This window comes from Zonotrichia leucophrys, chromosome 3, assembly GCF_028769735.1.
Source record: "Zonotrichia leucophrys gambelii isolate GWCS_2022_RI chromosome 3, RI_Zleu_2.0, whole genome shotgun sequence".
Taxonomy (NCBI): Eukaryota; Metazoa; Chordata; class Aves; order Passeriformes; family Passerellidae; genus Zonotrichia; species Zonotrichia leucophrys.
The window spans coordinates 4,102,897-4,174,985 of NC_088172.1; the positions used below are offsets into that span (position 1 = coordinate 4,102,897).

At 37.2% G+C, this 72,089-nt stretch overlaps 1 protein-coding gene across 1 annotated transcript; it reads right to left on the reverse strand.

Annotated features, from left to right (window-relative positions):
* Positions 1 to 27,866: 27,866 nt before the first annotated feature.
* MANEA (mannosidase endo-alpha) lies at positions 27,867 to 47,454 on the reverse strand. The gene is made up of 5 exons (XM_064707272.1): positions 47,375 to 47,454; positions 40,963 to 41,555; positions 37,531 to 37,640; positions 35,170 to 35,246; positions 27,867 to 33,277 (listed from the first exon to the last, which is right to left on the reverse strand). Exons 2-5 carry the CDS (start codon positions 41,510 to 41,512, stop codon positions 32,641 to 32,643), a joined length of 1,374 nt encoding a protein of 457 aa, XP_064563342.1. The 5' UTR covers positions 41,513 to 41,555; positions 47,375 to 47,454; the 3' UTR covers positions 27,867 to 32,640.
* Positions 47,455 to 72,089: the final 24,635 nt, after the last annotated feature.

Below are 72,089 nucleotides of genomic sequence, written 5' to 3' on the forward strand. Positions count from 1 at the left end.
ATGTATCATAATGGGTCATCAGTTCTACACCAAGAACGGGAAGAAATACAGGGTTTTTTTCCATTTGTTCTCATCTAAAATTACTTTTAATTTTAAAATCCAACAGATAAAATTTTAAAGGTGTATTAGGAACACAGACCAAGATTTTATACAGACAGTTATTTATCTTCATTTCCATTTTATAGTACTCCAGTTCTGATGAATCTTTGTCATTTAGATGACCAAAATTATGTGGAGAAACAAAGTCTGATGACATAGTCAAGTCAAACTTTTAATCAGGAAATAAATATACAGGACCAAATCCTTTGAATCACATGATTCTGATGGCCGAAAAAAGACCTGGCCTTGACCTCTCCACATGGCATTTGGAGTAATTCTTTAGGCAGAATAAGCCCAAATGTAATTCAGTATACAATAATTTGATCAGGTTTCTTTGTCCCCAAGAAATACTGCTCTCCACCAAAAGTTGAGTTTTAAACAACTCCCCAGAATGTGGGAATTTCTCAATAAGGCATTAGTCCTGCCCTCAGGATTTACTTCATTCTGGACCATGTACCAGTATCCAGAATTACCCACAAATTGATGCAAAAATGAATTTATGTGAAAGAATTTTGTGGAGGCCAGAAGTGGTGACAAACCCAAGTTATACAAGTCCGTCTAGTTACAATGCAGCAGTTTCTCCTTTTCTACAGAAAAAATATGTGACTATTTTCCAGTTCTGGACAATTTACTCTTCTGTCATTGAACATGTAATAGAGATTAGATAATTACCAGAAAAGTTCAAAGAAAATTAATTTCAGGCTTTAACTTCCCATTCGTTCTGAGGCTGGTATTTAATGGAAAGAAGTAGGGGAGACTATAACAAATGCAAGGTGGTGGGAAACCTGATCACATTTTAATGGAAGATACAAGTGGAAAAAGTAAGGGATGCAAGAAAAAAGTGGGATGATTCTCTCAGACAAACAACTACTAGAATGTGGCTTCCTTGGCCTCAAAGCAAGTCTGAGAGTAGGACAAATCCATACACGACTTGTTGCTTTGTCTAGACATTTTGTGAGGCTGTCAGGACTGAGGGAGAAATGGTTATGTAAACTAAGGAAATATTGGTACAAGAACAAGGAATATAGAAACCATATACTTAGATTGAAAATGAAAAAAGATATATTCCTAGCCACTAGAGGTGAGAGATTATGGAATTGCCTTCCAGTACAAATAATATGATAAACTTTTGTACATTTATTGTGATGACTAGATGCGTAGATTCTGCTTGATCTCATTTGCAGTATTGGTCAGGCTTCCATCAAACTGCAACAAAATGACACGTGGCAACAGGTTGCCCCCTCAAAAAAACCACTCCATTTTGAATATGTCATGTATTGGATTGTTTTTATTGCAAATCCAGACCAGTCAGAAATAATGAAGGTCTCAGAATTTATTTATGGTTTCTGATAGACATGTGCAAGCAAATGTCAAAGGACTCAATCTAAACTCCTAAAAACATTGGAATAAGAAAAATAATTAATAGTATAAATGTCCTGCTCTTTGTAAATGGAGCGTAAGTTGAAGCTGTGACTCTTAGATTTCCAATCCAGTACAAAAGAGAGCTGCAGAAGGAAGATAGATTGAAATACAGCAAGTATTAGAATTTAGTAGTTCTGTGGCAGTTATTGCATTTATCCACTTACAAGCAAGAAACACTAAGAGTGAACAATTTTCCAAAACACATAATTTTGTCTTTTTTGTGTTGGGGAGAAAGTAGAGTGGAGCTCATTTTTCTAAGGCTGGTTACTAACCTTGATATAAAGCAATCTCAATCACACCTTCTGCAGGAGCTTATGTAACAGCACAATTGCAGTACATTCTCTGTATTATTTTTATGCCTGTGGGGACACAAACTGTGCTGCTGGAACAAAAAACGCCACTAACTGTCCAGAAAGCCCACATTACTACTGGCCTCTTCACTATAAATTTCAGCTACATCCTAATTTGGCTTCACTGCATTGTGAAGCTGAAAATTTCTGCTGAAAATTTCCCCCAACAGAAGCTTCAGGAATAGGCAACAGTTCCATGGACTAACCAGGCAAGGAAAATCTTTCCCTTTTCCAAGCTTTCGCTCTTGCCATTATCCTTTCACTCCATTTACTACTAAATTTTAAGGTGCACTACTTCATCCTGAGCATGGGAAAGAAGTTTCCTCTGCATGGGCAGGGCAGCAGGCCATGCTCTCCTAGCCTGCAACAGAGAGCATTTGCAGAAGTGAATAGCTAGGAAGCAGGTTATTGCAGCTAGTGTAATAAACAGATCTTTTTATTCTCCATCCTGTGTGATGGGAGGATTTTAAGCATTGATATCAGTAGACTCATAAATTCATTTAGGCTAGAAAAGATTATCAAATCCAGCTATTAATCTAGGACTGTCAGGTGTACCACTAGAACATGTCCCTTAGCATTCTTTAAACACTCCCAGAGATCACTTCCCTGGGCAGCTGCAGGCACACAGTTTGTGGTAATTGGGAATGGGGCTGTGTCCATCCTCATCCCCAGTGGGCACAGCTGTGAGCAGCAGGTGGGTGAGCACATTGACAGCAATGAGCCAGGGAGTGCCCAGGGGCACTGACCCATCACCAAAGGGAACAGAGGACACACAGGTGCAGTGCATCAACATGAAGGGTATAAAAGGCTGGGCTAAAGAACAAGAAGTGCAGGTGCTTGCAGACTTCTGAAGTGATGTTTTTCTGTATGGGTTCTGAAATGATGTAATGATACTCTGTATATGGTAGCTGTCTATACTGTGACATATGCCGTGACAGGCAGCCTGGTCCAGTTCTTTACAATCCTTTTGGTGAAGGCATTTTTCCTAACATCCAGTCTAAACCTCTCCTGGTACCACATAAAGCTGTTCTTTTTTATCTTATCTGCTGTGACCTGGGAAAAGAGAACAACCCTGACCTCCCTACCACGGCCTTTCATGGAGATGTAGAGAGAGATGAGGTCCTGCTTGAGCCTCCTCTTCCTCCAAGCCACCCCAGGTCCCTCAGCTGGTCCTCATAACACTTGTTCTCTAGGCCTCTCACCAGCTCTCCTGTTCCTCTATGACATCATACAATACAGGATAGATGGTATGACAAGGAAAGGTGACTTGCATGGGAAATGTCCTGCTGGAACATTCTCGTCTGTGTTTTTTAATAAGGTTGCCTGTAGGTAACCAACCTGTTTAATGTCTTCTGTCCATTGCAATAGCAATTAGGGGCTATGTCCCACCTTGCTTCAATGTTTTGAGCAACCATCTTCTGTGATTTTGAGCTACTAAATTATATCTAAATACAGTTTATTTACAATTCCAGTAAAAACTTTGTTACGTTTTTCTCTTCACTCTGATTCTGCAAAGCTTTTTATTATCCTTCCAATGCTTCTCATTGAATTGAAGCTCAAATGTCTTCTTTATCTTATTTCATTATGAGGCACAATGTGCTCTGCAGCATTCCAGTTAAAATGATTGTAATAAGGAAGGTCAATACTAAAGGAGTTATGTTGTAAGTGTTGTGTGAGATTCAAGGTAAAATGTACACAGTAAAAAATCACTCAAACAGTGGATCAAAAAGATTTCGGATGGCCCAGGACAACTTCTTCCAGTGAGTATTTATGCATTGTAGCATAAAATCCAATTAATCTCATCATATCCTCACTAACCTGCTGAGCCTGTAGCCAGAACTACTGACTCCTGCTCCTATGTTCTTGCATGGGATGCTGTGAACAAGACACTGATATGAAAAGTGTAGAGAACATGAGGATGACACTAGTTTGATAGGGATGCTGACAAAAGTAGGAATTTTGAGAATGATCATATGTATACCAAATAACAGTCAATAAAAATGGGCCTTTGGGGAAAGGGTGAACATGGATGGACTGTTTGGAAGGAGAATGGCAGAGAAAAAGAAGAGAACTTCGAGTCAGGTTCAGTCAGGTGGGACATTTATTATGATGCCTGTGGATATGTGTTGTCAATTTTTTCACTTGTATGATGCATGCTGGTTTATGGAAAACTTGTCTTTGATGAGAAGTTTGATATGCTGTGGAAGAGTAGTTGAAAGCTCAGGAGAGTAGTGAGGGAGACAGAGGCAGCAAATATTCTGGATGAGTTGTCTTCCAGAATAGGCTATATATATTTAATGATTGGAGTACACAGAGTACAGCATAGAAAAAAAATTATTTAAAGCAATTTTAAACCAAATAAACATTGAAATTTGCTTAGTGAAATGTTTGGTCTATGCAGAAGTGCATGGTCAGTGGTGTCTGCTGTATTTTGTTTAGTTTATATTGTAGCAAGTCATGACAATATTCAGGTCTGATTTATTTGCCTAGAAAAGTACCAATTTTTGGTGAGTATCATCTTCAGAATGATGAAGGTGGTTTTATGAGTGCTCTTTGCAGATCAAATGCACTGGAGTATCAGTAAATCATTATTTTTGGGGAGCGAGTTTTCCTGAGGCAAGTGTGCTGATCTTTGGTTGTCCTATTTAATAATGCATAGCAACCCAGATCACAGCGTTTGTGCTCACAGTGCACACCTAAACAAGTACACTCCACACTTTCATGCAGTGCACAAAACAGCATCCTTGAAATTACTTGGATAAAACAACACACCCACTGTGTACTAAACAGAATTCACACATGCAATCAATGCAGGATGTAAAAATACAGCTGCCACTGGGAAAAAAATGTCCACAGGCCAGCTACTTCATCTTTGACAATTCACCCTGATATTCAGAGGAAACCTGTAAAATTCTTTCAAAAGACAAACTTGGGAACTAAGACTCATAATTCGAAGACTCTAATTCTACCATATACCTAAATTCATAGACTCAACACAGACCCAAAGAAATATTGTTTTGTCGGTAAAATAAATTAAATTTCTTCCTTCTCTTCCAATCCTGAAGTAATTTCTCAATGTTTCTTATGATTCTTTTTCTAGACTGGGACCTAATTATCCTATAACCTATTTTCTGGAAAGCTGCATGCTCTGCTCCACTTGTGCTTATCAGACAATGGAAGCTCTTGCTTCCCATCTGGAGGAAAGGCTCAGGTTTTTTACAAAGCTCTGTCAGCTGGTCAAGAAAAGGTATTATTTCTTTTTCTCATCCTCAGAATATTCTAATATTTTCATATTTTTATTCTCTCCTGGCTTGGTCCTTGCTCTGGAAACACCTTTCAGATAATGAAATATCTGTAACAAGAATTCAAGCCCATGAGCCTGATCATGGCAGTATCCTCCAGAAGCTCTGAGCTTTGCTGATACCTGATTTAGTGCTGTGCCTTTTACAGTTGTTTAGAAACCAAATCTTTGAATGGAGTACCAAAAAATACAGTACCAGCATGCCTACCAGCTTATCATTGACATGAACATATCTCAGAGTAGTTAGAGCTCTCTTTTTTCATACTGACATGAAAAAATTTTTTTTTTCCTTCCTTGACTGTGACTATGAATCCCAGATGACTTAATTTATCATTAGTTCCTATTTTCTTGATACCTCTCTATGGGGAGAGGACAAAATAATAAATTCTTCACTGGTTCAGGAATCTTTAGACAGAGAGATCATTACAGAATTAGAGCTTTGGGCCATGAGATTTACAAGGACCTTTTAGTACAAGCACCTCTGCAAAGACCCACAGAGAAGGACAGATTGCCTAGGACAGAACTGCTCAGAGATTTAATGGGTTTTTACAGTGGCTGCCAGCTTAATGAAAACATGCTGGTTGATAAACATCTGCCAAGAAAAGCTTGTAAGATATAAATACAACTCTCTGAACCCCCGAAAACATTAAGGCAGCAAATGCAAAGCATGTCTGCATTTCATAGTGAGAGGGCATTTTTCAAAGGGAATATTGGATGGAATATTAGTGCTTTCCATCACTGGTGCTGCCAGCCAGGATGATTAGCACTTTGATCTGTATGCAATTATGACTACACATTTAATCAAGGGGATTTTTGTGCACTAAGTGTGCTGAAAGTTGATTCTTTCTGTATGCATACAGCATGGAAGGTCCTTCTACTAAATCTCTCATCTATTTGGGCTTTACCAAATGATGGTAACTGTTACATAACTCACTCTGAAGTGTGAAATACAAACAATGTTATGTCGAGACATAGGGTGAGGATATAACACAACCTTCCTTGTTATAACTCAGGAGAGATGCTGGAGCTGGGAAGGCAGCCTGATCTGCTCCCTGTGGAACAATGAGCACAGCAAAGAAAAGGCAACGGGTAATAGCAGGAGGCAACTATTCCCAGAGGTGCACAGGAGCCCATTTACTGACCTGGTGTGCCCCCTAGAGAGGAGTGCTGCTCATCAGGGGCTTGTGTCACTGAGACTGAGGTGTCATACAGTCCACTGATTATTTTTTGGTGCTGTTGTTTCATGTGGGCACCAGGAATACTGCCAGGAGCACCCTGACAAGTGTCGAGGATCACAGGGCCCTGAGGGCAGCAGTAAGGGGCTCTGGAACACAGGCAGGTTTTCCATCAATCCTCCCAATCAAAGGGAAATGGGTTTGAGGGGACCAGTTGAATCTGGCCAACAAATGGTTAGAGGACAGGTGCCACAGCCAGGAGTTCAACTGCTTAGATCATTTTGAGAAACCTGTTCTCTGTGGGGCTGATGGGGTCCATCTGTCAAAGAAGATCAAATGTTATCTTCAGTCATGGGCTTGCCAAGCTGGTCAAGATGGCTTAAAATTAAAGTTACCAAGGAAGCAGAACCTCAGTTCATAGTGGGCATCTGCTACAGGCTGACTGACCAGAAAAGCTGTGTGTGTGAGGCCCTCTATGGGCAGACAGGAGCCCTGTGTTCGTGCTCTCAAGCCCTGATCCTAAGGCAGGACTTCAACCACTCTAAAATGTGTTGGAGGGACCACACAGCAAGGCAAAAGGAGGACTTTTGAGTTTGAGGACTATTGACTGTACCTTTTTGTCCAGAAATAGATTAGTCTTGAGTAGCCTTACTCTCCAAGTTAGAAGCTACTTAAAAATCCTTCTTGCTGCTTGCCAAAGGGTTTGGATTATTTCCTGCCAGAAGAGATTATTGTCTAGTGAGACTGCATTTCATGTCACCACACCCCCAAACAGCCCTTTCACTGGGATGGAAAAAACTCCATTCCTGAGAACTCTGTAACTCCACTTCAGTAAGACTTGATGTCAGTTGTCAGCTCATCCCATGTCAAGGCTGATGGTTGCCCTCCATTTGTGAGCTCACTCAGTGACAATGATTGTTAGGAAAGGAGTAAGTTAATTCTATCTACCAAGATAATTAAAATATATTATTGTCATTATTATTATTAATCATAATAAAGCAATTAAATTTATTTTGTTAAATATTTAACCACAATTAACTAGTCCAATAAATTGCAATGGAAAGATGTTTTATTAAATGCTGTTTCTGTCCCAATATTAGCTCTATTCATTTGTTAGCTCAGTATCTTTCTACAGTGCTATTTTTTAACTTTTAAAAGCAAGGATGGTGAATGCTTTAAAGCCAGATTCCTCTGCTCTCTAAGCACTTTCCCACAGAGAATGCATCTTACAGAAATGGTCAGAGGTTCTCTCAGCTTCTCAGAGTAAGGGAAGTTTTTTCAGCAGATTCTCTCCAATGCTACTCTTTGGATCTGAGCCTTCTGTAAAGAGTAAGTCCTGTTGTAAGCACATAAAAAATTTAGGTGCCTGAAAGGCTCTGGAAACATAACCAGTGCAACACTGGGAGTGGGCTATGAGAAAGCATTCACTGAGAGCAGAATTTTTCTATTATACAAAATGGTTATTGGACATAGTGAAGTTTCAACACCCCAAGATTCTTTTCTCTTCCAAATGCTGAAACTTGAATGAAGCAATATTTTCAGCAATGGCCTTTACTTTCTCTGTCTGGGATGAAGACATAATGTAGAACAAGCAGAGAGTGATGAAATGAAACCTGACACATAACATTCTATAAGAGAACAAGGTGTTTAGGGGTGCAATATCCACCTAATTTGTATGACTCAAGGGATCCATAACAATTACTCTTAGTATTTGTAGGGCTGGTCCTCTTCTGGAGATCTCCAAGGAGAATGAGCCAGAATATTGTTACTTGGTTTTAGCAGGGAGAATAGTTCTTATTGGAAAGGTGGAATGTATCATATCACAGATAATGGAAGAGCCTGGTCTGCTGATTCCCACATGCTTTTATGGAAAGCTGTCAGCAGGAAGCTTGAGAAAAACTTCCATGGCACATATAAGGTCCAAGAAAATTAATAGTAAGCTCAAGAACAAAGTATTAGCACTCTGGTCAAGTGAAGCTGTCCTGCTTTAAGCTCAGATTTATGCTTTCTATAGTCCCCTTCCATGCTAAAACTTTATTCTGAAGTCTGTGCTGGAAATATATTAAGAGACAGTGCTTTCTCTTGTTTGAAATTTATATCCTAACTTAGCCTGTACTAGCTAATCCATGCAGGCATAAAACTAGCAAGGTAAGGCAAGGTACTGGGTTCCTAATTTATTAGCTGATGCTTTTAAGTATTATCTGTTTAAAGAATATTGCAGATATAAAAAACTGCTTGAATGTGAAGTCTGCATCTGTGCCTAAGCCCGAATACTCTTATCAGTGTTTTGGCCATCTTCTGTACTGTTGGAAGGCAAGGATTGTAGCTAGGTAGGGTACACTTACAGCCCTGGTGAGAGTGACTGTGGATGCTCCCAGCTGTGGGGGTGGAAGAAACAATGAAAACCCTGCAACTGGTTTGATTTGCCTTCTCAAATTTATTAAGAATAATACATTTTAGTTTTAGATTCTTTTAGTTTTGTGCTGGAGAGGGACTATTTACAAGGGCACGCTAAGGCTATCACTAGATTTCCTTCAAACTGAACTGGCTTGAAACTGAAAGACAGCAGGTGTGGATTAAATATTAGGAATTCTTTTCTGTAAGAGTGGTGAGGCACTGAAACAGGTTTTCCAGAGAAGTTGTGGATGCCCCATGCCCAAAAGTGTTCAAGGCCAGGTTGGATGGGGCTTTGACTTATCTGGTCCAGTGCAAGGTATCCCTGCCACAGCAGAGGGATTGGAACTAGATGATCTTTAAAGTCTTTTACAACTCATGCCATGCGATGATTCTGTGATTTTCTGATTCCATGATTCTATGACTCCATGATTCTATGAAATGTGGTCTTGGAAGCAATTCTAGACATTCTTAGCTCTACATACAGGTAGAGTTTAATATTGTCATTGGCTTTACAGCCTTATTTAGGAAAAGCTGAGGAGTAGGATACTTCTTTAGCACCCACTCTACTTTCCTATGGAAACACTGCGGGAATTATTGTGAGATGCTACAAAATACAGGACCACTACAGCACTTTATGGGAGCCTCAGCAGTAATTTTTTCTACTCTTTGCTGGGGCCCTGAGAGCATCCACAGACTCTGCCGTGTCTCTGCCCTTCCTGGAGCTCTGGCTGTGGGTGCTCAGACCAGCTCTGAGATGATGTGACTGGGCTGTGTGAGCAAGAGCAGTGGGAAGCCAAGGTTTCTCCTCTTGGGAGCTGTGCTGTGACTCCAGCTGCACTGAGGACAAACCAAGGATTGTGCCCAGCCATGGGCCTTGCTGATGCTCCATTCCTTGGCTTTGCCTTGGCGGTGCCTCAGCACACTGGAGCAGGGCTGTGCAGAGCCAGTTCTCCAGGGCTGGTACAACCCATGGGGCACTCCCAGCATTTGGCCCCTCAGGCAGGAATGATGGTACCACCTCTTTTGTTCAGGAAAAAGCAAATATATTTACATGGTCTTTACCTCCTGGAACATATCTCTTCTATTTAAAATACAGTAAATAAACAAATCTTTCATATGGGACTTGTGGAGATCAAGCTTATAAGGCAAAGCAATTTTCCCATTATACCAGGAGAATGAAAATAAGCAATATGTAAACTCCTCAAGGACAACATTTAATTATATTACATACTAAAGAAGTCACTCAATGCAGCTGCATCATAGATGGCAAAGCTGAATGATCTCATATTAATTCTTATCTCTTAAGCAAATTTGGTGCAATAATAGGCAAAGTCCATTGTGTTGCTGGAAAAGACAGCAGATTAAATAATCTTGGATTTGTAAATTAAGTAGCACAAATTTTCAAAACAATAGCTCAGTGTTACGGTAAATGAAAGGATGTATTTGCTTAATTATGACTTAACCAAACAGTGAACAATAGGTTCTAAAATAAATGCACATATATGGTAACCTGATAAATAGAAAATGGCCAGGGAACAGAAAGTGTAAGAACAATGCTCCATTTATCAGTCTCACGATTTCAATGTTAGATAAGAACACCTGCTTTCAAGTAACCTATTGGGCATTAGGTTATGGCAAGCAAGGAGGCAAGAAAAGAGGGAGAATTCAGTCCAGAAACCATTTGGAGTTTAGCTTTTCCAGCAGCACTCCTGAGCCACACTTAGATATTGCAGGGGATATAGTACAAGCCTCTGTTTACTCAATTACTGAGTTTCATTTGCATCAGCGGTCTTGGAATTGCCTTCTTCTGAACACATTTTTGAAGAGAAAATAAAATCCTTCATGTTCAGATCACTCAAATGTAGAGACAAAAAAAGGGATTGATGCTTGTCTCACTAGACTCAACTGAAAATTCACTTCTGCATATTTTACTTCTTATTTTGAATAGTTGGTATGTACAGTGGAGCTTCAGAGGTATTCAAAGATATGCACTGACTTAAAGGCTCTGTTCTGACAACACATGTTTTCATTAAGATATATTTAATGAACTTTTCATTATATTTGACTGTTCAAACTACTTGATGAAATACATTACTGCAAATAATTTCTGCCAGCTGTTTACAAAATAAGACCCTAACTTCCTTAGAAAATGTTGTAGAATATGAATCCTACTGTTAGTTGGTGCAATTACATTTTCTTTCACAGGTTTTGTAAATTAATACAGAAATCAGACAACAAAGAGATCCACAGAGAGGCTTAAAAGAAGCCCTTCAGCTGTTTGGATGATGGCTGCTGCAGAAGAACGGATAGAGGGTAGAAGAGAGCAGTTGTTGAAAGTGTGTTTTGTTTCCTTCCTTGTTTTTATTATGGAATTATTTTTTTTAGTCTAAAAAAATAAAGTATTAATATTTTTAATGAAGTATCTGTGGAATTTTTTTTCTTCCTGCAAGAAGGGGTATCTTTCCCTTTTGCTAATGAGAAGACAGTAGATTCTGCATTTAATTTTTTTATATAAGAATCTCTGTGAGGTTGTAGCAACTTAGGGGGCTATGACAGAGACACAAAGACCTATTCATTGTATGCCACATGTAAAAAAGTGATTGCATACATATTCATTACTTTGTAATTTTACATAAGAGGAAAAAATTCCATCTGTCCCCCTTGCTGCAGTTTACTTTCCCTGTTTTATATTCTCTATTTTAAGTGAATAGTGAAAGCAACATGCCAACAGTATAACACTGCATAGATTGAAATGAAACTATGCTGCATAAACTAAACAAATGTAAAAGAGAGTGTTTAGAAATAGAAAGCATTGCTGTTCTCTCCTCCCTCAAGCAACTCATGCTGACATAGTAACATCAGCTGAATCCAAGTGCAAGATTTTATGCAGCTCCTTGGAGCACACTGTTTTTCACTTTTTGAAATGTTCAAAGGTCTGACATGGCTGTCCCCTGAGTTTCCTGGTAGCTGTGTTCCTACAGAGACAACGAGGATTTGACACAAAGTTTAGTACAGAGTCCAGAGAACTGCTGCGTGGCTGTGCTATAATTAGAGGAAGGTTTCACTAAAAATTAATACATGCAACAGCAGCCCTGAAGCACCAGACAGTTTGAAAGCCTCCTAAGAATGAATTCTGACTCAGCATAAAGGTAGCACTGGTAATCCCCACAGCACCAAAACAATCACAGATAAAATGCACTTTATGTTATTGACTAAAAAAGCCAGCTGTTCCATGTACCTTCCTTGACTGCCTCAGGACAAGAATCAGGACAAAAAAAAACCAAAACCAACAAACAACACATCAGTCCATTTAATTGTATTTGGGCGAGGATTGGTACCTAAGGCCAAAATTACTCTCTTTAAAACTCTGTTTTGCACCTGGAATAATTTAATAGGCCTCTGAGCTTTTATTAATTTAACTTTAAAGTTCAATTCCCTGATCAAAGGCATCACCCTTCTTTGCTTGATCAGATTGCCAGTAACATTTACCCTCCACGCTGTCTTTGACAAAATAACCAGTTACAGAAGCAAAGACCAGTAAATTGTATGGCTAAGATGCTCCCTTGTTATTCCTCTCCCTCTCTTAAGTCATTGAATCTTGATGCCTTTTTTTCACCATGATATACCATTAAGAGGGAAAGTAGAAAGTGTCCTTCCTTAGTTTAAATAACTTGTAACACAATACTACAAAAGCTTTTCTAGAAGGATGTACATTAAAGAACAACAGATCTGATTCTCCCAATTCCTTGTCAAATGTTTGGTGGGCTCTTTTCTGAAAGGGAGAGCAATTCTCACTCCAGATTTGCCCTCAAAAGAAAGCAGTTGCCATAACCATGTTTTTGAAGCAGGGTAATCCCTTTGCTGTGTCTTAGGAATGCTCTGAGAAGACTGACCTCTCCTTCTGATAGATTCTTGTTGGACACCAAGTCAATCTAGGCACTGAATTACTTAACTAGGCCAAGGTTGTCTTAACCTGGTCACATAAAAAAGAGAAAATTCTGTGCACCAGAGAGACTAGGAGTTAATAAAATGAAATAAAATGTGTTTCTTGACTGAAGACTAAACAGCTGCCCTTTGAGTGGAGGAAGAAGAAAGGAGTTCGAAGTGCAGTTTTGAATCTGGTGCTTACCTTTGATGTAAAAGCATGTGTTCTGTTTCTAGATTTCATTCAAAACTTTCCACATGGCAAATTTCAGGGGTGAAGGCCCAGCAATCACCATGACCTATGAAGAAACCAGACTCCATCTCCAGTTCTGATCCAAATCCAGAAAAAGCTCTTCTGCCTTTTTATGCCTCTGACATAAACTAAGAAAATAAACAAGCAGAAGTTCACAGGAGCTGTGGGAACAGCATGATGTCAGTTTGGTGGGATGAGCTTTTCACACCTTCAGTCAGTACAGCTGTCTGGACCGGCAGCAGCTCTGTGTACAGCCTCCCTTTCTGCTCTCAATAGGCAAGATGATCTGAGCAGTGGCTCAGGACACAAAGCAGCAAGAACTGAATGAGCACAAGAAACAGTAGTGAAGTTTTTATAAAAATATGAAAGAAAAATAAGATGAAGGGAAGAACCAGCCATAATGGGGAGTGCTTCTGGTCATGCTTAAGTGACTACATGCAGCATTGTCCTGAGCACTGCCTCTGAGAGCCAAGTGGAAAAGGAGGAAATCACATTGTCATTCTGCCTCCAGGCAAACAGGATTTAGGAAATCAGTGAAATTCAAATGTAAGAAAAATCCATTTAATGGTGTCCGCTACATGCATCAGAGATTAGGAAGGGCAGAGAGGAAGATAGAAATCAAGACTGACACTTTGAAAATGTATTCAGGCCATACAGGCAGTGTGAGGAGAGCTAAATGTTATCTTCAGCTAGGATGGCTGTGCAAGCTTAGGCTGAGCAGTAATCTCCAAACAGTGATCCATTGGCTGTCCCATCGTAACAGACAGACACCTGCACTCATACATGCCTGACAGTGAGCAGGAAAATAATTCATAACAGGGAGCTGGAAACTGCTGGATCATCCTAAATCCTACAGCTGTTTAAGAAGAGGTGCAAACAGTGAATTTCTATGATTGGAACAATGATCATGGCCAGCAGTCCTGACATCTGCATTCTCTCATGCTGCAGCAGGAAAGGAAGACACTGCATTTGAGCAGTAAGAATGGGACAAATGAGAAGTGACATGCTCTAGAGAATGTATGCATGTATGGACAAGGTCATCAGAGCCCTCCTGCTCATCCTTCCTCAGAGCTTTGCCCCAGCAAAATTGGCTGACCCCATATTCAAAAATGGTGAAAGGAATGTGGTTATATACAGTAACACTAACTTGACTTTGAAGCAGAGCACAATGGTATTTCAAATGCTATTGTAGCACTAAAAAAAGCATAAAATAACTTGGGAGCCAGCTTAAAATGTCTGGTGAATTCAAACCTTTATGCTCCTTTATGCTTTATATATCACTCATTCCTAGGTTTAAAAGATGCTCCCCTAGATATATTTTGCACTATTGTCATATTAGACTATTATACTCTTGTGATTATACATTATATTGTGATTACAAATTATTATATTACAAGGGAGCTATACATGTACCCTTAGCATCTAGGACAGGCTAGATATGATACTCACATGAATTCATTTGCCTTTCCCTGCATTTGTTCTGCATTTGGCTGTCTACAAGACAAAGTAAAAACCAACAGTAGGAAATTAATAAACAAACAAAAAGACTAGCTTCTCAATTTTCGGTGCAAAAATAGACAATTTTCATTGATTGCTGTATAGCAAAATTTTCTCTCTCTTTTCTCCTCCTTTTCCTTCCTTTTTTCCTCTCCCTTCCCTGCCCCTCCCCTCCCCTCCCCTCCCATCCCATCCCCTCTTTCTCAAACATTTGGCAGATACTGGTAAACTTCAAGGGAAAGCCCAAGTGTCATACTGTTATATTTAAATATATTTCAGGATTCAACTCCTATAACACACAAATATTACTTTCATACCATGATATTTGCATTTGCAATACCCTTAAATGCCAAAGCTTCATTAAACATGATTCTGCAAATGTTGCTCAGCTTTTCCAAAGCCAAGAACAAGGCTAGGCATATACTTAAAACTAACAAAACTAATGAGGTTATGCATAGAAGAGTTAACCTTCTTTGATTTAAAAGAGCATAGAAGGATTCAAAATGCTATCTGAATATTAACAAATTTATTAGTAAGCTCTGGATATAACTCAGATTTCTTGCAAATATAAGGGTTACTCTCAGAAACAAAGGTTTAAGTAAAATATTCTGCAACACTGCAGACGTGCTTGGGAAATGCTGAACATGAGGTGTCTGAAATGGTTGTGCCATTTGCTGTCTCCATCTAATCACATTTCAGAAGGTCAGGGTCCCTTGTACAGAACCTTGAACTGAAAGTGTTTGTGGCCACACTTGCCCATAAATTCAGAGGTCAACACACTTTCTAAGGGATTGTGGCTCTCCTTAGTTTGAGTTCAACCTCTTACTTCTCAGTGAAAAGCGATTATCTGGTTTGAGAAATGAAGACTTCCTTGGTTAGAGAAGTTCTTCAGACAATCCAAATGTAACCTCTACAGTCAGGATCTGAACACAGGGCACCACTAGCCACTATCATTGCTTGAATTCACAAGACTTAAGTTAAGCAACAAATAGCTTTGCTCTCAACCCAATCCATGCCAATAATTTGACAATTAGAAGAGCTTCCAAGGAAACACAAGGCTGTGTTTGGAAACCAAATGTTTAGAAGACAGTAGAGGCTAGGGATCTTTCTTCGTGTATGAATGCTGAAATTACAACACATTTAAATAACAGCTGGTATCACTTCTTCCACCTGTGCTTTGTATTAGAATGGAAAGCTCTCTGCACCAGTGAATAAAATCTACTTTCAGTCTTCATCTGTTGCTGCTGCTGGCTGACAGAAAACATCCTGCAGCCACATTGCTGAACACTCTCACCATCGACAGCAGGGACACATCCAAACTTTCATTTGGAAATTATCTATGGATGGTGTTAAAGCTCAAAGTGTACCCAGAAGCTGTTGAAGACATTGGCTAAAACTGAGCCAGGTCCATCCTAAGACATCAATGGCATAGGTTAGCAGCAGCAGCACCACCTAGAAATGCTCCCTAATATAATTTCTTTACTTACACAGCAAAGCCATCAAGGACAGATTGGAAATGAGAGATTTTAGTATTTCTTCATTGTCTGTAGAGAGGGTGCAGGAAAACAAGGCTTAGTGAGGTGCCTATTATAAAGGATTATGGATCCAGACTTGGCTGACTACTTTGGGACAGGGGGCAGCAGAACAGGACATTACAGTGCACATGGGACTTCTTAAGATGAAACACCAAAGAAATTTTGCTGGTCCAGATTGAGGATTTTTTACTTCTGCTTATACTTAGAGTGGCCCAGGTCCCAGCTGGCCCAAGCACACCACACACTTGGATTCAGCTCATGACTGTGCTTTGTCAGATTCAGAAACTACCTTTTACCAGTGATTGGATTTGGCAGATGTTTTCTGAAGCTCTGTCACATGTCCAACATGTCAACCCTGCTGGCAGGTGCTGTTTTCCCTCCAGGACAGGTTTTGCAGCCTTTGCAGAGCTTTGTGCCAAAGCAGCCAGCCTGCAGTCCTGTGACTGCAGCACAGATACACCTCAGGGGAGCCACAGGTAAGACACTTTCCTCCCCAGTCTTATCCATTTATTTTACCAGACAAATGGATTAATTAACTCTGAAGCACTAAAGGTCTCCTGGAGTAGCAAACTGCCCTTAACTTCACTGGTCTCTATGAAAACTGACATTGCTCAGAAACTCCCCAGCTTTGCTCAGCACCTTGCAGTACTATGTCCTAAAGGATTATCATGGATGTGAACTGAGTACAAACAGAGCAAGACCCACGACATTATGGAAATTCTATCGCAGATATATCTTCTAAAGGTGTTATAGAGAAAATGCAATCCATTACAAAATATGAGAGAAAATTAGATGTCTTAGATTGTCTTGACACTCACTTCTGTCAGAAAGATCACACATGGGAAGAATAAATCTGGATCTCATATTGACTAAGTTATGAGCATTTTGGTAATTATAGAGAGATGACCTTCCTCAGAACTACACTGTCTGGTCTTGATGAGAACTCCAAAACTCTTTGGACAAATTATTCCAGTGCCTCACCACCCCCATATTACAGATTTTCTTTCTAATGTCTAATCAAAATCTACCCCCCTTCAGCTTAAGGCCATTCCCCCTTGTCCTACCACTACAAGCATTTTCCAGCTTGTAAAAGGTCCCTCTCCACCCTTCCTGCAAGCTCCCTGCAGGTACAGCAAGGCTGCATTGCAAGATTCTCCCAGAAATTTCCCTCCACCTTTGACTGACAGAGAGCAAGATCTCATACAATTATGCCTTTATTCCCTTCACAAGGTAAAACAGGACAGTTATTAGCGTAATCTGAAGATTTATAAATAATATAATGATAGCTTGAGGAAGTTTCCCATTCATTAGATAAAAATAATAATAATTTTCAGGCTAATTTTGAGGCCAAAAGCCTCATAGTGTATTAGAGAAGGATAGGATTAGTAGTGGCAAATTATCAAGAAGCAACCTCAACCTATTACTAGGATTAAATTTTAATTAAATAATCAATTTCAAAGACATTAAAAAGACTTGCAAAAATGAGCCAACAGATTAGAAAGGAAAAGCTTAACACTTAGTTGAAAATCTAAGCCTATTTTTGGGCTTTTTTTTTCTGTTGTTCTTTTCCTATTTTCTTCATATTTTCTGTGTGTATTTTCCCTTGCCTTCATTCTCCTAATTCCATTCTTATTTCTCTACTCCTCAGCTTCAGCCAGGCCCTTTCTGGCTGAGGAAAATACAATATATCAGGAATGATTTATTCACAGAATGTGCTTTCTTCTAAACCTTCTCCTAAAGCTGTCTGCTTTCACACAAAGCATTAGGGCAACCAGGTTTTCTAGTTTCCTCATAAGTTTCTTCATCCATTTTTAGATATGTCAAATGAAAATGACATGAGTATTCCTTCATGATTTATCAGCTGAGCTGGGACATAAAGGCTAGATTTCCAAATCAGACAAAATATGGCCAACAAAGGATTCACTGTAGATCTCACAGTGCTGTAAAAAGAACAATCAATATTATTAGTCTCAAACACCAGGCCAAAGCTGGAAGAACAAAGTGGGAACATCAAAAGCCATGCTGAAGACGGGTGACAGGGTCAGGAACCGGCTATTTGCCTAAATCATCAGGCTAATTCCTCATGCCCTATATCAAATAGCCTCTCCTGGCTAAAGTGCTACTTGCTTGGTAGAAAGGCCTAATAAAGGCCAATATGAGTTTTAACTTCTCAAAGCATGCAAAAAAAAATTGAAGAATGTGGCAGCAAACATATACACATACAAGTATGTGTTGTGTATTATTTATTATTATGTATTTCTCTCTTTCCCAAACATTTTGGGTATTCAAGATGAAAGGAGATGAAAGATCAGGAAATATCTTACATTAGGAACACAGATTACAGCCAAGTAATGAGAAATTTCAGCATCTCATAGGCATGAGATACTAAGTACTGATTACATGCCTTACACAAAGGTGGCATTACAGTGAAACATCACCCTTTCTCTAATGCTACTTTCTACTGAGTATATGCATTTCACACTGAGACATCACCCTTTCTCTAATCCTCTCTCAGCTCTCCCTCCAAATCCAAACATTGCTTCAGGAAAAGCTGGTGAAGGACTGGAACAGTATTTGTATAACCTTCTTGTTTTGACTGTCCTGGACAATTCAATTAAATATTACTGATGATGCACTTAAACAGAAATAAATGCAGTTTATTTCTGGAATAGTTATACTTGTGTTTTGAATATTTATTTGCCTTTTTGCTGATTTTCAATTTTTAATCATGTGCAATGTCACATTTTGAGAGTTTCTGCTAAACTAAATTCATTCCCTTCTCTGCATTCTATTAAATAAAAAATACTAAGAGAGCTCTTGAAACATTTTGTTAGAAAAAAATCAATATGTTTTGCCTGTGAATTTATGTTAACTAAGTTGCCCAAATATTTCTAATGGTCCAAGTGTTGTCTGAACTTTTATACAGCTCCTGTAATTTATATTATGGGTACTCTTGCTTATTTGGATAAAAAGTAACAAACTAGCTATGCTTTTTAAAATTATTGTTATATAAATTAAAAGGAAAAAGAGAATATAAATAATTTAGCTAAAATATTCTAACTTATGAGGCAAAAATATAATAAATAAATGGAGTTTTAAAGACATTATGTAAAATAATGCTCTAGGTATGGCATAATTTTGTAATTAATACTGCTGGCATGCCACTTAACAAGGGCAATTTAATGCAATATATCTATGTTAAGTCCTAAATAAATTGCTGAGATTTGTACAGACTATAGTTTGAGACATTAATTGAAGAAATGAATTAACAAATTCCAGAAGAAATGAATTAACATATAATTGCCAGAAGGAATGGATTAACAAATAAAATGTTAGGAATGGTGTTGGAGCATTTGTTCCTAATGACAGCTGCCTTTCAGTTTGCACTGGTTTCTAGTCCCATTCTGTACCTTCCTGGCCTAAGTCACCATTGGTGGTGCTGGTCCCATTCTGCCTGAGGGCACCTGCAGGAACTGTTTTGGAAGTGGATGTAAGAGCACCTAGCTGCCTTTTTGAAGGGGTCTCGGGCCTTTCTCCTCTTGCACCCTTGGACCAGCAAAGAACTGGCAAGTCCTGGGAGCTCTGGAGTTGCTGTATTTCCATGGGTTGTTGGTGCTGCTGAAGTCTGGCCGTTCCCCTGCACACCACTCACCCAGGGCACGTGCAACAGCTCAGCCCTGCACACATGCATTGTGTTTGGCACTTCTGGGGTTCACAACTGTTTTCTTGCTCCTCTGCTGAACAGCCTTCAGCCCAATGCTTTCAACAGGTGACTGTCGGGTTTTCTCGGCTGTTTGAGGGGCCTGGAAAGGCCCGAGGTGGCCTTGGGGCAGCCCGCGTATCGAAGGACGAGAAGAGGCTTCAGTTCTTCTTTCGGTTTTTATGTTTATTAATTGTTTATCTAAAAGATGTCCTTTCAGCCGAACAGAGCTCTGCTCAGCAGTCAGCCATGAGCACACTGTGCTGCCCTCCGGGCAGCCACCTATCTTTATACCCATTGTTACGTGTACAATATTTATCATTTTTCCCCAATACCATTTATTCTTATTACCCAGTGCACTTTCAGTAATGACCAATCCCAAAGTGCCACCATGGCCAAAGAAGATGGAGGAGAAGAAGAAGAAGAAGGACAGGACACACCCCAATTCCTCCATCTTACTTCTCTAAACCCCCCTGTACATAAATCCTAAACCCTGTGTCTCACCCTCTAATTAGCTGATCTTTTCGCCATTCACCCCGGTGAAGTCCTCTTATCTTCATACAGGTGTCGTCTCCCGTGTAGGGTCAAAGTCCAGCCACCAGACACTTCTGGCAACATTCCAGGACTCCCGGGCCCCCCAAGGGTGGTCTCGGTGGCCCGGCATCTCAGGACTCAGATCCTGAGATCCCACAGGTGACCAAGTTATTGCTTGTATAAAAGGCCATTGCCTCATGAATGTGCCATTTACACCGTGATTTATTGTTATAAAGCCACAGCTGTGCTGCGCAGGTGCAGTGGACTTATCATATGGAACAAGACAACCTGCAGTGTGCAGTTCTCTCTTCTATAGGACTGGGAGATTAAAAACTGAGCCACAGCTCCAGACTAAGTTCCATCTCGACTCAGGAATTAAACCTGCAGAGCTTGTAAACCCTTCAAAATCATTGAAACCCATTTAAAACAAAAGAGAACTGAAGCACTTGGCTATCATTAGAAGGTGAATAAAGGGCTCAAAGGGATGCAAAGAATTAAATGCATCTCTACACCTACATAAAAAGCCTATGGGAATAAGCATCTATGTGTGCATAAAGCTATTCTATAGTTACACATTAGAAACTCATTAATTTAAGAGCTCTATGAGGAAATCGACTCTGGTAACCCCATGTACAACCAATGAATGTCTGCTTACATGGAAAAGAGCAATGTGCTAGGGATGTCCAAAAACACAGTACCCAACAACCAAGCCACTCATACCTAAGCTAGGAAAGAAGAAACACACTTGAAACTGCAAGAAAGGTTCATACAAACTACTGTTATACTTGAGCAATAGTTCTGACAGTAACGAGCAATCCACAGTGACTCATCCATTTAGCAATTTGAGCAAAAAATCATGAAAGGAAATGGAAGTCACAGAAAATCATGTTCTTTCCAAAGTCTGTCAACCGCAAACTTCTAAGGAGGTTTTCTCAGTTTTTATCACACTTTTTCTTTACTTTCCATGGCACAAGTCTAGCCTGAACCCAGCTAACTCTGGATTCCTGAGAGTGTGCACTCCATAAGTTGCCCAAATATTGTTATTTTCATGAAGAGAAAACCTCGACAGGTAGTAGCAGTACTTCTTACTATATTTGCTGTTCTTTCACTTTTCTGACAGTTTATGTCTCAACATTATCCTGCTCTCTTTAATCTGCTTCCTTAGATCCTTGCTACCCATACTCTGACAGACTTTCTCAATTTCACTGTGCAATTTCTTGTCTGTAATATATTTATCTGATTTTCTATCTTGTGAGCAAGTCTTGCTCATGCAACAAATGCCATTTGAGGACGTGGGAAGGATTCATCCTCAGAACTTTACTCGTACTGGCAGGTTAATATCTGTTCAGAAATTTAAAACTGGCAAACAATATTTTGGTTTTAAGATACTCACAGTTTAAGGTCATTTTTTAATCTTGCACTTGAAACTGGATTTGTCAGTCAGCAAAGTGTTAAGAGTAAACCTCATTCTTTACATATTGGACACACAGGATTTAGTTTTGTGGATAAACACCTGGATGCCATGTTAGAGTCCAGTACTGAGGTTACACTCCATGCCAGTCCATTGCTGAATGCCCTATTCCACCCAAGAAAATGAAAGATATTATTTTGAGTTATTCTCAAAAATCTTCTCTTTCACTCCACCAGTCCCTCCCTTTTGCTTCTCACTGAATCAATCTTAGCTATTACAAAAATTAGAAAATCTTAAGTGAGGGGTAACTGTGAAGTAAGCAGGAGGCAGCAAGAGTGGGAGCTGGCACAGGGCAGTGAGGTAGGAATGCCGACTGCAGGAAGAATAGATGTCATAAACCCTGCGAATTATAGGAGAAGGGCATGAACAAGAAAAGTAAGAAAAAGCCAAATTCTTCAGTCACCTCAAAAAGTTGCTGCAGTTCTAGAGGAAGAGATTCTGGGAACCTTTTCCTCACATAATCCACATGCAATTTTCAGCATTCCCTGGAGACCTCAGGGTCCCTCATTTCTTTCTTGTCTAAGGGAACTGCAATATTTACATCTCATCCTCTCAACAGCCCAGATGGCATAATTATAGTATCTGATGATAAAAAACTCTTCTGGTAATATATTTTTTCTCCTGCTTTAGAGAAAAAATGGTATTGGTTAAACACCAATTCTTGTGCAGCTGAATCTAAAGCTAAGCTTTAACTGCTCTACTTAGAAAACAGAAACCTCCAGGAGAAAGCTCTGTGAGATTTTAGCTTCTGAAGATAGCTTGTTTTAGCAGCATCTAGATAAGCATGTGACAGTGACAGGATACCCTCTGTGCTTTGCACACAAATTGTCGTAAGCAACTGTCTTTGCCTGAAAAACCTACTTTTGACAACTGAATAAATCAGACAGCCAGATCATAATAGATATGGAATATTATTTCTGTTTTACACACTGGGGACTAAAGCAATTGCCTGAGGCCAGCAAGTTACTGTAACACAGCTGGGAACTGAATCTTACATCTTGAGTTTCGTGCAAATAATAAAAAAAATAAAATTACCCTTCTTCTAAGAATCTTACCCAAAGATATTACATAGATATTTTTCTGCATCTGTGGTGCAATAAAATATGTGCCTGTGAAGACAGAGAGAGAGGGAGAAGGGCTTATGGGAAACATTTATGAATAGCATAACATTTCTACAATGTCATGATTTGGGGTTAATAATAAAAAACCCCAGCATTTCAGAACTACACCCAAAATTTTCTACACATCTTACACTGATATGTCTCTGGTAGAATTGGATTCACATTACATATTAACATTATTGACACTGTATGTTCAATTTATGTTTGTTCTCATTTAAAAAGCCTTTTAGCTGTTGCTGTCATGTTTTATGTACACAACATGTTAAGTATTCTTATCACCCATATTCTGGTTTGTCTTTTATTTTAATAGATTTTGGTCAATCTTTTTAGGGCTTAAGCCAAGGTTCAAAAAATCAAAAATAAGCCCTAATATTCTAATATTCTGTACATACTACAGGTTAAAATTTTATGAAATCCAAACTAAATAAAATACTGAGTGTGTAGGATTGAGTACATGAATCCTGTATCATATGACATTCGTACCTTGTAGGTTTCAAGCACTGACAGGAAAAAAAGGAACAATACCCCCATATTTTGCAATCTCTGCTTGTTCACTTTCTTGTCGCAAGTTTCCATTGAAGGCTGAATACTGACAAAGGAAAAAACTTATAACCATGGTAAGTATTAAAAATTTGCAAGCTAGGTCCAAGAGGTTTTTTCTATATTTCAAATAATCTTAGAATTTTAAAGTTTTATGCACTTTTTCATCAGTATATACTTGGCACAGAAATATACTTGAAATTCCAAATTACAGAAAGAGATCTAAGTACCTGTGAACATAGAATCATATCATTTGAAAAAAATGTAGAGGACAACATGAATATAATTGAAAAGAACAAATTTTTTCAGTATCATGGATTGTTTATATATTTACTGAACAGATTTGGTTGTACAATATTTAGTAGTATATAACTGTGGAGAAAATTTGTTTAAGCATTCCATTTTCAGAGAGATAAAAGTATGAGTGGATCTACATAAAATTATCAACAAGCCCTTTGTATCTCCTCTACACTCCTACATATTACACATATCCAAGATGCATCTATGGGATATGCAATCCCTCTTTCCTTCCTGATACAAATAAAAGAATCAATACAGATCCCCTTAATGAACAAAGTATTTTAACTCAGGAGAACACACTTGCTAAATAATAAGTTGCTAAAATTGATAGCCTAATCGTTAGGTTTTGTAGATTAATTCAAAAAGCTTTTGGATGAATAAGAAATACAGTTGAAAACATTCCACTTTAAGAATTAACCACTTCACAACACATGAATAGTCTCACATTGCTGGTGTAATGTTGTGTTCCAGTGAAGACCTAATATATTTTACTGCCACTGAACTAATTAAATCCAGTTTCTCACCTCAGATGTAGCTGAAGATTGTTTAAGCTGTGTTTTATTTCACACTAAAATCTTCTGGAATTCATTCCACAGTCCCTTACCTAGCTTTAGCATAAGTGGTAACTAGCAGTGAGCAGTCAAAAAAGTTTTGACGTAATGATTAAAGAATTTATTTACTCTTTTCATGAATTAGGGTTAATCACAGGCCAATTTGCAGAATTGTGGAAATTCTGGAAAAAAGAATGAAACTTAATTTTATCACGAAATAAAGTTGCAGGTGAAATTCAATATATAAAAATTAATAGGTATATAGCAAAAAGGAGTCATTAACTTGTACAAAGCTCCCCATTGCTAGATTGAAACTTGTGGGGTTATAAACAAATTATATATTTATCTAATTACAGTCTTCTGTGCTGGATCCTGTGGAAGCCCTATCATTATCATTCTGGTTCTCTCCTTCTTTACATTGATAATCTATATTCAAAGGCCTCTGATGCCACTGAGTCTCTCTGCTAAACTCCAAATCTTGCTGCAATCAAACTGATTATCTGTAGCACCAGGCTGAAGAAGCTACACAGAGGTAGCCTAGACTTTTCTGCCATATGTGGGGTCTACCTCCAGACCCTCTGGGGTTTGGTTTTCATGACACATAAGCAGCAACACCACAATCTTTTAATATCTTCAAGAATAAATGGCATTAGTTCAGCATAGCTTGAGTGGTTACTCCTATGGTGGTCCAGAGTTTAAAGCCAGCAATGTTCAACCCTACACAAAGAAGAAAACTAAATTATAATTAGTTGCCACTAAGCCAATTTCTTGCTTTCCAATATGAATATCCCTCTTTAATTTCAGAAACAGATGAAGACATTTTTGATTTTCATACATAAGTGAAAATGCCTCACAAAATACCGAAAGCATTACATGAAATAAAGCTCCTTTACTTCCAAAATCACTTTCTCTTGCTTTCTGATATCAGTTGTTAGGAGATTTTTTGAGGAAAAAGTTGCACCTGGACCACCCTGCTTATGAAGTCTGATCAATGCTATTGTGACTTTGTACCTATTATACTTTCAATTTCTACAATATCGTGTAGCAGTACATTTGATAATTTTACTATATTGAGTGAATAAACCCCAACGTCTTATTCTAATACATTAGCTGAAAATTTAATTAGATGACCTTTCTTTGGCATAAAGAACAGAAAATGTTACTGTTCTCTATTAATTTTCTTTATGCCCTTCAATGATCCACCGGCACATTCTGAGGAACAATTTTTCTTGAAGCTGAGTATTTTTAATGTACATTTTCCTTGGTTCAAATCTCCCTTACTCTGATTTCTGCAATCTTTCCATGTATCTTTTCAGTTCTTTTTTAAAAAAAGGAGATAGATAACCAGTATTCCAGATAAAAGCGTGACACAATAGTATAGTGATATTTTTAATTGTCCTTCCTAATAATATATTTGTTGTTTACTATATTTTGAGCTTAATTTTTTTATACTACTAACCAAATGGACAGCTAAATCAATTTTAAGCAGTAGACCACTATAACATAGTATAGCTTTGTGCAGGTATAGTATGTCCTGACAACATATACACATATAATATTATGTTTCTCCAGCTCTTGTATCACCCAATTTATTACTATTACACAATTAGGTTTTAAAATTTGATTATCTTTAGAAATAATTTAGCACTAGTGCATATATTTTTAAATTACTTTCTGAACAGCACAACAGATGTCTTTGGGACCTAACAAGTACCTGCCTGCTGCTATGAAAATTTAATATTTCTATTATCGGTTTCTTAACTTTTAATGGCAAGTAATGTATTGAAAGCTTCTTCCCTCTACTTACATAAAAATATAGTATTTTTGAAGGCCAAGTGTTTTGCTGGAAGCTTTATTGTCTTTGGCCACATTTCTAATTGCAATTTCAAAAATGTAATGGAGTTTTGGTGCATGACTGCTTTGGAAAACTACATTGATATTGCCCAATACACATCTCTTATATGTGTATTTTTACTATTTTTTTAAAATCAAGAATGGATTTCAGACTTGTTTAAAGTTCCAAGCATCCCTCCTAGAAGTGTTTTTAAAACTGGTACCAGCTTTGTCCCCTTTCCTTCATGTGCCTACCATTAACTTAAACAACATTTTTAAGAATTTCATACTTGAGTTCCTAGAAAACCCCTGAATGAGTACTATTGAGACAGGGTGATTTATTGCTGTTTGTTTTATTGATCCAGTAACAAGGCTACTTGTATGACATTTCAATGTAGGATATTCCTGGATTAATTACCAACAGATACTGGATCCAGCATGAAAATCTCCAACCTCTCCCGTAATAAACATAGACATAAAACACTTTTAACTTCTCTATCACAGCATTATCAAAGATCCAAAGGATCTTTGAAAGATGCTTTTGCTGCTCAGCTATCTACCAGCATTACTAGCACACCACCAGCTTCCTACCTGCTTGTGACATATTTTAGAAACCTGCATTAAAGAAGAGTCTGGTATGTAGCTCTTAGAAATTATTGCTTGGGTATTTTTCCCTTAATATTGTGGAAAACCATGGTCTTGTGTATCATGGTTTTCTGTATTTACTTCTGGTGGATGGATAGGGGAAGCTTAATTATTGTTTGTTTTTTTTTTTTTTTTTTTTTGCTTGTTGCTGTTTGTTTTTTGGGTTTTTTTTTTTAGGTCTAGGAAGTTGCCCTCAAGTTTGATAGAGGATTTTTTTTTTAGCTTTAGAATGAATGCCAGAACTTACTTCTTTTCTGGTTTGATCCTTTGGCCAGAATCTTTATTTTAAAGTATCTTTTATTTCTAACACCTTTTTTATTCTGTTGTTTAGCTGCATGAACTTCTTCCAGGCCTCTTAAAAATCTTTTGACTGATATAGTTATCTGAATATGGTTATACTTTCTGCATAAAGCCTCCTGACATTTTATAATTTTGACATCTCTAAACTACATTCCTCCCTTCTATACAGCTTATGTTTTTCAATGTCATGTTATTGCGATGGAGTTTTAAAATTTTGATTTGTACCTCGTACAAATATATGCAAAAAATTCCAAGTGAATTAGTAGATCAGGAAGTTGGTCAGCCAAAGACTGGACCTAAATAGCAAAGCATATGTACAACTAATACAATTTACCATTTATGTTTTCAGAAGGTATTTTATTTTTTGAAAGTAGGTTCTTCACTGACCTGGAATAAAACTTGAGTACTCACTAAGAATCATATATATGAGACAAAATAAGGACTGCAGAGCTTTTCATAAAGCCAATGGCTGGCTACTTCTGTTTCCCTTGAAAAATCTTAGTATTGATAAACATTGTTTCCTGAGGCTAATGCCTTCTTTAGAAGCTCCCTTTAGTTCTTCTTTAGAACTAAAGGAGAACTAAACTTCTTCTTCTAGAACCAAAGAATACCCTTTAAAAAGAAGTATTCACTGTTATTAAAGTATTTTGAATAGTGGCAATGGTATTATGAAATACTGCATTATTGAAAAACAGATACTGTATTTAAAATCATACTTCTCAAACTTTAACTGGCTAGCTGATCTTAATAAACAAGCAATCTCAGCTATATGATAAAAGTAATTTCTACCATAGTATATTAGAATTTTCCAAGAAACTTCCATTAAAATCACAACAAACCAACATTCTAATTTTCACCAGTATTCTAAAAATCAACTGAAATTATGGCTGGTTCGTTTGTTGAATCACATTGCAATTTGAGAAATTAGTCTTGAGAGATCCTGCTGTGTTTCTATAGCAATGACTTCAAGTTACAAAAGCAACTCTGAAGACAGGATCCAGTTGTCAGACACACAGTGCTCACTGAAACCACCTACCACTATCTTGGTTCTTTGGAGAGCTAGCACACGCACATAGCAATAGAAAAATAAAAATTAACTTTCAAAACGCACACTATGAAAAAACCCCACTATCACACATTCCTTTAAAAATCACAACTTTGGGCATATATTTATTTTTCATGAAAACATTCATAAGCAAAAAGGTCTTCTGTAAATATCACTGGGAATTAAAACCATTGCTTACTTAGAAGTAGCAGAATCCAGTCTGTAATTTTATTACAGTGACATTATATTTTAAAAATCATGACTTCAGGTATATGCACATATTGAAACAGACACATAAACCTTTTTTATTTTTATGTAAGCAAATTCATATCTTTCACAGCCATGTAGGGTATTAAAAGAAAGGTATTTTTTATTTGTGTTCAATTCATATAAAGACACACTATCCATTCACAACAAATTCACCTATACAATATGAAATTCTTATCAGGCTTTTCTGCCATGCTACTAATCTTGTAGATTCTCTTTATGGAATATTCTAACTATGAAATCTTAGAAATACAGTCACTTTAGAAATTTATAGAACATTTAGCATGCTGGTCAAAAGTAAAAGATAAAAAGAAACAAAATATTGACACAATCTTAATGACACAGAAAGATGAAGACAAGTACTTGAAGGACTGGGAGGGAGATTTTCATCTTATATTCAGTGGCAAATAATTTGTTTATAAATTCTTTATTTCTTTTTATGTTCATGAGATTCAGAAAAAAAAGAGCCCTAAATCAGAGTAAGTCCTCATCCATGTGCCCAGAGAGCTGAAAACACTCCTGAGAGATATTTTCAACTGAATCTAAGAACCATGTGTGAAATGTCTTAATTCAAACTATGCAGAGAATATACATATCAAATTTCATAACAAAAATGTTTTCACTGAAGAACCTTCTGCTTCAACAACTTCTTAAGAGATAAATCATTGGCACCTCAAAAGAAATGCACTAGACAAATATGATGAACATCAGTGCAAAACTATATTCACAATAATCTACAGCTTGCCACTAAAACCATAACAGCATCAGCACATGTTTGCCCACAAAGTTCAGTACAAGATTATAGATCTGACAGACATGCACTACTATACAAGATTTAATACACATTCTTATTTCAGAGTTGATGCACTAAGCTTCAGTTCTGAGACAGCTCACAGAACTACAACAATTTACTTGATCATAATTCACAGAAGCAGAAATGAACCTAGAGATTTTCTTTTAAAAATATGTTCTCTTTTTACCACAAGGACTTGCTCCTTGACTAGAAACCATTTACCCCCTGGTGATACTCAGTCAGTAGTACGTGATTGATTACTTCAGGTATTTCTGCATTTGCAGAGGCATAACATGGCACAATCTCCTTTAAAACTTCCCATATCACTTCAAGTACTATGAAATAATGAATCAAATGCATTTAACCAGTGTAAAAATATTAAAACAATCATTACAAGATTTTTTTCCAGCTGGCCAAGATGTAAAACTAGTGGGACACCAGAGTTAAATGGGATCTAGATATTCCTTAAATCTATTTCAAATCTCCAAATCATTACAAATGTTCATCCCTGCCTTTCAATTTTGGTTGCACACTGGATTCCCTTTTTTCCCTACTGTAATCTTAAAGCTTGGAGTAACCACCTTCTTAAATACATTCATTTTTCTGCTCCTGTGCCCCTTTTAACTGTGCCCTTGTAACCATCTTGTTCCTTTGCATTTGTACAAATCCTTTCCCCACACATCTATTTTTACTTAAATTTCAAGTATCGTGACTGCAGCAACAGTCCATGAGCAAAACTCTCCGCTCCCTATGACAAGAAGCAGCACACAGATTTGCTTTAAGTACAGAGGGAGTATTTGTCAGGCAGGTGGGGTAGCTCTAGTAGCTGCAATTCCATCAGCTTTTCTTAGGACCATCAAATTAAATTCTCAACTCTGAAATATTATGTGAGGTTGCATATTTATGTTTTAAATCACATCAAGCACATAAAAATACAGTAAGTGTTCAGGGGTGATGAATTTCTAGGCACTTAATTTTCATTCTTTACTAGAGAAATTCTGTAAATTCTTCTGAAGGTCCCATTACACATCAGTGTGCCATGGCCCAAACCACTTCATGGCAATGGTTAAATGATACCTTTACAACAATCCCAGAAGTCTTTCAGAGTAATGGAGATCCATTACACTGTTACCATAAACTGCATTTTAAACAAGATAGATCACCTCAGTGGTACAATACCATACAACAGATTTCAAATATTTCTATACACAGCAACAAAGGAGTGACTTTCACAGTCACAGAGAAAATAAACTGCCACTAGGAAAAAGTAAGGGCTGAAAGGTGAGTGCAAAGTTGTCAAGACCAGTAAAGTGCTCAGAAAACTACAGTGAGAAAAGACCAGTGGATGACAAAAGCTTAAGCTAAGGGAAAACAAAGATACTTGCCCTTTCAAAAGGTTTGATTTCAGAAGATTTTTTAATAACATATGCAAACATTTTATTGTTCCCTCACATTCAAAATAAATATAAGGACAATGGGCTGCAAAAGCATAAACATACCACAAATTATAAAAATGAGCTATGTATAGCTATTTAAGGGGTTTATAGTAAAATAAGTAATATCAAAAATAAGTAAAATAAAAAAGGAAGTAGTTACCTTGGAAGTGGTAAAAGTCTAACAAGTGCTTTTTACGTCTCAGACACTATTTTTTGACTGTGGTCATACCTATGTCCATTTACCCACCTGAGTATAGCAAAACAAGATAAGCATTAGTAAACACTTCTTTCAGAGGCATTTCAGACTGTGCAGAAATGCAATAGGAAATTGCAAAAGAAAATATGAAGACAGGTTAATAAGACTCCAGTAACTCTAGAGGCACATTTCAACATGCCAGGTTATATATCTGCCATCCAATTTCTATATTTTTTCAAGCAACTGAGGGCATTAGATGACACCTCATCACTTGAACAAGCACAAAGAAATGACACAAAAAAAAATAAATAAACAAACCTTTTTCATACCAGAAGACTCTAGAAATTTATAATGGTAACAGGCTTACATTTATTTGGAATGAAAAAGTTTTCTGGAAAAAAAAATACTAGTTTGGTTTCTGTTTTAACAGAAGTCCTCACATTCACCTTACCACTTAACTTAACAGACAGATTACAGTGAGGTCTGAGTAAAGAGTGTAATTTTCATGAGTTCTGCTGACATCAATGGAATTCTAGCTGTTATAGTGGTCACAACAGTCTGAGCACATGAACTAAAACACAGGATCAGAACCTCACACGCCGATTAAAAAAATTAAAATAACTAAGAAAGAATTCACTTGGCTAGGATTAAACATTTGCTGCAAATGAACAAAACACTGCAATTTCTACTATTCAGAAGTTTACAGCTTTGTTATGAAATTCTATGAAAATCCCAAAAAATGTATTGCTGAGGAGGTATGTCTGTGTGATTGAACCTTTCAAACCTCATAAAAAATGCCAATTAATAATCACAACATTTAAAGATGAGATTCCCAGGAATGGAAATACTCATTTCCAGCCACACCACAGTCTTACAGGTAGCATTGGTAGAGTGCTTATGTGAATAACAGCAAGATTTTAGTATTTACAATTTTGAATCCTGGAACAACTAAATTGACTAGATGAAAAAGAGAAATCTCGGATTTCAAATAAATTAAACGAATAGGTAGTTGCTCTCATTGCTACCAAACTGGGTTGCTCCTAAATCAGCAACAAAAAAAGTATTTCCAAAAATTAAGTTATTGTAGGAGTAAGATACTGGGTTTAGAAATTAGACATTTAAAAAAGCATATTGGGTCTGTGTATGCAGTCAATACGCAGAAAATAAGCAACAATGGAAATTTTAATGTTTTTGTACCTTTAGGGTTTTTTCTCCCCTCAAAAATATTTCAAAAATATTTTACACTCGAATTGAAGCTTTTTTTTTTTAATTCAAAGTAAGAGAAAAAAAAAATGTTCCCCATCAGTATCCATTAATCTGCAAAAGTCTACACCACGTACCAAACAGAAAAAATGTAAGTAAACTAGAAATCTTTCACAGTTCTTTGGAACTTTCTTTCAAATACTTTTTTTTTCCAAACAAAACCCAGTAGTGTTGCATCACACATAACTCTTCAGCGTTTTTACCACAAGCTAGTCATATGTCAAGAACTCCATATGCAAAGCATCAAAAAGTGTAAATGTAGATTATTCCACACACTACAGACATGCATCCTGCAAGAAGCTATAAGGATTTAGATTACAGCATCAGTTTGATTAGAAACACAACTACAGGAATAAAGGAAGGAAGAAACTGTGCCAGTTTTCTGTTATACTTTGGTCATGTAGCGTTATCCCATGCAGATGTTCTGAAAACTCAGCATGCAAGTTACTAAGTTAAAAAAAACCCACAAATGAACAACAAACAGCTTTCCCTGAATATTTCTGAACTAAAATATCCAGTAAGACAGAACTGCCAATATTCTCATAATCTTTTAACTTTTCAAAATTAAAATTCAGTAGTAGTGCATATACATTCAAAAAATACAATAAAGACATTTAATAACAGATTCTTCAGCTCTCAATTTGTTTCTCAATTCAGCCAATGCATCAGGAAACAACCGCAGCTGGGACAACTCACATAAGCCACTGTTCTTGTTCTTTTCTGTACTTCTCAGACCACTTCTGAGTAAGCTCAAGGTAAACATTTGGTTTATGGGGTTTATAATCAAGGTAAACCACCTGTCCAGTCCGCTTAGGGATGGCTTTTTCAATCTGAGTTCCCTCGTGCCATTCATTAAAAGATGTAATGGAAATGATTTCGGGCCGCACCAGAAGGGCGGCGCTGAAGGCAGTCTCGTAGTACTTCCCATTGACGCGGTTCCGCGTGTTGTGGTTGTTCCAGGGCCGGATGCTGGTATCAATATAGCCTGGCCCCACACTTGGAATAAACATTAAGTTGTTACTATCACAAAAGGCTTTTAAACTTGCCCAGTTATGATGAGATGAACCGTAGGAGAAGCCATTGGTGGCAAAGTACGTGTACATTCCATCAAAACCACTTCTGTGGATGTCATGCTTATGTCTTTCTTCTACAAGAAGTGCAATGAATAATGCATCATAGGGAGTATTTCGAATACTCTGGGATCCAGACACAGTTAAGAGATTTGCCCATATTTCAGGAATTGTTACATAAGAGTCATAAACATAAAACATAGGAAGAAGTCTGCCTGTGCTGGTTTTATGTCTGTAAAAGGCTGGATGGCTTCCGTATCTATAAAGCAAACAAGTATCGTTAAGACAAGACTTGCCATTTGGAAAATACTGTTGCACAATCTGAACTGAAGACTTTTCCAAAAAATTAATTTAAAAAGACAGGACACGGACTTTGAAACACAGCACATCATATCCACCTTCAGTCCTGTGTTTGCTGAAGTATCAAACAATGACTCTTCAAAAAACCTTTTAACTACTACAAATTAGTAAATGTAGATTATTAGTATTAAATTAGTAACTGTCCTGGGTTTGGCAGGGACAGTTAATCTTCTTAGCAGCTGGTCTAGCGCTGTGTGGTTTTTTTTTTTATTTAGCATGAGAATGAAATTGATAACACACAGATGTTCTCTCTCCTGCTAAACAGTGCTTACCCTAAGTCAAAGGCTTCTCAGCGTCTCCTGCTCTGCCAGTGAGGAGCTGCACAAAAAGCTGGGAGGAAGGAAGGCCAGGACAGCTGACCTGAGCAGGCCACACTTCAGAATGTTGTGCCCATATATAAACTGAGGGAGCTACCTGGAAGGGGACTGAACATTGCCCAGGGCAAGGCTGAGTACTGCTCTGAAGGTGGTGAGCAATTTGACTTGGGTTCTGTTACTTCTCTCCTTCTTCTTTCCATTATCATTCTTAATAATACTATTGGCATACTAGTTTGTTTCAATCATAAAATTGCTCTTATCTCAACTCACAAAGTTTTCTCTTTTCTTGTGATTCACTTCCCCACTGCTGTGGGATGAGAGAGAAAGTTAAGGAGCAGCTGGTGGTACCTAGATGCTGGCTGGGGTTAAACTGTGACAGTAACCTAGTGTCAAACTGTGCTACAGTTACCAGTTTCCTCTGAAGGACAATTCTTTAATTCCCTATGAAATAAAGACAGTCTAAGCAGCACTGATAAGCAAAACAAGTAGCTGTACAGAATTTGTCAAGATGAATTAAAATCATTAGAGGTCAACACAAAGTTCTATCTGCTAGTTTGTCATTATCAAAATGTGCATTTTATTTAATTTAAAGGTCATGTTGCTAATCTGAAGTGTGGGATCTCAGGATCTGAGTCCTGAGGTGCCGAGTCACCGAGACCACCCTTGGGGGGCTCGGGAGTCCTGGAATGTTGCCAGAAGTGTCTGGTGGCTGGACTTTGATCCTACACAGGAGACGACACCTGTATGAGGATAGGAGGATTTCACCGGGGTGAATGGTGAAGGGATTGGTTAATTAGAGGGTGAGACACAGGGTTTAGGATTTCTGTACAGGGGGGTTTAGAGAAGTAAGATGGAGGAATTGGGGCGTGTCCTGTCCTTCTTCTTCTTCTCCTCCATCTTCTGTGGTGATGGTGGCACTTTTAGATTGGCCATTACTAAAAGTGCACCCAGCAATAAGAATAAATGGTATTGGGGAAAAATGATAAATATTGTACACGTAACTTTGGGTATAAAGATAGGTGGCTTTACAGAGAGCAGCACAGTGTGCTCATGGCTGACTGCTGAGCAGAGCTCTGTCGGGCTGAAAGAAAATCTTTTAGATAAACAATTAATAAACATAAAAACCGAAAGAAGAACTGAAGCCTCTTCTCGTCCTTCGATACGCGGGCTGCCCCAAGGCCACCTCGGGCCTTTCCAGGCCCTTCAAACAGCTGAAAACCGGACACTGAAGTATCTAAAGTAAGACTTATGATATTAAAGAATGTTGAAAGCAATTTAAATTTGAGAATCTATGTAAAATTCACACTTCAGTATTTAGAAAAACCTCTGATTTTTGCAGCACTGAAATATAAACAAAGTTCTTTTCAGTCTCAGCAGACATTCTTATATATTTTTACAAGCTTTAGTTCATATACCTAAGTCCCCTAAGGTAGCAGGTAAGAAACCCCAAGGACACCATTCTGAAAAAACTCACTTGTCAATGATGTACTTGACATTGTGGTACATGCTGCGGTCATCTCTGTCTTTGTAAGGTTCGATATGAAAAGTGACCTGGAAGATGAAAATGTAACAGCAACATAAACATAAAGCACTACTGAATATGTGGGCACTGGGTATTAGATGAAGCAAGTACCAGTCAAAAATATAATTCCTTACACACCAAACACTTCATCAGTCTATACTGGGAATAATCCAAGCCTAGTGCAACTCCTGCACTACTGACATTAGAAGCTTCCGATTCCAGGAAGTTTGGTATGAAGTACTTAGGTTTTTTCCATTAAAACAGAACACTGCTTTTGTTTACCCTAGGTAATCATGCTTCAGAAAAATTTAAAAGCTACAAAACCTAAAACTTAAAATAAAATATTATCTATTTGAATGTCAAAGAACTGATAAACTAATGAAACATTTTAATATTTAATTTCTAACAAATGTATCAAAAATCTGCTAAAGATAATGCTCCAAGGATAGTTTTCAGTCAAAATACATTTTAAGAGATGCAAAATGAAAACTTTAATTTAAAATTTTATAGATTTATCAACAGCAACAAGCTCTTGGAACTAAATCTAATATAATGTACTGCTATTTCTCTGAATTTCAGCCGTGGAGCTTATGGAATTCATTAAGCAGTATGTGTGAATTCCAACATAAAAATGAATTTGTTTTCAAATAGACAATCATGGAAGAATACATTACATTAATCAAAGCAACAACTTTTTCAGAAGCAATTTTACAGCAGAATGTATTTAATAAAGTCTTTGACAACTCTGCAACAGTAAAAAATTTCCATTGCAGAGCCAATCTCCCTCTCTATTAAGTAGAAACTATAGAAAAATAGCGTCAGACTAAATCACTGAGTGACAGTAGAGGCTGAAAAGCACTTTCATTTCATCTTTCATTCCCAACTATGAAAACCAGGCAAATCAAAAGGGCATATCTTGTCCCAGACTTCTATTTAGCAGACATAACAGAGACGTATTTTGTATATTGGCTTTGGTCTACTGAGACTCCCAACACTTATTGTAATAACTTGCTTGTGCAAGAATGCTTAAAAACATTACAGTGAAGGTAGCACTTCCTGCAATGTCTATACTGAATATACCTATTTCAGTAATTCTTCCAAGTGCTAACAGCAGCTTCATTCACACTGCAATCATTATCACACTATTACACACTACTGGACTTTCCTTGGTAGCTTGTTTCATTTGGCCTTGACTCCTTTGAGACTTGAATGCAAACAAGTTTTTTAGGTGAGAGCAAACTCTATTAGATGGTCAGAAGATTTTGGGAAAGGATAATACCTTTTTCTGTCTTTTAAAACATTTATTATTAGATAGAGTGTAACCTATACCATATAATGCAAATCACACAGTATTTTTAACAGTTTTAAAATTACTTCTGTATGTGTTTTAATCATCCTATTTTCCTCCTGCTTGCTAAGGAATCTACAGTTACCCCCAGTGACAGGAAATTTCACTGAGAATCCGCAATTCGTGTTACCGACTAAAACCAGAGCAGATGAACAGGCTGTGTGTTCAATACACAGTACAGACAGCACACTCCAGAGATCCAACATATGCAGCTACTTAAAAACTCAAATTTATTACTTGGGAGAGATTCAAATGAAATGCATATTTTCATTATCACAAAAGGGAAACACAGGTTTTATTTTAAAAGTAAACAAAACCAAACCACAATTTAAGATTCTACTGATCAATTCATTAATCTTTAACTAACTTGATATTTCACCTATTTTAAGAAGAAGTCAGTAATTTAGCCCTTCTATCCTGTAATGCCCTGAAGTAACCCTTAAGTCTGATCAGCATCTCTCTGACCTTACAGTTCAAGGCAAGTGTTTGTGGTATAAAGACATTTATTCAAACTAGATATTCCAAGTCTGTCTTTATTCCTCATAGATACCCACTCCTGACCTCTATGATCAGATGCTAGAAAGTTATGAAATAATGTAAAATGGAGATAAGTCTTTCTCCTTTCTCAAAGGTTCTTAGTTTACAGCTCACTGTATTTCACAGTATTTTGGAATATGTAATACCTCCCTCAACTCCCAAGACTAACTGGAAAACAACATAATGTCTTATTTTAAAAACTGTTTTCTGAAAAGAAATTAGCAAAGAATAAAAATCCACATCACTATGCCTTAGATTCTGCAAGCTAAAGCAGATTACAATATTTATTCTGCTTATAAGGGAATATTACTCAGGTCCTACCAAAGTTCACTGCAATTCAAAGGCTTCCATAACCAAAAAGAAGCACATTATAACAGCCAAGTTTACCTTCTCAATTGTCCTATTGTGTGGATCTAGAAATACTTTACCTTTAGGTTATATTTGTGTGCATAGTCCAAAACAACTGGCACCAAATCATCAGTTGGCTCTCCATTTTCATCAGCCATACCTGGTGGGTACCATGAAAGCACTATTACACCTGAAAATACAAAACTTGAGTTTTAAATCATGTTGTTTAACATATTACAGGTATACTGTAACATTGTCACGAGCTACAATTTTTGATGTGAAATCTACAAAAAAAAAATCAGAATCTCAAATTACTTTTTACTCAGTAACAAAATCTCAGTATTCTCAGAGTGGATTTTAACTCCTCTCTTTACAGGACTGCAACACAAGCAGTGGTTAGATCACTTGTCAAGGGAACAAATCTGTACTCAGTGTGCTAAGCCTAACACTTGAGAGCTGTTCCCTCCCACTTTTCAGCACAGCATTCCAACCTTCAGGTTGGAAAACAGGAAAAAAGTGCTCCCATCTAAAGCATAACAGCTCCACCATGATACAGGCAGAGAATACCAGGACACATGGGTTACAGAACTGTCAGGAGATGAGAGCTGTGCATGTGATGAAGGAGATTCTTATCTTATGGAACTTTATTTCCCATCTTATTTCTTCATTGTACCTCTGGCTCAAATACAGAACAACCATTTATTACTAGAAGCAGTGACTTCAATCCCATAACCTTCTTTCTTGCTGGTATAGTTACTATGGTGTAATCCATCCTTCCAAGCTTGTGAAATTAGTTTTTAAATTTATTATCTTCAAAAATGCTTGAGTAACTCTCAATAATTTAAGGATGTTACCAGTGCTGTGGAGAAAAAAGACAACAAATACCATGTCTTCATACTGTAAATTCTTCTGATGCTCTCCAAGAAAGCAAAAGAATGCACTCTTCAAAAAGCAAAATCCTTTCCTTCTGAAATAAAATGCTGTCAAATAAACAGATTGGATCTTTTAGATGCACAGCTGGAAACTATATCAAAAAGAAGCAAAGTCTGAAAGAAATACATGAAATACTGATTTTCTTAGCAATACTATTTAGAACATACAGAAGAATATGTCAATGTGGTTCTTTTTAATGATTTAAGGAAATGAATAAATCCACTGAGCTAGGGAAGTATATATTCTAAATTCCACCTATTTTACTAACATGGTAACATTTCTGACCATCAATTTCCAACAAACAATTTCAAAATTATGAAAAAGGAACCATAAATTACAGTGAATACATAATCACACAATATCCAAACCAGAAATTTGCGCTTACCACACACAGAAGGGAGCAGGGAGTTTAACCACCCTTAGGCACATTATCTCTGCATTTCATCAAAAAGAAAATCACAAATAACAGGTAATCACAAGAGACAATCTGCTCAAGGAAAGCAAAATGCAATATTTTATTGCATTTTATCATATTATCTTTTATTTCACACCAAAGGATTAAATGCAAATGAGTAAGGTGTAAAGGACAAGCAGAACAGCAACAAATCTGGATAAGACCCTCTTTCACACCTTTGGGAAATATGTAAAAGTTCAGGAGACAGAACTGTTAATCAAGGAACCAAAATTCACATTTGCATTGCCTTTTTCTGAGAAAGACTACTACACATTTTCTTTCCTGTGCTTAAAGGATATAGTTATGTATCACTTAAAGAGTCAAAAAAAGAAAAGTATGGACTTGACACTAAAAACAATGTCATAAATGCTTAAAACCAGAATAGTCACTAAAAACAAAAGTGGATTATCACAAAAAAAAGGCTGCTGCAAAAAAATAAATTTCCCTAAGCAATCTCATTAATAAAATTTACTGAAATTATCTGTAAATATTAGGAAATTATTACATAAGAATTGTAAAATATAAGAAGAATACAGGGAAGCAATTCATGAGACGTCTGTAGCCCCAGTCTGTTATATGCCTTCATTAGAAAATATATGCTGAAAGAAGCTCTTACATTTCTCTTTTTTAACAAGATCGTTGATAAAGCCTCAATGGTTAGAAAAAAAAGATTATGTGACCATAAAATACAGTCATGGATGAGACACTGGGTAACAGAGAAAAAGGAGAAACTGTAAACAGTCAGCCTGACAGCACACAAAAAATGAACAAAGTATAATTCCTAAAAAAAGAAGTTGATGATTTATGTTAGTCAAATCTAGATGGAAGAAGCCAAATTGTACTTAAATACTTAAAATTAAATGTACTTAAATTCTGACTTAAGTCAGAATAACAGCAGGAAAAAAGTGACTCTTTATAAATATCAGTTATGTTACAAAGAGTGCCACAGGAAGTCTGAACTACTCATTCACATTGCTGAGTTTTAAACTGAAAACTAACTGAAGATACTAACAAAACTGATTATGCAAAGCATTTTTCCTAGTAATTGGCACCTATTTCACCAGCAGTTCAACTTTTTTAGACATCTGTATTAAGAGGATGAGAAACATCACATATTCTTCTAAAGGGCAAGTGCCTCCCCTTGCCTTCATCACACTATCATAAATTATTTTGTTCTAGATAAGACTAAAACAGTGCTTGTATCTGAGAGTCTTGTTACTCCTGTTGATAGAGCTATATTACTGAAGAGGGTGAAAAATTTCCTGTGTTTGTATTAACCCTTGGATAAAATAAAGGTTAGGTTAAAACCCACAAGATGACAAGAACCAAGAAGTAAACACTACAGAAGTAAACATCACTAATCAAAATACAGAAATTACATTAAACCTTAATGATTAGGTGAATGAAGGAGATTCAATACAAAGTCATTAGCAGTATCAATAATGCTGGGAGCTTTGGTCATGTTGTCCCAATTACAATTCCAGAAGCTGCTCAGAGTTTAGTATTAGCCTATATGACTGCTTATTTTAAAGAAGATTAACATAAAAATGATCATAAAGCCCAACAACGAGGAATAACATAAAAAAAAATTGAATATTCTTATGTATACCATTCACCTTATTTAGAAAAAGAGAACATCAATTTGTATTGAAATAAGATACTTTTGGACAGTAATGAATTAATACATAATTGTTATTGCACACACACAGCATTCAGAGAAAAAAAACCCCACTCATATTTGAACAATCCGCCCCTTAACCATATTCATGTGATTTACTGAAACCTGTTCTTTAAACTGAAGAAGAAATACACCAAAAAGAAAATACACCAAAAATATATTCCAGTCAAGGTTTGTTTTTTCATTTATGCTATCAGTGTTTAGCAGTAAGTCATGAAAAACCAAAGTATTACAAACACCATTATTTCTGTGCTGTTACACACCCATCATACATAGCCCTGAAGACATAGGTTTCAGCTGGGGGCTAAAGCTCAGAGATATAAAGGCATTTACTAGTTTCAGACATTTCCTGAATTACAGAAACACAGAAGGATAGCTCAGTTGCCCTCATGCACAGATGTAAGGCTGGATAAATGAACAACATGCTGAAATGTGAACATTCATTACCAGTTGAAGCTGCACGCATTTGCTTCATGTGGGCTTCTATGACAGTAGGGTCTTTGGAACTGTAAGATCCAAGTTCTGGATAAAAGTTGGCCCCAATGTCCTCAGGAGGATTATGCCTTCCCTTTGGATAATTGTTTGCAATTTTGGGATCCCAATGTGGCAATAACGGATGATTCCAGTGAATGTATTTACCATCAAACTGTGGATTCCCATACCAAGTATAGTAGAATATGTGAAAGTTGTAATTAGGAGGAGAAAGCTCCTCTTCCAGCTTTTTTACTGAAGACATGGATGCTTTCATAGTATTGACAGCAATACCATGCAAATTACTGACACGTGTTACAGTATCTCCTTGAGCCCTATTCAGCAAGTTCTGTTTACTGTCCAAGAGCACTGTCCGTTGTTGAAGCTCTGGCAACAAACCAAGTCCAAATGGATCCCCAAAGCCAGCTCTGTCAGGTCTCAGAGTCTTCAAAGCCATCATTATGGAGCAAATAAACAAAATAAAAAGCAACAAAATGATGCATGTTCTTCTGCGAAATCTTGCCATGATGTCATAGTTCAGACTCCCAACAGAGGGATTGTGGCTGGAACTGATCAAAAGACAAATATTTTCAAGTCAGATTTCTTATTACCTAATATTCAGCAGTATGAAATGCTTCATAAAATCTCTAAAAAATAAAAATAACAAGAGACAAATGTGATGCATACACTGACCGCAGAACTAACAGACTTTGTGGAGAGTGGGGTACACAAACAAAATCCCATTTCTTTCTTTGAGAACATGTGTCACATTCTGAGGTTCTAACAACAAGGACTCATGTATTCTATAAAGCATTTTACTTTTGAACTTATGTTTTATTCTAACCCAGATAAATCCCATGAACTGGAAGTTTTGAGTAAATTATTATGTTTTGCAAGTGCTATCTAGGTAGAATAAATAAAGAAAATAGAAGAAAAAAGCAGAACCCGTGAAAGGAGAATAACATAGCAGAACAAGAGTAAAAAACAAAATGGGGTATGACAGAACTACAGCTTGTATTCAGAATGCAGGTTTAATTTACTACTCTATTTACTGGCATGAAATCAAGCACTTTGTGTTCTGCTAATATATTAACAAAATACTTAAAACTAAATAACCAAAAACTCCCTAAAAACACTAAATAACAAAAACTAAATTTGAAGCCATGATGCTTTACAACTTTACAGATGTAAACTTTTAATTTTTTTTCTGAATCCCGTAAGCAGAAATCAGCATAGCATTAAGGATGTAGCAGTTCAATGTCACAGCTGCCTGACACCTCATGCAGTGTTGCAGGGCTAAATTCAAAACAAGACCAATGGTACACAGCAAGATTTGAACCATGAAACTAGGGGGAAGAAAATCAGTATAATGGAAGGCCTGATTATTTTATTTATAACTTAAATTCCTGCACAATGTTCTCACAAGAGAACCAGAGAAAAGGATTAACGAAATTTAGGTTACCACAGAATTATAGGGAAAAAGATTATGCATAAAACTGGCAACACTAAACTGGAAAATCTACAAATAAATTTCTGATCCAAGGGTCATTATACATAGTATAGTTGTGATATGTATTTCTGTCACTGACCTCCAAATTTTAAAATCTTATTTTAATTTACTGAGATCCATGCAGGTAGTTTTAAAATACTTGTAAATTATTTGACCTTAGTTTCCTGCCAATGTTATAGTGCATTAACATAGAGCTCAGTTGTCACAATACGCTGCCTACTACTGCTATGATAATTTTAGATAAGCAATTTTAGAATATGTTTTTTAACAATACAGCCTGAATTGGATTAGAACTATAACACTTCCATTTCCAATATTAATCCATTCATCCTACTGTCTGTTATAACTTCTGGGATTCATTCGGTTTTCACAGAAAGGTCACTCATTTACTTTAAGAGCAAAACCCAGTTAACATTTAAAAAACAAACAACAAAATCCCAATGCACTTTCACCTTGTTAGAATGTGAACTCAGTTGAATCAGTTGAATGAGAATCTCAGCACTAAAGCCAACAAAGAACAGATGGAACAAGGCAAGACTATGAAAATGATGTTGTTCATTTTGCCCAATTGGATTCTGAAACCATACGTTTGGCTACTGTCAGGGAAAATGATTTTCCAGCATAAACACTTCCAGGATTTCACATCGCTTTACGTCAAATTACAGGGTTCATGGCTAACAATCCATCCCCATGATTTAAGAATTGTGTCAGAGATTGTTTGGAGTACAGAATATCTTACTTTAATAAGAAATTAATTTTAAATACACTCAAACAGCTCCTGCTATTTTTCATTACCTTTTCAGTCTTTTTTCCTAGTTTATTATGTTACCTCTACCTGGTAATTTAACTCAATTTTCAGATTAGATAAACTGAAGTTTTCTGAAGGGTTAGGATTTTTTTTAAGGGAAACAATATTATTCATCTGACTAATGTATTAATATATGCCATTTAATTTAAATTAAATGCCACTGATCTTCATTAAACAACATACAAGACTGACAGAGACAAACCACACCTGCAATTATTATTTTATCTCTTCTGTGAAAAAGAATGCATGATTGCAATGTCACAAGGTTTTGCAATGTTCACAAGGTTTGTCATTTGGGTTTTCCTATTCCATATCAAAGAAGCTGTTCCTTTTTATTCTTGGCTGACGTATCAGTTACCCCATTCCTCCTGTTTAGATCATCACTTCACTACCACTAAGTCATTCATCTGAAGCATCAGGAACTGATCTTGGTGCTCCACATTACTATTTCAACAAGCATTTTTTTATATGGAATATTCACCATTGAGGTATTCTAAAGTATGAGCAGCATGGCCACTAGCATTTGACTAGCATTGAGACAGACCTTGGTCTACCATACCATATTGTGAACTTCTGCTGTGCCTATGCAGAGGCTCAGCACCAAAGTGCAACATTTCTAGAACAAGTAAGTAATATCTATGGTAAAGGGACACATCAGCTGTGGTAGTGTGTTGTTAAGTTTCTTGTGTTATTCCCCCAATTTATGTATTGTTCTCCCCTATTATGTGTAAAATGGGTTTCGTTCCCCCAGTTTTTCCCGCCACCGTTAGCCTGTCAGCTAAGTTGCCATAGTAACCGCTATTCATAGTTGCCGATGTGTAATTGCTCCTCCCCTGGTTTCCCTTATAAGTGAAAGTTGTTTCCGCCCTGGGTCCAGTCAATCACTCCCTTCCTCCTCCCAGGTTTCGAGAACCTTCTCCTCTCTGGAGATGGTGGTTGGCTGGGGTCCCAGGACACCTCCTTTACCTTTTGATTATTGGCTTTCATGGGGTGTCAGTTCTGTGAAGTTCATCCCCTCACCTTTCCCCATTGGTTCCGCCTGTACCCACCCCCCTCCTTTATAATCCTGTTTTCACCCCCTATGAAAAAACTTTTTCCCGGTTGGTTTCCCCGCGTTTGGATCCCGCAACACCTTCAATAAACCGATGTTTAACCCCCGGGAAATGGTCAGCTCCGTTCCTCCAAAATACCAGCGGGGTAAGCCAGTCCGCAGCCAGCACAGCCCGAGGCCCTCAGACGCCGAAGGGCGCTGGCCAGGAATTGCAGAGGGGCGTCGGCCTTTCGCCCTCAGCTAGTCGGACTCTAAACTTCGGGCCACATATGCCCACCTCTGCAATCAGCCTCAATGATGACAACATAATTCAGACCTGGCACAGACACTTGTACTGTACAAGCTGCATCGAAGAGCTACAGGTTGGCAGCGCTTCTTGTGTCATTTAATCTTGTTCAGATCTACTTTTCAGAGACAGTGACGGATAAACAACCCTCAACAGTGCTACTGCCACAGCAGAATGGCACTACTGGGGAAACAGACTGAGCAAACATGCCTGTGAAACAGCCACATGAAGTTATGTCTACCCTTGGAAGTGGAAAAACCTTAAAAATGCATTTCTGATTCAACAGTCACTAGGCAAAGCATAGCTGTGATTCTGCATTTGTCATGGACATTCAAATTTTAGTCTGACTGCAATTTACTGAGGTACACCTCAGTCCTATAGACTTAGCAAGTATCTTGCCTTGGGCTTTTGATTGCAACTGGCTCTAACAGCAATTGACTTTCCCAGTAGCAAAAAGGCCAAATAACTTCAGCTTTATGAAGGTTAAGATCCTGCATGCAGTTACCCTTACTCAGAAGCTTTTGGATTCAAACTTCATGTTTGCTCACACATATAGGTGTACCAGAAAAAAAAAGTAACCACTTTGGGCTCTTTCTCTTGCCTACTCAGTAAATTCTAAAAGAAGAAAAAAACATCTGTAACAGGTCAGAATCTCTTCTTTAATGAATACAGATAGTAATTTCCTTTATAACATGAGAAAAATATGAAGCTTTACTGGGTAAAGTTAAAACCTGTATTTCCTCAACACCTAGTTCTCTTCTGAAAAAAAATCCAAAACATCTGACACAGATGTTTTACTTTTTAGTTTGTAAGCAACTATACAGAATTAAAAGCACAAAATACCTGTAAGTTTATCCCATTATGATCATCTCTGTTCCAAATTAATTTGGGGTTTTTTGGCAATAAATAGCATGAAATTCATCACAGTAGGCAAGATTTCCAACTGTTCTTCTTAAAACAACTCCTTCATGAAGAAAGAAATAAAAGGGTCTATGAAAAAATCTGAAGTATTTTCCTAACTGTTTCATACAATCAATTGAATGTCTCAAGCTCTTATCTGATTTTTTTTTCTCCCTCACTACTGCTTTTTATACCCTTAAGTTACTGCGCAGGGAAACCTTCTGTTTGACCTCTCCACTATATGAAGAAAAAAGCATACAGATGTACAGATGATGAGCTTTTCTTCCCCTGGCATGCTTCCCCAAAAAAGAATGTTTCTTTAGTCAGAGAAGAAAAAGCAATTAAAAAAAAAAAAAAAGTGGTTGAAAGGGATGACAGTGTTTAATTACTCAAGATAATTTTGGTTAGGCAACTCAAGTTTCAGTGCCCTGCCCAGTGGGTTGCTTTTTTCTGTTTCACAAATTCCAAAAGAGAAATACACTATGCAAAGAAATTAGTTTAGGTTAAAACAGATTTATCTAGTTCAGCAAGAGTCAGCAAATACAATAATTTATTTGCTCTGATGTTCCTCAACCATAACAAATGGAAATGCAATATAGGGGGGAGCTCCAAAAATCTGATTTTACTGATCGAGGGTAAGGTCATCCAGAAGCCACTGAGTTTGGTAGCTCATGGATGGGATCAAAGCTTCTCAGCTATCTAAAGCTGAGAAAAAGCTTCTCACTTATCTAAACTTAGTTTCTACTAAGTTTTCCCAGCTCAAAGAAACTGAAAACTCTGAAGTGACAGATCAGCTCTAGATCTAGGCCTTAAAGCCCTGATTCTGGAGCTACACTGCAGATGTGCACCTAAAAACATTAATTCAGTTTCCAAGTGATTGACCAGGCGAGGACTGGTACAAGTGTTAAAAGCACCACATTTAAAGAGCACATTCTGATCTGGAGACCACTAAGAGTAAAAAGCAACAGAAGCTGACTATATGGGTGGGAACCTTGTGAGTATTTCTAGTATTAAAAAGAACCAATACTCAAATACTCTCTGTATATGAAAAGTTTTCTTCTAAAGCCTTTTTAAAAAAATAGCTTGAAAATCATTAGAGATGTAAGAAAACATGAGGTATAACATGCAAACACTTCACAGCTGTGTTACATGATAAAAGGTATCTTTTTAAACACTTCCAATAATATAAGATTTCTTTTTGGTCTACCCAATTTAAAAAAAGGTATTTTAAATCTGACAACCAGAGAACAGAAATTGTGATTTGAACTTAAGAAAGCAGTAGCAACAAAACACAATCCTTCTGGATTCTTTGCTGTAAAACTAGTAAGAGAGCCTCCAGCATTTCCAGTATTTGCCTTCAACATGCCAGCCTTCTCCTGCTTGGGAAGGCCATGGGAACGCACAGCTGACTCTGGGCGGCTGCAGGCCACGATAAGAAAGCGACCTTTGGCCGGGGCTCACCGGGAGCTCCCGGGGCACTTCAGAGCCTGCCCGCCGGACAAGAGCTGAAGGCAAAGGCTGGGAGCGGACCCAGCTCGCTGCGCAGCTCCCATCCCCTGAGCAAGGCACGGAGCTCCGAGCGCTGACACTTCTCTGCCACTCCGCGGAGCCGAGCGCCAGCCCCCGCCACCGGAGGAGCATCAGCCGCGGGCGGGGGGCGCGGCGAGCCTTCCACACGAGGGAGGAGGGCAGGGGTTGCCCGGGGGCCGCCGCGGCCCCTCTGACGGGCGGGGGCTGTGCCCTCCTGTCCCGGCCTCTCCCAGCCCGAGGAGCCCTTGCCCAGTGCCCGGGAACGGCCGGAGCTCGGGGCTCGGGGCCGGCGCCGTTACTCACCCGCGGGAGGCAGGGCCGCCGCTGCCGCCGGGCGCGCGCGCGCGGGGGGTGCCCCTGCGGGAGCCGCGCGGGCCGGGCCGGGGCGGTGGCGCGTGCGCCAGGCGGGGCGCATGCGCGGGGCGGGCGGCGGCCGCGGGGCCCCGTTATCTTGAGGGGAGAGCGTCGCTGCGCTCCCGCCTTTTCCGCTGGGAGCCGGGCACCGGCCGGTGGTGGAGGAACAGGGCCTCCGCTGGGCTTTCACATTGTGTTTGCTGCTTTTTCTTTTTCCTTGAAAGGCCTAAAAAAAAAAAAATCTTTCAGTTGTTTAAAAGTCTTTGCTGAATTGTTGATTGCTTCTCAGCTGCGAAATGGTAGTCACAGAATCAGTTTAACATGAGATCATCGACTCCAAGCTACGACCCGACGCCTCCCTGTCAACTAGACCGTGGCACTGAATGCCACATCCTGTCTCCTTAATCACGTCCAGGGATCCAACACTACCTTCTGGGCAGTCCGTTCTAATGTCTAATCACCCTTTCTGTGATGAAATTCCTCCCAATTCCTACCCTGAATCACTCTTCATCTCATCCTGTCACTGCCTGGGAGAAGAAGCTGCCCTCCCTACCTGGCTACAACCTCCTTTCACCCCTTGAGCCTTCTCCGGGCTAAACAATCCAGCTCCCTCAGCTGCTCCTCATGGAACATGTGCTCCAGGCCCTTCACCTGCTTTGGTGCCCCTCTCTAGCCTGATGCCCAAAACTGGGCAAGAAAATAAAATTCTATAATAGTCAGATGGCTACAGAGCAGCTTATTTGTTCATTCAGTGCTGGGAGTGAGGGAGATCTTTCTGCCAAAAACTCTCTCAGTCCTCTAGCTTTCAGCTACATTTTAAGTCTTTCCACACTACCTCATAATTACAACGTATCATTAGCATACCCATATTTACATAAAGCTGTGTCATGGTTTTATAAGTTTTTCACTTCTGCGCATGCATTGGTTCCTTCTGTGGTGGTCATCAGACTCCTGATGGCCTTTGATGAAGGCTTCTGTAGTCTTCCTCATGTTTGAACTTTTCACCTCTATCTTCAGCGCATGCTTGGTGCTTCTTGTTTTCCAGTCTAACTTGTTTTTAGTTAATTTTGCAGGTTGCAGGTTCCGTTAAAACTTGCTCTCTTGCTCTTGATGGCGCATGTTATTTCACTGGCTTTGTTACTGGCTTGTTTTGCTACCTTGCTTCACTTGCCCATCTTGCTGCAATGTTATGTGCGGTCAGCCTTTTGTTACCTACAACTTAGGATTCAAGACAGAGATGTGCAAATAATAGCTGGATAAAGCCTGGGGCTTGAATCTGTGTGCAGTGTTGGGTGGGGCACCTCTGCACCCTAAAAGTTGTTATTCAATTTTACATTGGAGTAGGGTGCTCAGTACAGTGATACATTGAGGAAGTCAGTGCACTTGTGGGGAATTGCCCATCCTTATACCCTGTCAGCTCTATGGGCATAAATCAGGAAAAAATATGTGGATAGAAGTTAAATAAATAATAATAATAACTAATAACTAATAATAACTAATGTTATGTAGTAATTTTGTGGTTACGTATAACTGCAGTGTTGTAAAAATAATTTTACTGATGTTTCATATGCTAACATTTCATGTGTGCTTTATTCTTTTTTCTTAAGCAGTGAAAATGGGCTATGAATAGTTATCATAATGAGATTAATAACCAAATCAATGAAAGAAATATTCTCATTGTCTACTGTAACAGCAGAAGTCTGAAGAACGCTTGTGTATGAACACTGCAGATTGACTCAATGCAAATTGTTGCACTATGTAAATATCAAAATCTTACCATTGAATCAAAACATTTCTTCCCTCTGCCATATGAAAAATATCTGTAATGAATTGGATCCCTGTGGTATAGTTTGTCTGATTTTTTATAAAGAATCTCTCTAAGCCATGAGAGACAGTACAAACACTGATCAGAATTGTGGTTTCATTGAAATCAATAGCAAAAGTCTCACTGATTTAAAAGGGACAGGATTTCACCTCATATGTGAATGAAGACTCGGAATGAGTGTCTCATACTGTGGATATAAAGAAGTAAATTCAACAGCTCCCATGGTTCTCCTTGTGTTCTGAGAAAATTGAAGGAATTGTGGCATGATGTTTTCTTTATGCTGTCTGAGTGATCTTAAGGGGAAAAATTTTGCAGTAATTCTAATTTCTAATGTTTCTTCCATGTATCTGAATAATTTCATTAACAGAGTGTGTTGTAAGTGATTCAGGAATGTCATGCTTTAATAATAGAGTAGTTGGCATATGAGTAGTCTGGAGATCAAACCTTGATATCTGTTCTATTTCCTCACAGTATCCCCAATTTTTTCTTTACTGTTTTCTTTCCTTTGTTGTCTTTTCCTTTCTCTCTTTTTTTTTTTCTTTCCTTCTTTGCTTCTGTCTTTCAAAAGAAAAGATCTTGTAGGGGTGGTCTTCCCTTCTATTTTATGGAGGACATAACTTTAATTTTCACTTTCTCTTTACCATGTGGAAGAAATTCTACTGGAACTAAGAAAATGTGTTGGAAAATAAGATATCTAGAAAGCTAAAGGATGTTAAAAGTAAATCTGAAGCTTTTGATAACGTTCCATTAAGAGTACATGTTTACTAGGCCAAAAGTATACTAATGTTAGAGAACAAGCAAGAAAAAATCACTTAATGAGAAGGAAAAAATCCTAGAAGTTTTTGTTCTGGCATAGTTCCATTATGTCAGAGGATTTTTGCTGATTAGACTGAATCTACTGGCTAAGATTTCAGAAAGCAGAAAAAGGAAACCCATATCACACAATTTCCTCCAAACCTTTCTGCACAGTAAGGAAATGAAGTAGTTATGTTCAGTTTAAGTTTAGATGGAACAAGGGATGTTAATATAATTGTGTTAATATTACTGATTAACATTCTTTTTTAATGTATAGCATTATATTTATTTTTCCTCCTTGGTCTTGTGATTGCTAATTTTTTTCCTGTGTAAGGTCAAGATGTACTTTTTCCTAGCCTGCCTTCTGATAGTCTTAAGTTTCCTGTAGCTTCCATTATTTTCTCCTCCATTATATCCTGTGTCTTCTCACTTGTTCTGTGTTTATGGATGCAATAGCTGTGATACACTGTTCTGGCTTCAGAACAAACACAGAAGAGGAATAATCTGTGCATGTAGCCTTTCCTTCTATTCTCAATTCTCAATTCTATTCTAGCTGTCTCCAAATCATGAATCTCTCTATTTTCCTTCCAGTAGACAGTGTTAAGCCAGAGCTCCTCTTTTGCAGTTTTGTGAATCTCTGCCACCTTAGCTAATACACAGCCATCTCTTTGAATTTTTCTTCCCAGAGCCTTTTACTGCTGCATCCCATATTTTTCCTGAGCAGAAGCTAAAGACAACCTTTCTTTTATGGTACAAAAACAGTGGCAAAGTGATGGTCCATTTTTCACTGGAAGTTTTCAGTAGCAGAAACACAGTAACAGTTTGGGTCAATCTGGATAACTATACTCTTGCTTCTTTAAAAATCTCAAAAGATAACTTTGAAGCAGTAAAGTCTGGCTGCACAGATGATTTAGAGCAATGAAAGCTTTGATTATTTGACTTCAAAAATGCACAGAGGAAGTACCTGACTGCCATCCTAGGACAGCTATAGATCTTCAAACTGCAAATACAGAAAAGCTTTATTAAAGCTCATACTCATTTTCTGTCATGCAGCTAATCTCTGGGTTTATGGAATGGTTTCTTGAATTGTGTTTATGTCATGGTTTAACCCCAGCCAGCAACTCAGCCCCACACAGCCACTCACCCACTCGCCCTAGGTGGGAGGGAAGAGATAATTTGAAGAGTAAAAGTGAAAAAACTTGTGGCTTGAGGTAAAGCCAGTTTGATAAGTTAAGCAAAAGCCATGCACACAAGTGGAGTAAAACAAGGAATTAATTAATTGCTTTCTTTGGCTGGCAGGTGTTCAGCCATTGCCAGGAAAACAGGGCTCCATCACAGGTAATGCTGACTTAGAAACACAAACACCATAGCCCCAGAGGTCCCGGATTCCTTCTACTTTCCCCAGCTTTATATGCTGAGTGTGCCATCCCATGGTACTGGATATCCCTTTGGTCAGCTGGGGTCAGCTGTCCCAGCTGTGTCCCCTCTGACTCTGTGCATGCCCAGACTCCTCACTGGTGGGGTGGGGTGAGAAGCAGGAAAGTCCTTGACTGTGTAAACACTGTTCAGCAGTACTGGACTGCAGTTACCAACACTGTTCCCAGCAAAAATCCAAAACATAGCCCAAACTATGTGCTATTAAGAAAATTAACTATATCCTAGTCCAAACCAGCGCAATGTATTAGAGATTTGTTCCAGCCTTTCAGAAAGGAAATTATATGTGTAGAAATTATGTCATAGTCTGTTGTAATTTTGGTATTTAGAAAACATGGGTTTCACCTTCAAATACAGTGGGGCTTGCATATTTTTCAATTTGTGTTGTAGGATAAAAAAAAATCCAGCAAGATAAGCTAGAGAGTTGTAATTATAGCCCCTGATAATGTACTGTACTCACATTAGAAAGTTCCATTTACTTTTGTATGTGAAGGTAACGTGTGCAAGTGGAAATTTCCTTTACTTACAAAGTAATCTTATGTAGCTAATTGTACAAGGTCAAAATGTTGTATACTTTGTAAATACAGGAGTGTCTACCAGGCTTATTGAACTGTGTGTTGTTGTATTATTGGACTTGTATGAAGGTTATTGATTGGGCAATGAGTTCAGAAAATACATGTGACATCATTTACGTCAGCACGTATTGGGATGTGCTTTTTCTTTTTTTTTGTATTGTTTTAAGACCTTTTCTGGAAGGGTATGGCTAGATAAAACATAGCTCTTTCTAATACTCTTTTGTTAGAAATAAAGTTATATAACAGAGAGTAAGGGAAAATAAATTGTTCTCTCTGCTCATAAAGAAAATTGTACAGGAAGGATTTATGTATTGTTTTTAAGATTTCCCCTAAAGTACATATCTATCTGCAGATGTATTTTATTGGGATTCTCATCTCCTTCAGAAACTAGAAGTCTCCTCTCAGATTAAATGAACTGTGATGGGACAATGATGGTTTCTTATTCTTGCAAAAAACTTAATTCGGCTCAGTAGTCTTGAGCACTCATTTTTCCTTTTTATTTTGCTTTTCTTTCTTCTTTTTCTTTTCGTTTTTATTTTGTTTTGTTTTGTTAATTTTTTTCAGCAATTGTGGAAGAAGAAATAGTTCTCCAAAGGAGGAGAGGAATTTTGAGATTAGGGAGTGACATATGCTTAAAAAATATCTGAATTAAGTGATAGTGCTTAAAAAAAGGGGCCAAATCAAGGGAGAGTTTAAAAAAATATGACACACATATCCTGTGGATAAACATATACAATTGGATTCAGAGTGTTTAAATACCATTTAGCCATCCTTAGTTGGAGTAGTATTAAGAAAGGAAATAAATTCTATTTCATCTCACTACTAAGACTAACCAAGCATTTGAAGCATTTCAGTCTCTGGTCATGCATTAATGCACACAGACTTTCAGAAGAAGTAAGTACTCTTCTTGTTGAGGTGCGACGCAGTTTACAGGTAAAATAGAAGCACGCAGGTGTCCGGTTTTCGGCTGTTTGGAGGGCCTGGAAAGGCCCGGAGTGGCCTTGGGGCAGCCCGCGTATCAAAGAACGAGAAGAGGCTTCAGTTCTTCTTTCGGTCTTTATGTTTATTAATTGTTTATCTAAAAGATGTTCTTTCGGCCGACAGAGCTCTGCTCAGCAGCCAGCCATGAGCACACTGTGCTGCCCTTCAGGCAGTCCCTATCTTTATACCCATGTTACGTGTACAATATTTATCATTTTTCCCCAATCCTTTTTATTTTTATTGCCGGTGCACTTTCAGTAATGACCAATCCAAAGTGCCACCATCACCACAGAAGATGGAGGAGAAGAAGAAGAAGAAGGACAGGACACACCCCAATTCCTCCATCTTACTTCTGTAAACCCCCCTGTACATAAATCCTAAACCCTGTGTTCACCCTCTAATTAACAATCCCTTCACCATTCACCCCGGTGAAACCCTCCTGTCCTCATACAGGTGTCGTCTCCTGTGTAGGATCAAAGTCCAGCCACCAGACACTTCTGGCAACATTCCAGGACTCCCGAGTCCCCCAAGGGTGGTCTCGGTGGCTCGGCACCTCAGGACTGAGATGCTGAGATCCCACACGCAGGCAGAGATTTCCCTTGCTGTGTGCTCACAGTGCTTCTTGTAGTTTTAATAAGCCCCCTTTTAGAGTGCCAATTAAGTTTCTCGCGGTACAGCAACCTAGTGGTTTTGTAATGCTGTAAGGATAGCTCTGCAGGGTGAAAAAGAGTTCTAGTTTTATAAGGGACCCATAACCCTCTCCAGGGTTAAAATAACTACCAGCACTGTTCAAAACTCTGAGGTTTAAAGGGACCACATACTTAATTGCTGCCTTTTCAAATCAGTGCTATCATTAATACTGTGACTTTTCTTGTTTGGTGGAACATCAGGATGAAAATGTAAAAGTATCAAATAATGTACCATACTTTCACTTCCAACTTTGTACTATCTTTTATTTTAGGAGTAAATGAATCATTAATACATTTCCCATTGAAACAAGCAGCAGTTATACAAAGTGAGTGCATTTTCATTTTGACCACTAGGTGCACAATTAATCTATAGGTGAGTGAATGGTAACAATTATACAATTTTTTTTTTCAATTTAAGGATTACTAGTAAGCAAAGTTATTTATCTTATTTCCCTGTAAACAAGTTTAAATATCTTCATTTATTAAGTATAAATATTGGCCCAGGATAAGCCAAAGGTATGCAGTTTCTTAAACCACCAAAATGTATTGCATGAGCTGATAAAGGTAATGCAGCTGTGATGACAGAAGATTACAAAGCTGTGTATATCCTGCCTAATTAGGCAACCCTGTTAAAGATGCTGGCATTGAAGCAGTCACAAAGGAATGGGAGGAAATAGGTGGAATTAGACAATGGAATGAGAACTTCCAGTAATGGAAGCACTGTGAAAGATTTTCCTCATAAAGAAAATAAAAGAAAGGTGTATTTTTGTTAAAGTATTTCTGTCTTCCATTCCAGTTAGTTTGAGCTCATAAGCTAGAATGGGAAGTGTTTCACCATTTTTATTACAGTGTTGTTCTATAAAACAACATTTTTTCTATATGTCTGTGTGGGTATAATTGAGATGCATAAAACATTAGGAGCATTTAACAGGCATAGAATCTGTACAGTTCTTTCAGTTATTTTTTATTGCTCTTGGAGATGTATTGTACCTACAAAAATGTTTCCCTTTATTTGGGATCTTATTTTGGAACATTGATAGAATTTGGAGTAGCAAAGAAAGATCGTGGAGACCAGGAATTATTAATCAATGCATCAGCTCACAAAAAAACCCCCCTGTTTTTACAGTAAAGCTAAGCATTAGTGCCTGAAAAGTTGCCAAGTGAGCGCAGTAATTTCCATAATTCTGCAGTTAAAACTGTCTTCATCATGAAGGCATCTGATTAATTTGAAGATCATATTATCTTATAGGGTGAGAGAGGATGAACTTCATGCAGCTTGTTAGTGTTGCCTCAAGACTGTAGAGAACTTGTCATGTGATTTATCACTGAGAGAAGAGGAACCTTGGCACAACTAGCAAATTATAAACACTGCAGCCTTCAGTATTACCAACGCTAACAACTTTTGGCATTAGATTATTAACAGTGTTCTTGTAATAATAAAAATAAGAATTTATTACTGTAGCACCTAATTGGATGAAAATGCTTCTCAAAATAGGTGAAAAGAGATACTGCCTATCCTGAGAGCTTCTCAAGTGTGATTTAATGTGGTGTTAGGAGTGAGGTGTAGTCATGAGCATCAATGGCTTTATGCTGTTTAACTGTCGCTTGTATGTTGATACTTCCAAAAATGGAATAAGACACCAGTTTTAGTTGGCTAACTTCTTGTAGGATCTGCAAAATGAATTGGTTTGAATGAGGATCTTAGTAGCACTGCAGGTCAGCTCAGAAGAAAATATATGTAGGATATTGGAAAATACAGACAATTACATAGATGAGTGTGGAGCACAATTACATAGAAGCCGCGGAAGCAAAATACCAAATGGAAGCACAGATTTTGCCTTTTTGTTGTGGTTGTTCTAGCCAGGTGTATAGCTGTTTATGGTTTACTCTCAGGAAAAATACTGTCAAGAGATGACATGCCAGTTGGTGCTCACTTGGAGACATTTAGACTTCTTGATTTTTCTGTAGAGTGTCTTTCTTTGGGGAAGAACAACTTTTCTCTGCTCTTTGTAATGAAACATATGGACTGTTCACTTGTAAGACTTATTGTAGTATTCATTTTCTGCCCACTTCTTTAAAATCATCTTATGTGAGCCAAGAGGTTAATTAAAATACAGTTCACAACATAGATGATGAATTGAAAATCATTTTGTAGTTACTGATTTTCTATTTTAAAGATAATTAGCCCTGCTTAATGATACAGTATTATGCTGCAGGCAATATAGATGTTGATTGGCAACTCTGTTGTGGGACTGAATTCCTTCTAGGATGTCACTGGACATAAAACAAGCATGTTTTATGGAATGAACATATCCCTTGATTAAAGAATCCAGTCCATTTCATAATTTTGCAATTTTCCTACAAATAAGTAGCAGATCATGAGAAATGACACTTTCTGTTTTGCTGAGTTAGAAACCATTATAAAAGGCTTTTTATCCGCAGGAGTCAGCAGAGGGTCAGGTATGCTATGAAAAGCTAACAGCTGCAGAAGTGTTCAAATAAGTTCTGAGCTGGAGGCACATTTCAGCCTCTACTCTTGGTTCAAGGACATTGCTTTACATGAACTTGTAGTATGAAATCTGCACAGGTGATTAATTCTACTACCTTGAAGGTGTTCTAGGGAGTAGAAAGCTTTTTAATGAGCAAGAATGGTCATCATAATATTTATATGTATATTTTCTTTTATGTTTCAGGGATGTTTTAGTATATACATCCAAAGAAACCTGCAAAGCAAAGACTCATTTAACTAGCACAAAAATCACTGAATTAAAGATAATAATTTATAACCTATCTTGCACAACGGTATCGTGTGAAGCAAAAACAATGCAGCGCAAAGAGGGATATAAAAGGAACAGTTTAATGTCAGCACTGATGCATTTCAATCACTGCTTTCTGAAAGTTAACCTTGAGATTTTGATGGCCTTCTAGAATTCTATTGTGTTAATTTGTCAGTAAAAGCAGCAGATGCTTGGAAACAACTGTTTCCCTCAGCCTCCTGCGAAAAATGGATGGGGAGAAGAAAGGCAAATAGTAGTTCACTGTATTTGCTTTTCTTAGTGGGTTGAAAGTGATCTGTTTTTCAGTTGGTACTGAAAAAAAGAAAATAGCAAAATATGTAAAAAATTATATATGAAACATGATATAGTGTAAAATGATTGATTCTTTGTATGTCTATTGGAATCAGGGGTCAAGTACACATTCTGACTATCTTTTATGAGTGGTTGGCAATGTGCTGGGAACTAAGTTACATAATAGTGCATTAGAAATAGCACAAAGAAAAAGCCCTTCTATTTATTTATAATTCATTATTTATTAGAAAATCCTGGTGGATTGTGAGCATTAAAATTTTAGAGAGCAGGAACAATCTTTGTGTTTTGTACCTGCAAACTATGCAGACAGAGTAATTTGTGTTTAATCCTTGATTATAGCCTTTGCATGCAACTGAAATTGAAATAATTGTGTCATACACACATGTATTTTCTGTCAGTATTTTCTTTTATTACTTCTGTTTTTACTCTGAAGCAGAACATATTTAGTTCAAGTCCTCAGCCATTCAGTTTTTGGAAAGTGCTTTAGATAGTTTCTGTACTAGTTTAATTTACCTCCACCACAGCTATGACAAAAATATCACCAAAAGATTTAAAAAATTCATTGTTAGCACTCAACTTTGTGATGTTACCTAAACAAAGATGCTCAGTGCCATCTAAGATCCACTAAATCATCATAAAACTCCCATACATTTGGAGCTGGAAGTTTCAGCACAACTACAGACTTCTTTAGGAGGTGACTAAATTCAAACTTCAGATCTTCAGTGACCTCCCTGGGCAGTGAACCCATAATTACTTCTTTACTTGTTACTTACTTTTTATCCTTCCTTAAGGAAAGATTGTTAAGATTTTGGTCCATCACAACAGATTCTCACTGCCTCTTTCTGGTAAAACATGCCTGTCTTAGAATTAAACATACTGAGCAAGAAGCCATCACAAGACTGAGTATGTTTAGACAGCTGAATTCCACCTGCATTGCCTCCCTAGTGTTTTGTACCTTCTACATGGACTGCACGGCTTCAGTCCCCCCTTCCAAGGGTGATGTAGGTACTTCTGTATTCTTGAAATCCAGGTGCACTTTCTGGATAAGGTTAACTATAAGGTGTGTCATGTTTCTTTCATATATTCACAGTTCACCAGGTACTCTGAACACTTCAGCATCTCAGCTCCTGCCTGCTGATGTTGCATCTGTGACATTGAATGAATGTTAATCAATGGGTCAATATAAAATTCTTATTCTTGGGTCTAAATTTATAGTTCAACATGAACATAAGTTTTGTATCTGTTTCTATAAATGTATATGATCTGTTAAAGTCCTTGGTAAATTAATTTGTTATTTAATTGTTAAAAATTTGTGCTCTTGTTCATTAACTGTTAGAGTGTCTTATATCCTAGTCTGCTGCTTTGCAGATCCTATTACTTTTGAAATTTACATTCTTCTGGTAAGAGAGAGACTAAGTCTCCCTTTGTTCTTTTGTTTGAGAAGTTAAATTTTTTTCATACCTCTAGAAGAGATGCCTCACATGGCTTTGATCATTCTTGTGAATCATTCCCAAGTGTTCTCTGCTTATGTCTAGTGCAAATTCTAGGCATAAGAACTAGATACATTATATTAACTGAAACCAATTTTTTCCAGTGGCATTTTTTCCCAAGGAAAATCCATCTTAGAGGGATATATTTACAGGTACATTTGAACACTGGAGTTATAAATAGCAGTACAAATGGTTATCTTGTCTTTGGATACATTTTGTGCATGAGGACAGAATATACTATAATTGTGTCACTCTTAAAGGCTGATTGTAAAGGATTTCCTTTAACAGATTGCACAGCCTTCCTAAGCAACCTGTTCTTGTACTTCACTGTCCTCACTCTTCAAGATATTTTCATTATTTCTAATTTAAATCTCCTTTTCTGGAATTTTACCTTATTGCTTTTTATTTTGTCTTCAGACTGTACAAAGATGAATGATTTTTCTTCCTTAAAACCTCCTCTTACATTCTTAAAAGATTATTGTGTATGTTGTCAGTCAAGATATGTATACCAATTATCATTTCTATTTGGTTCTTTTGGATAGTCTCAAATTATTCCATATCCTTCCTAAGCTGTATTCCTTCAAAATAACAACAACAAAAACAAAAAAAGGGCCAACAGATGCTTGAAGAGTACTGACATGACAAAAAGATATATTCGGAATGTTTTTAATGCACCACTCTTGCATATAAGTCCCAGAATTACATTTTATCACAAGAAAATTATATTTTTAAATTTTGTTCAGAAGCTGTGATCCAGTGTACTATTACATCATTTTCTGCAGTATTGATGACTATTCAGTCTAGTCTTGCATTCTTCCTTAACAAAATAAAAGTTGCTTTTATTTTTTTATCTGACTTGAAACCATATAAATGCCACTTTTATGATGATCAGACTGAAAAATGTTTTGTTCCCCAGCAGTTAATAGTAGTGACAGCTTCTTTCAGGTCCTTATGTGTTTACTTTTAAGGTGAAAATTATAGATTCAAATGTATATTGTTTCTAGAGCACTCAACTTTCATCCTTCCATGTGAAAGGTAAAAATGAGCGTCACTCTTTTTGTGCATCAGGATTAGAATTTACATATTTTCTGTGTATAATGCTGAGGACTATGATATCCTTAGAATTTTATTTCATACTTTAATAAGGAAGGAGAAATAGTTCCCTTCCCTCATTTGCCATAAGCAGGGTTGTATTTTTCTGTTCTACTTATTGCTCTGAATTTGATAATCTTCATTTGGCCAGTAGTCCCACAGAGGACTTGTTCTTCTTTATGGAACACTACTATGTGGTACATACAGTCAAATAGAGGAATATTTAAAAATACCAAGAAAGAGCTGAAAGAGAAGTACAGTAAATTAAATTTTCAGTCCCTAAGAAGTTAGGAGAAAATATGTGAAATTAGACTGTTGAAGTAATCTGTTTTCCATGCTGAGAAATGCCATCTCCCAAAGACGGGAATTCAATTCTTCTGGTCTTTTTGTATGTGTTTCTTATGGTTTGTTTTATCCAGCAGGACAATAGACAACTTTTACTGTGTAGCAAATCTACTTCACATAACTTTTAAATACCAGAGATGTTGCTCTTTTCTGTCAAGACAATAAATGCATGCAGATTAGGAGAAATTTCATACAATATCCTTAGCACAGTAGAATCCCCAAATCTTTTGCATAAACAACTAAGAGGAGTTTTTATGTGTTTGTATTGCTTTAATGTGCCTGTTTCCATCCCTAATAGTCGACAAATAGTTTTTTCTTATAAATTACAATTTTTTTAGATGTACAGACCTCAAAGTAATTTAGGCTAAAGCTTTAAGGTGGATCTTCCCATTTTTCCTGAGATTTCTTACATTAAGAAAGGGAGGGAGTGTTCCATGACTAAATGTTGTTTTGTTAAAGTCGGAAAAGATAACCAGAAAGAAAATCCACTCATGTCTACACTTAAAATGTGAGTTTGCAAATTAATCCTTGCATGCTGCTTCGCAGAAAAGTACTTTCCTTCCAGGTTACTTCTGATAAAGGGGCTTTTGTTCTGTTTGTGTGCTTCACTATGCTCTTGACAATCCACTTTCAAACTATTGGATAAACTTCTAATGTGGCTCGACAATGACTGCTTCCTGCCAGCATTAATAGTGACAGTTTCCCCCCTTATGTTGCAGGTTGTTTATGTTTTGAATATCTGCATTCTTGAATATTCTTGGATATATCTATTGCTTTTCTTTGAATTCCAGATGGCACTTGCAAATGGTCATAATCACATGCAGCACAACAAACTTCTATGTTTTAACAGCAACTTCTGGAGTTAAGTAAAATATATAAAGTACAATGCAAGTTGCAAATAAATAAATAAGCTAGGTATCATTATTTGTGAAGCTGTCACATCTTTTTTTTTGGTTGCTACCTGGACAGGATTTCAGAAAGTATTTTTTGTGCCTAGGTTTCTTTAGTCTTCAGAACACAAGATGAGGTTGGAACCTGACAGGTGAGAGAAAGACTTGGGCAACTGCACAAATGGGTGGATATGGATGTAATTTGCAAAGCCTCTGCACAAGCAGACTAGAGCAGAGAACTTGGAGGGTGAAGAAGTGGATTATGTAAATTCCCAGCTGAAATACTGCTGTTCTGAGGCAGAAGGATGCTGTTTATTGGGTAAATCAGCTTCAAGTCTGGCAAAGACTGCCGCGGTGCTTAGGTGTTGCCACACATCTAAAAGGGCCTCTTGAAAGCATGTGACTCACAAGGCCAGCTAAAAAATTCAAACAAAACATGGAATTAATTACTTTAGGAGGATCAGTAGTTGAGAAACAGCATGAAAATAATGAATACTAAAATTAATGGGAAACTTAATAATGTATTCAGGGATGAGAGTCTATTAGTTAGGATTTCTGATGCAAGATAATACAGAAAGAGAAAAAGAATATTGTGGCAAGAAAAGAGGAAAATAGGAACTGAACTTTTCTCTCTTAATTATCTTCAGAGAAACACATCTTTAATTAATAAGCAGTTATTAACAGGCTTCCAATATTTTTGCATTGCTTTTGTTACAGCTAGCTCTCCTAATGAATAGCAACCTAACCCACTACAAATTTCTCCAAATATATGTAAACCCATGATAGGGCAGAAAACTAGATAATAAAGTGACTAATGGAATAATTATAGTAGTATAATAATAAAGGGAGTAAATAGATCACATAAGCGAGGAATAAGCATTTTTTCTCTGTAGATTTCTCTAACATGGCATTTTCTCTGACAGCTTGAAAGGTGGAAAGCACAGTATCACATTGCCTCTAATTTCCTGCAAGATAAATCTGAATATCTCTGTTGAAATTCTAACTGTAGTTTGCTAAGAAAAGTATCATCCCAATCCACAATTACTGTTATTTCATACAGTATTTCATGAGACTTCAGCATAATCAAATACTTTAAGAAAGCCATTGAGGCTTCCTGAGAAGCTTCAGTACCCAACAGCAAAAAATCCATTTTATAGCAGGGTAACATAATGATTTTCTAAGCCATTGTCTTAAGAAAGACCTTAGAGTATCCTTTAGTCTCACATGGATTGCTATACAAAGTAGCCTCAAAAAAGGTATTCTATAACTTGATTTTTTTCTTTTTGAATCAAGCAGTTATTATGGTATGAAATACAAGTTGATTCTACCTGTTTTGCACAGGATGCTATGCTGTTTATTACTGTCAGAAAAATCCTCCAGTGTTTCATTAACGTGGGGACAACATTTGTGCTACTTGATTCCTTTTTTTTTTCTCACAGTGAAAAGTTGTATGCCAGGTTTTGCCCTGTTATTAGTATTGCAGCTGTGCTACTGTTTAATGCACGTTGTTTTGTACTAATTTAGTAGAAAATAAGTTCAGAAGAAAGTACTTGTATTGCTGCCAAGTTTTGCAATTATTTTAACTGCTGGGGAAAATTATATTTTGCACATCTGAGTCGTGAATTTTGTAAACAACAGGAGGAGCAGCAAACTGGTGACATCCGTTTTCTCTCCAGAACTTCAGAAGAGTTTGAGGAGATGTCATCTCCTCAAGGATCAGGCATGTGGTAGTTTGATATGCCTCACTCTTTTTGGTACTGGGATGGACAAAAAGTATTTTTCAGCCCATGTTGTCTTTTTTCCAGTTACCCATTAATTATCTGAATTGGTCAAACCTATCCTGAGTCCCCTAGAACATTCAGCTTGCTTCCAGCATTCAGCTCTGTAGCAGAGACTGTCCTCACAGGCTTTTTACAATAGATTTGTCAATTTAACTCTTGCGTTGTTTTCTATCTTTTCTTTTATGCAATTGACTGATGTAAATTCGTATAGTAATGTGGTTCTACACTTCAACTGCATGTTGCATATGTTAGATGGAAATGATTTAATTTTTATTTAAAGAACCTCCAACTTGTCTGATAATTTACAGATTTTTTTTTGATCTTGCACTGTAAGAAAATGGAAAGTAGGTATTTCAGTTTCATATGATTCGTGATTTTATAATAATTTATCATATCTCCCACCAGGAGTCACCCCATCCAGCAGGAGAGTTGTTATCTGATTCTTCTTGTAAAGAAGCTCTTTTGTTTCTGTCTTCCTCCCTGCCACCTATGTTATTTTAATGTTTTTATTAGAACTAGAGATGTGGAGATCAGGACCACACACAGTACTTGTCATAGGTGCTGATTCTGAGTTGACATCACGGGATGATGCTGGTTTTGTGTTTTGTTCTTTATTGCTTTGTAACACGCTATTTAACTTGCTGATCTCTCTTAAGCAACAAGTTAGATTTTTGGCAGGATTATCTCTGTGGCCCACTTCCTTAGCAATAAATAGCTAGTTGGTTTTGGTATTTTGTTTTTTTTTTCATTAGTTTTTCAGTTTGTTGTGTTTTGTTATGAATTTCTTGATATAGACTTTTGTCTGATACATTAATTCCCAGTCAGCTATTATCATAGGCAATTCTTTTCATCAGCTTTTCTTTTAATAATCTATTCTCTTTTAATAATCTACCCACTTACTCTTTAAAGATGGTGTTCATATCTTGATATTCTTTTGCTATCAGCTTCTAAATGAGTGCATTTGAATGGTCTCTATACCAACCACATTTTCCTCTTTTAACCAGTTGTTTAAAACAAATTTAATTGTTGCAATTGTTACAAACTTTTTCAAAGGCTAAAATATTATTATAGTGCATTTCTTTAACTTTTAAATTTGCTAAATGATATAAAATTTGAGTATATTACAATCTTCAAGTATCACATTCTGTACCAAATCTTATGCCAAACTGATGACAAATCTCTCTTCTGGTGTGTTCCCTCATTAATCACTTCAAGGAGTCATAAATAGAAAACATAAATGTCACCTCCAATGGACATAAATGTTATGGAGTCTACATATGCCAGCCAAATTTTTCATTAATATTGTCCCCGACTTTTTAACAAATTGTTACCATCATGGGTGTTTAGGCAAGATATTTTCCTTTATCTATATTTCCATGGGTTTCAGTATGCTTGTTTCCTGTGTTCCTTATTGATGTGGATGGTATATAGTTACCATGATTTAATGTATAGCTCCTTTCCTCTCCTGGTTGGACCTGTATTCTGTTTCTCTATAAATACCCTGTCATCCCACTCATTATCACCTTCTAGTAAATGTTTGAGATGTCTGACAAATATTAATTTAAACAACTGTTATATAACATCTTTAAATTTCTGTGTGATAAAATGAATTCATAACATCTGTAGGCTTCTATCTGAATGAATTGACTTGTAAACTCTTTGAAAACTGGAGTTGATCACTGCAGCCTAGACTTTTTCATTCTTTGCACATTTTAACTGAGGAAAGGCTTAAACTATATAAAGCTGAGAGACAAAAATCATTTCAGTGGCTGGTTAAAATGGCTAAATTTAACACATCTACTGGCACTATCTTATAGAACTGAAGTTAGTCCCTCAAAATGGAAATCACTCAGGCAACCATAGAAGATGATGCTTGTTTTGAAATATTTCTTCAGAGGGTTATCTTTAGGCAGTATTTGTCCCCTGTGTCTTGCAAGTCCCTGTGCTACAGCTGTCATCTATAACTGTAATCGTTGTTTTTTACAGAGCCTCTCGCATCCTCAGTACACTACACAAATACTAATAATATTCAATAAGTCCATCTGAGGTAGAGGTATGTATTATTAAACAGGTTTTCATTACATGATTAGAAGATGTTCTGACAATGCAAAGCACTATCTGAAAATTGTATAAACTTTTTTCTTGTGCACTTGGAGATTGTTTCACATATTGTTTAACATTTTAACTATTAAATAACTAAGTGAGCTTTTGGTTTCTTTCAATAGCAAAAGGAAAAATATTAAACAGGCTTTCCCAAAAATTTAGGAATATGCTTGATGAAGAAAAAAATATGTTTCACTGTATCTATCCAAGAGAAGAGGACATCTTGCCAAGTCAAACAGATTTTAATTTCTTAAAAAGGCTCACTGAAATCTCTGTTATCAGTGGTATTTGTTGATAAATTTATGTATTTAGGAAGGGCTGAATCTTTCTGTCCTTCATGAAAAACTAGAATTTTTCTGAAGACTGAGATAAGCCAAGAAATTCATACTATCTACAACTGAGGAAAGTATTGCATATTAAAAAAAAAGTGAAAGTCAAAATGGAATGATACAGAAGAGATTAGCGTTAGACTCAAAGTCTGCCTGCAAGTTCATGGACAGAAATGAGACTATGACACTACTCACCTGAAAAAACCTTCTGAAAGGCAGGTTGGCCAAAAATAAATGAGAAAAATGGGGATGTTGGAGAGAAGGGATGTTGAACAGGAAGTGAGCACAAACAGGTCTCAGAGGCTTGGAAGGGAAATATGAAGGCATGGAAAGTAAATAGACAGTATTTAATACAGTATTAAAAGTCACTGAAATTCCTGGCATAAGGACTGACTCTGTAAAATTTCAAACAGGCCTGGAAAAATTTGTTTTCAAATCCCTTGTTGATCTGTCTCAACTAGGAGAATCACACTTAGTCCCTTTAAAAGATAAGTTACTCTAATTTGTATTCTAATATGTGGGCATTAAAGATTCATAGAGCCTTTGCTGTGCTTGCTTTCAGAAGAAGTTGCTGGCAACTCAGCCTATACATTTGATCTATACATAAAACAAAATTCTTCAGGGTGGAAGCTACAGCTTCTCTGTGTGATGATGCTTATTAATCTTCCCTTGCAGTAAGAGTACTTTGAAACATTAGGCATTTCACTGTGTGAGACATCATTTCTGTCCCTGGGCCAGGTAATGGAGTTTCTTGATAGCCTTAATGTTCTTAGGTGCTGTACACTGTCACTAAGCAGATAAGTACCTAAAGTAACAGCCTTTTGCAGCACTTTTTCATCCAGATGAATTTATTTAAATAATGAGACTCTGACTGTGAGAAAGAAGATTGAGTTGAGAAAACAGTAAGATGGATACTTTTGTTTCTTGTCCATTAAGTGAAAGTTTTTGTGCACAAGGCCATTATTCTATTTCTACATTTCACTCTGTTCTTACAGATTAAACATAAATTATATTCTTTCAACACTTAATGACTAGACTTGCATTATCAGCACAGGTGTCAGCATCAGCAAACTTTTTTTTCATATGCTTCTTGTGCAGTTTTTTATAAATAGTATAAATTACTGGAAATGTTGATTTGAAATCTCTATGTGCAACCAATTTAGAACCACTCATAATTTTTGTTTCCCACCCCCTCCTTGGATATCTTAGTATTTTTCTGTATATGCATAAAATATTTTATTATTGCTGTGATTAGTATTTAGAAATTGGTGCCTACAAGATGACAGACCTCATCAGAAGAACTAAAGTCTCTTACTATACCTATATTTTGTAGCAAAATGCAGGTCTTTTGTGCTCCTTGTGTCTGTTTTTCAAGCACTAGAAATCAGTACATGGGTTTTAGAACAAATTATAAATTAAGTGATGCACACATCCTTAGAAAAATGATTGCTGTCATGCTTTCCAGTAGACATCATGCACTTACTTCAAATTATGCCTCATTAACAAATATGGAAGAGTACACGTTAAAAGCAATGGTATTCCTTAAAGCTTTTAAAGGGTAATATGTCACTTGCTAATGCGCTTGATATAATTTAAATGTTTAGAGAGGACAAAACTGAAGCCTTAATGCATATTACTATTGCAAATTAGAACAATGAAGTGTTCACAGATGCATTGCAAGGGATTTGATTAAAAAAAATAATCTCGTGATTTCATTTGGGCAGTTAAATGTTGTTCATACAATTTTTGTGTTTAATTGAACTCATGGTTCCAGTAAACATTAAACTGAATCATTCTATTCAACAATATATAAAAACTGACATTTCATTACATTTGTAGCAAAATTAGGAGAGATGTTGTAAGTTTAGTGAAAAATTTCTAGAGATGATGATATGCTATTGAACATAATTGATATAAGCTAAATGATTAATTGGTTTCATTTGATCCAAATTTGAAATACTATGATTTAACATTTTGAGGAAAAATGGGGGAAAAACCCTATAGTTTTTCTGTTTAAGATCATAGGGGCTGAAATCAAATCTTCATGTTTGGGTAGGTAAACCTTGCCTCCTAGTTTTGCATTTTGCTGGTTGGGTGACACACAATATTTGGTGGAGACTGACATTCTGTTCCCGCAAACCACAGTAAAAGCTGTAAATGGTTTCTTTCCTACTAAATTTTTCTCACTGTAAATCTTAGAAGAAAACCTAGCTTTAAACAAATGGATGTAAAAATTTTGGATTTCAGTCTGATGCAACAGAAGCTATCTGTAAAAGACTATTGCAGTTATTGCCCATATGGGAATTTTGAGTCATGAGGCATTAAGGTCATGAGTGACTCATGAGTGCACACTGGATTAGCAGTGAAGCTAGAAAGGGAATCAAAAGTCTTCTATTCCTTGATCAGTGTCCTATTCAGTGGACCACAGCATTTTATCCTTGCTCTTTCCACATGGGAATATATTTAGGTGCATTAGGGGTTTCCTTTACTTTGTTCTTCATGTTGCTCCTTGAGCATTTGTGACAGGGGGAATTTGATGGCACTTTCCACTATCCATCCATTTTGTGTGGTGTCACCATAGTGAAAGCAGAGAAACATTGATTTATTTTTTCTCTTGACCAATGAAAGAGAAAGAAGTATGCTGTGAAATTTTAATGGAGCCCTGACAGGAGTCATTGCCAACATCACAACCCCTTCACTTTTTACCTGCCAGCAAGGTCAGAATTTAGGAAGCCTCACTTGCATTAATGGGCTGGATGCTTAAACTGTAACTATGAATGCTTGAGTATTGATACTTATTCAGACTTTTTGAATTTATTGTCCTGGAAAGGGCTCTCCTCCCTGGAGCAGGGGTGAGTGGTAGGTGCCACTGCATCTGTGCTTTGATTTTGTGGACAGGTGATAAATAACAGCACTTTTCCCCAAAAATCTTGTGCTTGCCTGCTTTTGGGAGAAGCAGAAATGAGAGCTCGATCTGCAGCAGGGGTGGCAATATCAGCTGGTAAGAACTGTTGTCTCACCTTACTCTGACCCAGCTAACAGGAGTTATTCTCCATTCCTCTGGTTTTAGGAAACAGCAGTTAACAGCTTCAAAAGAACTTTCTAACCTTGCTTTTCAAAAATATTCAGTTCCTGTATCCATTTGGCATGGTGGCCTGAGATGCAGGATTCCATGGAGTACTGAGAACCCATCTAACAGTGTGCAAGTGCAAACCCAGAGTCAAACCAAGTTTGAGTGTGTGATATAGGTGTGATTTAATATGCTAGCTGTTTGTTTATTGTTTAGATGTGATTGGCTGTCAATAAGACAGCACAGATGCAGATAAGGGAGAGGGCAGGGTAGTCTGGTGATTGAAACTTGATGGGGAGAGCAGGAGAATAGCAGAGGAAATAGTTCATATTTCCTCAGATGCATAAAATGACCCTATATTTCTTATTCAGAGTGGAGTATTCCTGATTCTCCCAGCACTCAATGCTTTACAGTATAGAAATGTGAATCCTGGGGATGAAATAGACTGAGAAATCCTTGGTGATAGGATAGGGAGGAAAACGAAGTTCAGTGCTATGAATGTGATAAATGCATAACATATTTTTTCCTGAAGTAATTTCTGATGTGAAGGATTTATTTTTGAATTCTATATTCTCTATGAATAAAGATTCATTCTAATGTCAGCAGAAAATGCTGCTTTTAGGCAACAGGGAATTTTTTTCCACATTCTCTGAAATTTTAAGAAATAACTGTCACTACTGTTGAAATCATGTCTGCAATGTTTTAACACAGCATGAACATCTGACAGCATGTATTTTCCAAAGAACTGAGGAAGGAATATACATATCCAAACTGTCAGTGGAATTGTTTTGGACTCTCTCTGCTTATTTTCCCTGTCTCCATATCTTCTGCATTAGCAGTCTCCAGTCTGTGCACACACTCCAAAAAAACCCCAAACCAAACAAAAAAACCTGGAATTTCACCCCTCCCGCACTGCCACGTCTTCTCCCCCACAAAAAAATTAGGGAGAATCTCTGGACAGAACTGTGCTAAGGAAAAAAAACAATGCTTACAGTGCTAAGGAAAAAAAAAAGAGCCAAAAAAGTCTTAAAAAACAAGAGTAATTTCTGAAATATTTTTTTTAAAAAAATACATGCCTATTCTTTTAAAATAAAAGGAGGTGATTATAAGACAAGAAAAAGATTCTCATCTGCTGTTCATGAAGGGGGTAGAATTTAGCACCACTTGTTTTTTTTCTCAACAAAATATTGCTTCAATGCTTTAAATTTTCTCAAAAAAATTCACAAAGATTATAAAAATATATATGTATCATGCCTTTCTCCATGGGAGCTTCTCAAAACCTCTAAGGGTCGTAAGAAATTTCTTTCTCTCCCTTCATTCTATAGTCATAGTGAATTCTCCAAAGAAATAAAAGTGAAAACTTTTTTATAGAGCTGGGCAGTAGATGAGGTTTATTTAGAGACCTGTCTTCTTTTTTGCTTTAACCTAATGGAGACATTGACATTTTAAATTTTAAATTTTTTAATATCCCCATAATAAGTACTCTGATTCTGTCCACATAATTTCCGATTTTCTGAACTTCTAATTTTTTTTGTTAAATATATGCACACCCTCATTCTGTGTACACCTTCATTTGCCTTCAGAGATGCATGAAATGTAATGGAATTCTATATACTAGAGGGTAAAAATAATTGGGTAGAATTAGCAAAGAGTATTTTAATTTCCATCAAGATAGAAAATGAAAGGGCTTCAGTTACAAGAAGCAGGTTGTGACTGTGGAAGAACAGCTGCTTGCTGTTTACTTTAATTAAAAAAGTTGGAACTGCTAATGGATAATTTAGAAATAATTAGTTTTGAAAGTGATTGAATCACTATTTTGATTATCAATAATTGAACACAGAAATCCCAAAAGGGAAACTGGAAATTAAGTTTCCCTTCAATACTTTTTATTTTAGCTCCTAAACTAGGAAAACTATTGAATAATGCACAAAATACTGCTTGTGATTTTGTTGTATGATAACATTACTTTCTAAATACCAAAGTTTCAACCACTGCAAATAAGAGCTTCTTTCGAATTATTCTAATTATTTTCTTTAAAAATACAATTAATTCAAAAAAATTCATAAAAATAGTAGCTGCATAATAATCAATCATTATAAAATTTAAAAAATAATATTATTTTTACAGGAATATATAGTTTGGTTATAGCCAAACTATCCTGCATAGCACAGGTGGAACATACACCAAAGGGTGAAAGTCAAGGCAAGATTCATGACTAGGAAGCTTCATATTTCTTATATATTATCCATTTCAATGTAAGATACATTTTTATAAATAAGATAATTAAGATGTAATAATTTTTTCTTTGATCCATTTTGTGCTGTGGACCAGTTTCTCTTGTTATTTTCTTGTTATGGGGAGACCCATGGGGGATTTGTGGGAGGACAAAGTCTTTCAGGTCCCTCAAAACATCTCAGAGATGTCTTCAACATCTGGAAGCCTTTGTGTTGTCCATATGCTTTGGAGGCAAATTACTTTTCAGATGAGATAGGGCAAATCTAAAGTCTCAGACAGAATGGTTCCTGGGGTCTGCACATTGGAATTTCTCAGCCAGGTGTATGATTTGCCTCAGAGGTGTCCGGTTTTCGGCTGTTTGGAGGGCCTGGAAGGGCCCGGAGTGGCCTTGGGGCAGCCCGCGTATCGAAGGACGAGAAGAGGCTTCAGTTCTTCTTTCGGTCGTTATGTTTATTAATTGTTTATCTAAAAGATGTCCTTTCAGCCCGACAGAGCTCTGCTCAGCAGTCAGCCATGAGCACACTGTCCCGCTCTCCGTACAGACACCTATCTTTATACCCAAAGTTACGTGTACAATATTTATCATTTTTCCCCAATACCATTTATTCTTATTGCCCGGTGCACTTTCAGTAATGACCAATCCCAAAGTGCCACCATCACCACAGAAGATGGAGGAGAAGAAGAAGAAGAAGAAGGACAGGACACGCCCCAATTCCTCCATCTTACTTCTCTAAACCCCCCTGTACATAAATCCTAAACCCTGTGTCTCACCCTCTAATTAACCAATCCCTTCACCATTCACCCCGGTGAAGTCCTCCTATCCTCATACAGGTGTCGTCTCCCGTGTAGGATCAAAGTCCAGCCACCAGACACTTCTGGCAACATTCCAGGACTCCCGAGCCCCCCAAGGGTGGTCTCAGTGGCTCGGCACCTCAGTCCTGAGGTGCTGAGATCCCACACAGAGGCCTGGCTAGGTCCCAAATTACACCAAAAGTACCTTGAGCTCACCATGCTGTCTTGTTTATGCAGTTAGCATAAAGGTCTTAAAGAGCCAAAACAATATTTTCATGAAAAGTATTTCAGATCCTTTTTTCCCCCAATATAATTGGTGAAGGAACCTTTTTAGCAGGGAAAGTCAAGCCTGACTAGTTAGCCTCAGGTTTTCTGACTTTAACAAATTCCATTAGAATCGCTAAAGTTATTGGGTAATATCCAGCTTATCATGGAGAACAATGAGCCTGACTTGCCTTTTATTTTGGTTTCTGATGGTGGAAAACATCATTAGCCTGAAGCTATGTTTCTTGTTAAAATAAAGACTTTCTGACCATAACCTGATTTTTTTTCTAATTATATATGTGTATAATCATATTGCCTTTATAGATTGTTCAATTTTGTATTAACAGAAAGTAATTTAGAGATATAATAACTTTGAAGCTGCTATTCCTGATATTCTATAAATATGATATCAGAACATACATATGGACCATATTTCTTGTCATTGGAACTACCTGAAGGGCTTGGAAAATGAGAGGAAGAGAGATAGGAGATTATTCTTCCAGCTTTAAAAAAGCTTTTTTTAAATTTGGTACATGTTAAATGTGATTTAATTAGTGTCACTACTATATGCTTTCTTTCCTCCTTGAATATTATTTTTTCTTTCTGCATTCTGCCTTTTGAAAATTATATGTGGCATACCAAGAGGTTGAGTTTTTTTGTCGCAATTCTCTCATGTTCATTACCAGTTTTTATTCCTTGTTGTTTAAATCATGGAGTATATAGTATAAGTTCTTTATTTCAAATTAGAAGCTTTGTCCCAGGTTTAAATGTCTAGAGTGTTGTTGTTCAAATATATGAAGACTAGTAGCTAGAAATGGGGAAAATAGCACTTTATGAACTATGGTACATGTGTGGCAGCTGCCATAAATGTGAGTTACTTCTGTG

Excerpts from the sequence above, each read along its gene's own strand:
- MANEA (XM_064707272.1), bottom strand. The coding sequence starts at position 41,512 with ATGGCAAGATTTCGCAGAAGAACATGCATCATTTTGTTGCTTTTTATT. Across the intron at positions 37,641-40,962 it reads AATGCGTGCAGCTTCAACTG|GTGTAATAGTGCTTTCATGG; the intron begins GTAATGAATGTT and ends TTGTATTTTCAG. Across the intron at positions 35,247-37,530 it reads CACACAAATATAACCTAAAG|GTCACTTTTCATATCGAACC; the intron begins GTAAAGTATTTC and ends TTCATCTTCCAG.